General features: G+C 32.9%; 4 protein-coding genes and 2 long non-coding RNA genes across 7 annotated transcripts; 4 read left to right on the forward strand and 2 right to left on the reverse strand.

Moving 5' to 3' along the window:
* The first annotated feature begins 2,663 nt into the window (after positions 1–2,663).
* LOC111995373 (ammonium transporter 1 member 1) lies at positions 2,664–4,523 on the forward strand. The gene has a single exon (XM_024027323.2). It carries the CDS (start codon positions 2,729–2,731, stop codon positions 4,217–4,219), a length of 1,491 nt encoding a protein of 496 aa, XP_023883091.1. The 5' UTR covers positions 2,664–2,728; the 3' UTR covers positions 4,220–4,523.
* Positions 4,524–19,712: 15,189 nt separating this feature from the next.
* LOC111990884 (alcohol dehydrogenase class-3) lies at positions 19,713–25,879 on the reverse strand. The gene is made up of 9 exons (XM_065766017.1): positions 25,733–25,879; positions 25,456–25,592; positions 24,284–24,330; positions 23,870–24,195; positions 22,303–22,385; positions 22,152–22,227; positions 20,426–20,583; positions 20,186–20,347; positions 19,713–19,982 (listed from the first exon to the last, which is right to left on the reverse strand). The coding sequence occupies exons 1-9, from the start codon at positions 25,764–25,766 to the stop codon at positions 19,866–19,868; spliced, it is 1,140 nt and encodes a 379-aa protein (XP_065622089.1). The 5' UTR covers positions 25,767–25,879; the 3' UTR covers positions 19,713–19,865.
* A 3,793-nt stretch (positions 25,880–29,672) lies between these two features.
* LOC136064364 (uncharacterized) lies at positions 29,673–32,912 on the forward strand. Of its 2 annotated transcripts, XR_010625991.1 has the most exons (4): positions 29,673–29,900; positions 31,245–31,305; positions 31,737–31,856; positions 32,602–32,912. It is a non-coding gene; the product is annotated as an uncharacterized LOC136064364 (long non-coding RNA). The 2 variants fall into 2 exon arrangements; XR_010625988.1 differs by lacking the exon at positions 31,737–31,856 and having other exon boundaries at positions 32,602–32,826.
* A 599-nt stretch (positions 32,913–33,511) lies between these two features.
* On the forward strand, positions 33,512–43,163 carry LOC111995014 (WD repeat-containing protein WDS homolog). Its single transcript, XM_065766597.1, has 4 exons — positions 33,512–34,831; positions 36,262–36,363; positions 42,087–42,722; positions 42,811–43,163. The coding sequence occupies exons 1-4, from the start codon at positions 34,436–34,438 to the stop codon at positions 42,994–42,996; spliced, it is 1,320 nt and encodes a 439-aa protein (XP_065622669.1). The 5' UTR covers positions 33,512–34,435; the 3' UTR covers positions 42,997–43,163.
* Positions 43,164–55,105: 11,942 nt separating this feature from the next.
* Positions 55,106–55,790, reverse strand: LOC111988041 (uncharacterized). Its single transcript, XM_065766602.1, has 3 exons — positions 55,576–55,790; positions 55,314–55,430; positions 55,106–55,232 (listed from the first exon to the last, which is right to left on the reverse strand). Exons 1-3 carry the CDS (start codon positions 55,773–55,775, stop codon positions 55,106–55,108), a joined length of 444 nt encoding a protein of 147 aa, XP_065622674.1. The 5' UTR covers positions 55,776–55,790.
* A 14,738-nt stretch (positions 55,791–70,528) lies between these two features.
* Positions 70,529–71,074, forward strand: LOC136061421 (uncharacterized). The gene is made up of 2 exons (XR_010626208.1): positions 70,529–70,650; positions 70,733–71,074. It is a non-coding gene; the product is annotated as an uncharacterized LOC136061421 (long non-coding RNA).
* The last annotated feature ends 1,015 nt before the right edge of the window (positions 71,075–72,089 follow it).

A 72,089-nucleotide genomic window follows, 5' to 3' on the forward strand; every position in this document is an offset into this window, starting at 1 on the left:
AATATTATAGTAGCCTTTCTTAGTTTTAATTTTTTATTCTTTATTTTATTTATTCTTTATCTCTTTTTCTTTTATCCACGCGTTTATTATTATTTTTTCCCTCTTTTTTTCTCCTCCACACATGTATTCTTTACTTCTCCCTATCTTCACTTTTGACTTTTCTTTATACTTTTCTTCTTCACTAGAACACACTAGAAAATCAAGCTTCTAGAATCCGTCCACTCTCATTCTAGAACATATTATTTCTTTTTTCTCTCTCTACTTTCCTCCACACATTCAGCCACACAGTCCACACCCACACACTTCTTCATCTTGATCTTCACAGGTAATTTCTCTTAATTTCACCAAAAATATTCAATACCTCTCTCAGCCCACACCCACGCAAATTGATTTTTGTGAGTCATAGTTTCCTTCTTGTAGTGAGGCTTTGCCTCATGGCTCATCAAGAATCAAGACCCACTTCAGCACCACCATTTGAGGCAGAGAGATGAGATGAAACAAACAGGCAGCAAGGGTAATTTGGCGTGAGAACTGAGGACATCTTCTGATTTATGGAAGGGTAATTTGGTAAATTCCACAGAATCCAACGGATAGTTGATTCAACGTGCACAGACTTTTTCCAAAATGCAACTTAGAGCTCCTTTATGGCATTGCGCATTCTCTTCAGAAACCAAAAACTCAACTTTTTCCAAAGAGTTGCGTTTTATACCTAACCAAATGGGCTTTTTGTATTTGTTTTTTTAAAAACGGGCTTTTTGGGTTGGAAAAGTTGAAACAAATACGCATTATGTTGTTTTGGTGGACAAGATAATGTTGTTTGTTTTGGCAGGAAAAGATAATGTTGTTTAGGCGGAAAGAGATAAAGAAAAAGGAAAATATATTACTGATTTGTTTTATATTTTATCTCAATTGCTTAAATGATAAGGAAAAAGTGTTAAAATTGTCAATTTATAAAAAATACAATTTTCTTTAAACTTGGGAATTTGGATACCCACCTATTTTAAAGGGAATCCACATTCCTACTGAAAGGAGGAATCCAGATTCCTTGACATCTGATTTCCTAGTATGATTTGCAACTAAATATGAGAATTTTTTTTACTCAAAAAAAAAAATAAGAATCTTTAAATATTCCTGAAAATCGTAAAATATTACCCTGTATCAAACGCCTCATAAGATAATTTAGGTAAAATTTTATTATCTAAGTTTCAAGAAAATTAAAATTCTACTACATTCTAAAAAAAAAAAAAAAAAAAAAAATCTACTACAGGCCTTTTGGATAGGTTCTACAATAAAGTCATGAATATCTTTTGAGATAGAGATATTAAGTCATAAATGTCCAATCCCTTCTAAAAAGAGAAGAAAAGAAAAAGTCACGAGTATCCAATCAATAGAATTCTATAGAACATTTTTTTAGTTTTTTTAACCTAGTGTTTCACGAACAATCTCTAGAATATTAATTGGGCCCATTTGAAGGGACCAAGTAACCTCTCTTAATATATAAGAAAATTAAATTTCTATTTCAACTAAAATTCTATTTCAAAAAAGAAAAAGGACTTTAAAATAGATTATAATTTTTTAAAATTATTTTAAATATAATAAAATTTACATATTTACTATCCTTAAGTAGCACAATATATGTTTGCATTTTGATAATTTAATCTAGATGACACTTTATTTTAAAGTTTCAAAATAGCTTACCAAGTTTCAATAATATTTTTAAAATATATATTTCTTTTATGCAGAATTTTGGAATAATTCGTACATCAGTCATCATAAGTGTGTGTGTATATATATAATCTGATCTATAATTTGTGATTCTTTTTCAGAATAATTTGTGAAATTGGTTATGGGGTTTACCAACATTTTAGATTAGATAATTATGATTATAAAAAAAAAATGATGAGGTTGGCTTGGCGCTAGAATTGGATCTTCTTTAATTAGCGATAAAAGTTGTATCTGAAAATAACTTTCCACCAAAAATACCCACTTTTTTTGGGGTTGATTCTTAGCCCCTGGATTATGATTCTAAGGTAGGCTCCAGGTTGTCAAGGAGTATATTCATTCAACAGGAGAAGATTCAGATTCATTTACCTAGACTTAGAAAATATCATTTATAGCGCAAATGGAAAAATTAAACAAGGAAAAAATTGGTAAATCTGAAGTGTACACTACCATATCTATAGATGTATTTTTTCCAAATGACTTTGAATGTTGCACGCTTCTGGAGTATTTGGTAAAAATATACTTGTACAATTATAGTCCAGTTTGATTTCATTTGAGATCCTATTAAGTAGGGGAAATCAGTCATGATTCTACAAAATAATATATTTTGTTACGCATCAAGTGTCCTAGTACAATTAGGAATCTGTTCAAATCAGTTTTTCTTAGACTATAATTTTTGTGTCACGACTTTTGTCACAGCTGTGATATTCTAGATAATAACGTTGGTTCATAGTAACTAACAACTTTTTTTTCCACCACTCACAGACGAGAGTTTACTGATTTTTCTCATTTTGTTAAGCATTAGTGTTCTAGTCCAACTAAGAATTTATTGGAATCTTTTAAAGCCAACCTAGTCCAACTAAGAATCTATTGGAATCTTTTAAAGCCAACCTCACTACGATTCTATATAATACTACTCCATCAAAGCCTGAATTTCCCCTGCAGCCAAAGCCCTTCCTGATTTCTTCTCTTAGATTCTATAGTCTAAACCTCCTTCCATCCCACCATGGCGGCAGCGGCTTTTTCATGTTCTGCTGCTGATCTCAATCCTTTATTGGGTCCTAATTCAACAGCTGCGGCCGAATACATTTGCAGCGGATTTGATGCAGTCTCAAGCAAGTTTGTTGACACAGGATATGCTATTGACAACACATACCTTCTCTTCTCTGCATATCTTGTGTTTACCATGCAGCTTGGTTTTGCTATGCTGTGCGCTGGTTCTGTACGTGCCAAGAACACCATGAACATCATGCTGACTAATGTTCTTGATGCTGCCACTGGTGGCGTTTTCTATTATCTCTTTGGCTTTGCCTTTGCCTTTGGTGCTCCATCAAATGGATTCATAGGCAAACACTTCTTTGCCCTACATGAATACCCTACGGCGTCTTTTGACTACGGGTATTTCCTTTATCAATGGGCTTTTGCCATTGCAGCCGCTGGAATCACTAGTGGTTCAATTGCAGAACGAACCCGGTTCGTTTCTTATTTGATCTATTCATCTTTCTTGACTGGTTTTGTCTATCCAATTGTTTCTCATTGGTTCTGGTCTGCTGATGGTTGGGCAAGCCCTACTGCGTCTGATCTGTTGTTTGGATCTGGGGTTATTGATTTTGCTGGTTCTGGTGTGGTTCACATGGTTGGAGGCATTGCTGGTTTTTGGGGTGCATTCATTGAAGGTCCACGAGTGGGCCGGTTTGATCATGTTGGCCGTGCCGTGTCAATGCGTGGACATAGCGGGACATTGGTTGTGTTAGGCACATTTATGCTATGGTTTGGCTGGTATGGTTTCAATCCTGGTTCATTCCTAAACATCTTGAAGGCCTATGGAGAGAGTGGTTCTTATTACGGACAATGGAGTGCTGTTGGGAGAACCGCAGTCACAACCACACTTGCTGGTTCTACAGCTGCACTGACCACATTGTTTGGGAAACGCTTGCTTTCTGGCCATTGGAATCTAACTGATGTTTGTAATGGTTTGCTTGGTGGGTTTGCAGCAATTACCTCAGGCTGCTCTGTTGTTGAACCTTGGGCTGCAATCATATGTGGGTTCGTAGCCGCTTGGGTTCTCATCGGATTCAACAAGCTTGCTGAGAAACTCAGGTTTGATGATCCATTGGAAGCAGCACAACTTCATGGAGGGTGTGGTGCATGGGGGATAATCTCAACTGGCTTGTTCGCAACGAAAACATATGTCAATGAGGTTTATCCGGGGCAACCGGATAGGCCTTATGGGCTGTTTATGGGAGGTGGTGGAAAGCTCTTGGCAGCACAAATTATCCAGATTTTGGCGATTCTAGGGTGGGTGAGTATTACCATGGGGACCTTGTTTTGGTTGCTGCACAAATTGAAGCTTTTGAGGATTTCACAAGAAGAGGAGATGGCAGGATTGGATTTGACAAGCCACGGTGGAGTGGCTTATGAATACAATAATGGATATGCTGCTGAAGTTGTGGATCAGAAGAACAGGTTCGAGATGAAAAGTCCCGTCGCTTTTTAATCTTAATTTATGGTTTGCATTCTCTTAATCGTTAGAATTGATCTGCAAAGCATGTACAGATTTATTATTATGAGAGCGGACAATGTAATTTTAGTGCTTGGTTTCTTTTAGATTTCAATTAAAATGTTGATGTGTGCTGAACCTGTCAATCTTTCTTTGACAATGCAAAATTTCAAATCAAGATGGTAACAAGTCTTTGCAGCACTATTGCAGTGCAAAAGGAAAAAGCTGCTGCTCTTCAATTTGCATTCAATATTTCCTCCCAAACTTGTCCCACTTATAACTGAGTTTGGCATATTTTTTGCCACTTCATTCTTAGTAAAGCGTGTATTTAAGATTGATATGTGGAATGGAAGACTATTAGTTGTGTTTGAGATCAGACCAATACACCACCATTAAAATTGTGGGATTTATCATATGAGCAGTGCCAGACCCAAGTAAAACTGTGTTCTTCTCAAAAAAGAGAAAAAGATAATTAAAAAAAAAAAAGAAAAGGAGAGAATAATAAACAATAATGCAAGACTAGTTGTAAATTTGTTACATTAGCCGATATATTGTGCGTGGTGCATTTTAAAATATTTTATAAGAATATACTTATGACCCATGTTCAATATTTATGGTTGTGTTATAATAATTTGGGAATCAACGTCAGTAGTATTTTGCAGCATTTGTCAAAATACTTTTTTACTTTTTTGATTGTATGTTTGCTTGTTTGTTTAGATCCGCAGTTTTAGGTGACTTATTTGCATAATATTTATCAAATAAATTATACAAAATTACGAAATACCCAACTAACATTTGACAAAAAGAAAGGAAATGAACATTATTAAAATTAATAAAATTAAGAATATGAACCTAATGCTATATTTGAACAAGAATGTTATATTTCACATCAATTGTTTCTCATATAAATCTTAGAAGCAAAATGTTGAAAACTTGAAATTCATTTTACATAAATAATGGTTTCATATATGTGTGTGTGTGTGTGAAAATGTGACTTTTGGTTGACTTCATAATATTTTTTCACATAAACTTTTAAGGCCTCATAATTTTATATATTATATATTTTATTATTATATATATATTTTTTTAATTCTTTTAAATATCTATTATGTAATTAAAAAAAAAAAAAAAAAAAAAAAAAAAAAAAAAAAAAAAGAAGAAGAAGAAGAAGAAGAAGAGGAAAAGCACATACTCTAAATAAATTATTATAGCACAAAATTTACTTTAAACCTTATAGTTTAAGGCTAGTCCAAATTAAATCCTATAATGTCAAATGCACCAAAATAAATCTAGAATTTTTGAAATGTAACAAATTAAAACCTTAATAGTTTTACCCAATTTTGACTTAAAAGTTTAATTTGTTACATATAAAAATTTCAAGTTTTAATTAGACTACCCTTAATCTATAGGGTTTATAGTAAAATTTGCCCATTATTATTATAATTATTATTTGGATAATAAATATTCTACATAAAATAGTTTTATATAAAATTTATAAAAATAATTATTTAAATTCCTTTTATATAAATAATTAATTCATACATACAGAGAATTAATATATGCATTTATTCTATTGGCTTTTATGTCAATGAATTTATACTTTGACATAAATGCAAATTTTGATGAGATGGAAGCCAAAATGAAGAGAATCTTAAAGAATGAGTCACTTGGTAGAAGTTGGACACAATTTTGCTACAAACTCAGTTTTAGTAAATGGTTATAATGTCACTCAATATCTTTTTATTAGATATGAATATTGACAAATCCACAATTAGATTAAATTTTTTTCTTATATTCTCTATGCTTGCAAAAATTCTAAAAAATCAAAGACCAATAATTATGTTCTATCAAATATTTAAATTTTAAGTTTTTGTATTTTAAAATTATGTATAAAAAATAAGTTTATGGATAGAAAATTTAATAACATCTGATTGACACGAAATTTATCATATATGTTAAGAACATAAAATAAAAAAAAAAATAAAAAAATGTAGTCCAACGATTATATTTTTAAAATATGTCGCCATGTTATATTTTTTTTAGTGGAAGTTTTGTGGCTAAACTTTGTCTATAGAAGTTTAGGTTATTACAATTAAGGATCTGTTTAGGACAATATTTGGCTACAAACTTGATTGTACCATAAGGTTACAACTTCACTTAGTATTTTTTTATTAGATTTGAATTTTGATAAATCTATTATTGGATTACATTTTCTTCTTACATCCTAGGAGTCCCACATCAAAGGAAACCCCCCCCCCCACTTGCTGCCTTATAAGCTGTGAAGTAAAGGGAGTAGTGTACCATTAATTTAGTTATTTGAATAACTTCACAGCTTATAAGGCAGCAAGTGAGGGGGTTTTCCTTCGATGTGGGACTTCTAGGACAGTGTCCTAGGACGTTGAAGGACATGCCTAGGACGTTGCAAAAATCATGCCTAGGACGTTGCCTAGCACGCCTATGGTACCCACAATAAAAGGGCCAAATAACTAAACTAATGGTACACTACTCCCTTTACTTCACAGTTTATAAGGCAGCAAGTGGGGGGGTTTCCTTCGATGTGGGACTCCTAGGACAGCGTCCTAGGACGTTGAAGGACATGCCTAGGACATTGCAAAGCATGCCTAGGATGTTGCCAAGCATGCCCGAGGTCCCGAGGACCCGAGGACGTTGCAAAAAGCATGCCTAGGACGTTGCCTAGCACGCCTATGGTACCCACAACATGTAATCCAATAATTAGATTTTCAAAATATATAGTAATGTTGATTTTTTTTAAAGAAGGTTGTAGCCTATACTACAATCAAGTTTGTAGCCAAACTTTTTCCTTTTATTTATATATAAATTTGCTAAGTTGGTTTTTAAGAGTTGAGTTGTCATTTTAATTAGTGAGTTAGCATTATTTATTTCTTTATTTATTTATTGATGTAGTTTGCTAGTATTGGCCTATTGCAAGACATTGCAAGTTAATCAATAACACTAGTATGTAACCTGTGCTTACGAACGAGAATGATGAATTGTAGTGATGTTATTGATATTAGCTTGTGTTATTAAACATATAGGACATAGTTCAACCAGGATATTTGGAGGTACTAAAATAGTATTTTCTTACGATTTTCATGATATTGGTTACGCTAAGTTTATCATTACATTGTTATTACCTATATAATTTTGAAAATCACTATTATATACTACATAAACAATATCAATTTATTCCTTCGATGTGGGACTTCTAGGACAACGTCCTAGGATGTTGAAGGACATGCCTAGGACGTTGCAAAAATCATGCCTAGGACGTTGCCTAGCACGCCTATGGTACCCACAATAAAAGGGCTGAATAACTAAACTAATGGTACACTACTTCCTTTGCTTCACAGTTTATAAGGCAGCAAGTTATAAGGCAGCAAGTGGGGGGGGGGGGTTTCTTTCGATGTGGGACTCCTAGGACAGCGTCCTAGGACGTTGAAGGACATGCCTAGGACGTTGCAAAACATGCCTAGGACGTTGCCAAGCATGCCCGAGGTCTCGAGGACCTGAGGACGTTGCCAAGCATGCCCGAGGTCCCGAGGACCCGAGGACGTTGCAAAAAGCATGCCTAGGACGTTGCCTAGCACGCCTATGGTACCCACAACATGCAATCCAATAATTAGATTTTCAAAATATATAGTAATGTTGATTTTTTTTAAAGAAGGTTGTAGCCTATACTACAATTAAGTTTGTAGCCAAACTTTTTCCTTTTATTTATATATAAATTTGCTAAGTTGGTTTTTAAGAGTTGAGTTGTCAATTTAATTAGTGAGTTAGCATTATTTATTTATTTATTTATTTATTGATGTAGTTTGCTAGTATTGGCCTATTGCAAGACATTGCAAGTTAATCAATAACACTAGTATGTAACCTGTGCTTACGAACGAGAATGATGAATTGTAGTGATGTTATTGATATTAGCTTGTATTATTAAACATATAGGACATAGTTCGACTAGGATATTTAAAAGTACTAAAATAGTATTTTCTTGCAATTTTCATGATATTGGTTACACTAAGTTTATCATTACATTGTTATTACCTATATAATTTTGAAAATCACTATTATATACTACATAAACAATATCAATTTATAATTATTGTCTGTGAAATTCTACTAAATATAACACAAAATAAAATAATAAATTTATCAAATAGTATCTTCTAAATTGAATGGGGATATGTGTATGGAATCATTCAGCTCAATTACAGTTTGTTACGTTCAATATCTTCATATACAAAATATTTGAATAGAAACTGTATAAAAAATATGCTCATTAGTTCAGAGAAAAAATAACAGCAAAAATATAAACAATTTAATTTATATGGAAAACTAACAAAAGTAAAATCCAATTTGGATTCTAATTGAATTTTCTCTAAACTTTTGTTTATATATATATATATATATAATACCTAGTTAGTAATTGACTGTACATAGTCATGGTATATTATCAGAAAGAGATTAAATTTTGTAAGGATGTAGTGTAAAACCCATGTTTTACTCATCCAATCTCAACATGCCACATTATTTTATCACATATTTAAGAATAAACACAACTACATCTAATTAATTCTAATACCCATATATAAATCCAAACAAATTTGAAATTTATTGAGATGTTATTTGGTATGGTAGGATGTATTGAATTTTAAGTAAAATGTTGATTTGGAAATCTATTATTGGATAGTGTAAAACATGGGTTTTATACCTAATCATTACCAAATTCGGACTCTTATATAAAGAACATATAAATTTGAATAGTTTTTAGTTATACAAAAAAAGCTCATAAATATAAAATCATTCAAACTCTCTACTCCTCTAATTTTGTATATAGAGTTAGATTTTATATATATAGTTAGATATATGATTAGGTTTTTTTATGATTTATTTATATTAGACTTCTCGTTTTCTACACTTGGCACAAAAATTAAAAACTTAGATTAGATAGGATACATGACGCTAAATTAAACTTTAATTGAAATTTAATTTTTACACTGAATTAACTCACTTGGTAGAAAATTTTAAAACTTAGATTAGATGAGACATGTAGCACAAAATTAGACTCTAACTGAATTTCAATTTGAAATCTAGATTTTCTCTTAGCTTTGTCTATATATATATATATATATATAATCGCTTTTAATAAAGAGAGCATCTTAGAGATTCTTGGTCATGGGATTGGTACCAAAGTTCATTTAATAAAAATAAAATTTTTTGAGAAACTAATATAAATAATTAACGCTTGTTTGGTTGGGTGTTTTCCAAAATCTAATCTTAAAAATCATGTCCCAAAAATTCTGTGCAGATTTGTTTTTAGAAAATAGCTTTCAAAACCTACTTTTAGTTGCTAATTTAGGGGTGTGCACAGATTAGATTAGGTAGGTGAAGGAAAGTTTTTTTTTAACTAATTTGTCATTGGTGGGTTGGAAATTTTCAAACCATTGCCAACCCACCAAACTACAAAAATGGTGAGTTGGTTGAAAATTTAGGCATGTTAGTTTTAGTTGTGTTGTATACTAAACTTTAATTTTTATTTATTTTTATCATTTACAAATAATTTTAAAAAATATTTCCTTTAAATCTAATAAACTATTGAAGGACTTGCAACAAAAATATAAATATTATAAAAAAAAATCATAAGAATTGTTGACTATCTATTATATCAAAGTACATGACCTTATGGTGTGAGTATTTTTTTAACTTTTTCTTTAAAAAAAAAAAAAAAATCAAGTGTATCTATGTCACCGTGTATGCTTAAAAATATGTTGGAAAAATATCACATTTTCCAAATTAACATATGAAGATCATGAAGTTAATTAAAAAAAAAAAAAAAAAAAATGAAATCCCCCACTTGCTGCCTTATAAGCTGTGAAGTAAAGGGAGTAGTGTACCATTAATTTAGTTATTTGAATAACTTCACAGCTTATAAGGCAGCAAGTGAGGGGGTTTTCCTTCGATGTGGGACTTCTAGGACAGTGTCCTAGGACGTTGAAGGACATGCCTAGGACGTTGCAAAAATCATGCCTAGGACGTTGCCTAGCACGCCTATGGTACCCACAATAAAAGGGCCAAATAACTAAACTAATGGTACACTACTCCCTTTACTTCACAGTTTATAAGGCAGCAAGTGGGGGGGTTTCCTTCGATGTGGGACTCCTAGGACAGCGTCCTAGGACGTTGAAGGACATGCCTAGGACATTGCAAAGCATGCCTAGGATGTTGCCAAGCATGCCCGAGGTCCCGAGGACCCGAGGACGTTGCAAAAAGCATGCCTAGGACGTTGCCTAGCACGCCTATGGTACCCACAACATGTAATCCAATAATTAGATTTTCAAAATATATAGTAATGTTGATTTTTTTTAAAGAAGGTTGTAGCCTATACTACAATCAAGTTTGTAGCCAAACTTTTTCCTTTTATTTATATATAAATTTGCTAAGTTGGTTTTTAAGAGTTGAGTTGTCATTTTAATTAGTGAGTTAGCATTATTTATTTCTTTATTTATTTATTGATGTAGTTTGCTAGTATTGGCCTATTGCAAGACATTGCAAGTTAATCAATAACACTAGTATGTAACCTGTGCTTACGAACGAGAATGATGAATTGTAGTGATGTTATTGATATTAGCTTGTGTTATTAAACATATAGGACATAGTTCAACCAGGATATTTGGAGGTACTAAAATAGTATTTTCTTACGATTTTCATGATATTGGTTACGCTAAGTTTATCATTACATTGTTATTACCTATATAATTTTGAAAATCACTATTATATACTACATAAACAATATCAATTTATTATTATTTTCTGTGAAATTCTACTAAATATAACACAAAATAAAATAATAAATTTATCAAACAGTATCTTCTAAATTGAATGGGGATATGTGCGTGGAATCATTCAGCTCAATTACAGTTTGTTACGTTTAATATCTTCACATACAAAATATTTGAATAGAAACTATATAAAAAATATGCTCATTAGTTTAGAGAAAAAATAACAGCAAAAATATAAACAATTTAATTTGTATGGAAAACTAACAAAAGTAAAATCCAATTTGGATTCTAATTGAATTTTCTCTAAACTTTGGTTTATATATATATATATATATAATACCTAGTTAGTAATTGACCTTACATAGTCATGGTATATTATCAGAAAGAGATTAAATTTTATAAGGATGTGGTGTAAAACTCATGTTTTACTCATCTAATCTCAACATGCCACATTATTTTATCACATATTTAAGAATAAACACAACCACACCTAATTAATTCTAATACCCATATATAAATCCAAACAAATTTGAAATTTATTGAGATGTTATTTAGTGTGGTAGGATGTATTGAATTTTAAGTAAAATGTTGATTTGGAAATCTATTATTGGATGGTGTAAAATATAGGTTTTATACCTAATCATTACCAAATTCGGACTCTTATATAAAGAACATATAAATTTGAATAGTTTTTAGTTATACAAAAAAAGCTCATAAATATAAAATCATTCAAACTCTCTACTCCTCTAATTTTGTATATAGAGTTAGATTTTATATATATAGTTAGATATATGATTAGGTTTTTTATGATTTATTTATATTAGACTTCTCGTTTTCTACACTAAATTAACTCATGTGGCACAAAAATTAAAAACTTAGATTAGATAGGATACATGACGCTAAATTAAACTTTAATTGAAATTTAATTTTTACACTGAATTAACTCACTTGGTAGAAAATTTTAAAATTTAGATTAGATGAGACATGTAGCACAAAATTAGACTCTAACTGAATTTCAATTTGAAATCTAGATTTTCTCTTAGCTTTGTCTATATATATATATATATATACTCGCTTTTAATAAAGAGAGCATCTTAGAGATTCTTTGTCATGGGATTGGTACCAAAGTTCATTTAATAAAAATAAAATTTTTTGAGAAACTAATATAAATAATTAACGCTTGTTTGGTTGGGTGTTTTCCAAAATCTAATCTTAAAAATCATGTCCCAAAAATTCTGTGCAGATTTGTTTTTAGAAAATAGCTTTCAAAACCTACTTTTAGTTGCTAATTGAGGGGTGTGCACAGATTAGATTAGGTCGGTGAAGGAAATTTTTTTTTTTTAACTAATTTGCCAACCCATTGCCAACCCACCAAACTACAAAAATGGTGAGTTGGTTGAAAATTTAGGCATGTTAGTTTTAGTTGTGTTGTATACTAAACTTTAATTTTTATTTATTTTTATCATTTACAAATAATTTTAAAAAATATTTCCTTTAAATCTAATAAACTATTGAAGGACTTGCAACAAAAATATAAATATTATAAAAAAAAAATCATAAGAATTGTTGACTATCTATTATATCAAAGTACATGACCTTATGGTGTGAGTATTTTTTTAACTTTTTCTTAAAAAAAAAAAAATCAAGTGTATCTATGTCACCGTGTATGCTTAAAAATATGTTGGAAAAATATCACATTTTCCAAATTAACATATGAAGATCATGAAGTTAATTAAAAAAAAAAAAAACTGAAATTTGATATGAGATCGACTAACAAGAGATAACTATATATATATATATATGGGGAGAGAGAGAGAGAGAGAGAGAGAGATTGCGTCGGGTCTTGGCAGTTTTTAAAAACTAAACTTGCCATCTAACCCGACCCACCACTATAATAGTTGAACTTGCCCAACCTGCTTGAAAATAAATATTATATCCATAAATGGAGCCATTGCACATGCCTCATTGCTATTTCTACGCAATGACATTTTTGTTAATTTTGGATTTGGTTTTAATTTGCATTTTCTTTTTCCTATCTCCTATTTTATTTTTTACATTCTCTTTCTTTTGTCTCTCAATCACTAGTTATCTCTCTCAAACAATACTTATTAATGTTGTTGAATGTTCTCCTGAGTCCAAAATGGCGATGATTTTTTGTCCCTGATTACAAGGATTGAGAAATAGATTGGTTAATAATGGGTGCATCAAGGGACGGAGCTATTCCTGGGATTTGGGGGGCAATGGCCCTTGCCATCTTAAAAAAAAAAAAAATAATAATAATAATAATAAAATCTAGTACATATAGGTACTAATTTTCGCAATTTCGTCAATAAAATTACATTTGACCCCTTTGACAGTATCATTGACCCTTATAACAAAATTCTAGGACCACAAATTTTGCCATAATTGTCCACATGGCAAATTGAGAGTGGTAGAGAAAAAATGATGGGTCCATGTAAAAGTGACAAGTAGCCAGTCACAATATGTTATGTAAGATAGTTAGAGACTTGTGGTAAATGTTGTGGCTTTTTATATAGTACTAGAATTACTCTCATTTTCTAAAGGCCATTACAAATTTTATAGATCTAAAAACTAGAACAAAATTAACAAGTCCAAAAAATTTAGTTCAATAACAAAAATGACCAATAGCAAAACTAAAAACAACTAAGCCCAATCAACTAATTTTACCAAAAATAAACAACATGGCCCTTCAAAGAATTTTAAACAAAATAATTTTGCTCTTACATAGCAGTAGATGCACTCATCAAATACAAAATAAAAAAAATATAGCGACATGTCAAGTTCTATTTTCATAAATGATAACATTATAATGCATTAAGATACAAAATATCTTTGCTTTCATTGATGATTTGTTAATATTAAACTAGCACATACTAAACCCAGCAGTTTACTTCATTTCAAATCCTAAATTTTAGTTTCTTAAAAATTGTTTCTTGTGTAACCTCACTAACAATATATAAATTCAAATTGAAAAATTACAATATATATATATTCTCTATATAGTAAGAGGATTCAGAAAGTTAGTTGTGGTTTCAAAAAATGTCAAAATTACCTTTAATCTAATTAGATAATTCTTATTCTTAAAAAAAAAATGAGGTTAAAATTGTAATTCAAAAAAATTAAAAACTATCAGGAAAACTTTTTTTCCTAAAAGTTAGCACACTCTTTATTTAAATATATCTCTTGCACATTTGATTCAATAGATAAATTCAATTTGAAAAATTACATTAAACTCAAAGTAAAAAAAAAAAAAAAAAAAAAAAAAAACTGCTTTTCTATTTTTTTTTTTTTTGGAAAAAAGTTAATAATTTGCATTCATTATAATTTGGGATTACTACATTTTTCAATCATCAAAAAAAAAAAAAAAACCTAAGAGTATGATAAGTATTATGCGTTTGCAGGTGAAATAATTTTTCATCACACCCCTAGATTTTTCTTGTGATTGAAAATGTAGTAATCTCAAATTATAATGGATGGAAATTATTAACTTTTTTTCCAAAAAATAGAAGAACCTCTAAGCATGCACGTGAGTGCGTGCTCAGAAGCTAATTATTAAATTATTATTTTAGGTAGAAGTTTTGAGAATATATTTAAATTTAGGTTATGAATTGTTAGATCAATGTGACCAAAATATAATTTTGAAAATCTCTAAATTTTATTTCCCAAACTCATTTCTACTTAAAATTAGACTAAATTTGTTGGACTCATTTGACACACTTTAAAACAAAATCATGCCTTTTTGTTAGGCCAAGTTCAAGTTCTAGTTAGCCAGTGAAATTTGATTATCCACTGGAGTTAATACTAATATATTATATTGCTTTTTTCAAGTTTTTTTTTTTTTTTTAAATGTAGAAATTTGTAGTTGCAATCAAATTTAAGCTTAGGTTAGTCCAGTACATTTTACAATCCCAAATAATATGCGTGGTAGAGTGCAAGGCCAATTGAAATGTGTCTAGTTACTCTTTATTAGAAGCCGTTTATGTTTTCCAACACCCAATTTCTACCATCTAAAATATAAAATATGCTTAAATAATAGTATTACTAAGTTAAAATTGTTAGTCCATATCTATTTCTTTTTATTATTAGTACTTATCTTTAAATGTGTCTAGTTAATCTTTAATAGTTTTTATTTATTTTTGTTATGGTAAAAGACTACCATTTTTTTGTGTTAGTATTTTTTTGTCCATACCTATTCCTTTTTATTATTAGTACTTATCTTTAATCCTAACATTTATACGCTTACTACACATCCATAAAAAAAAAGGTACAAAATTTGAAGAGTTTTTATTTATTTTTGTTATAGTAAAATTTGTAGTTTCTGTTACAAAAGAAATTTTTTTACAACAATTTCTTAGATAACAACCACTATATGTGAGGTTTGAATCATATAATAATTCTTGTAAAGTCTCTCACCCGAACTTATCTGATATTCCATTCCAATGACTCCTCAATACAATCCAAAAAATTTGTGTATACGTGAACTTTGAGAGAGATAAAAGAATTAGGGTTAAACCAAGTATTTTTTTTAAAAAAAAAAAACTTTAATCAACAAACCAAAGCTAGCATGCGTGTTATTAAAGATAATGGTATAGGTTTGTTAGAGTTTGTGTTTGATTTAAATTTTGATAAGATACTAAAAAAAAAAAAACTTTCTGATGAGATCTACAGTAAATGTGGAAGTTTGGAAATAAATAATATTTTTTCCTGAAAATCCTGATAAAATTGTTTAGAATAAAGATAAAGATTTTGTAGAGTTTAACTCTATCAGGGAGTCTTTAAAATCTTATCACCACATCATCAACTATTTAAATAAATAACTAATTTTTAAATTTTTTTATTTGAATTTATTTTAAAACATTCCTCACATGACAAAAATTAATCTACTGATTGAATGGATAGGATTAGCAACTGTGATAAAAATAAAATTGTTTATCTCATTGTTCACTTAATTAAATTTTTAACTAAAATTAATATAATTCTAAAAAAAAACTAAAATTAATAATTTTGTTCAAAAAAATGTAGCATATACAAAAAAAAAATAATAATAATAATAAAAAAGAAAAAACCCATATACAATTTCAATAAGAGAACTCATCTAGATCGAAAGCCCACAACAAATTTAGAAAAGTTAAGGTGGAGGGCAAGGCTGTGGGGTTAACATCCACCAAGTTCTTGTGTAATTAAAAAAAAAAAAATCAAAATTTAAAAATTTGATATGAAAGTAGAGCCAATACCTGAAAATATGCTAAAAATCAATAAGTCAATCATAGAGATAGAAAGGGGTTACGATAGTCTAGAGTAGACACAGAGAATTAAAGAGTAACATAAGGACAGTTCAAGAACAAACATTCCTTGTTGAAATTTCAAAGTCAACTACAGGTAATTAGCAACCCTCAAACACCCTTGAATCCTGAATTACATTCACCCAAAAGTAAGTACTTCTCAAACTATGAATACTTGGCAGTTATGGTAGGTATGAACTCAAAGAAAGCCAATGATAAACAAAAGAAAAGAAAAGAAAGAGGAAGTTGCAAAAGACAAAATCTGAAAAGCCATTGGAGCCTCTGACATTGTTTTTAAACCAAATTTGAAAGTAGAAGAAGAAAGAAAGAGGATGTGGAATGTCTTCAATTTGAAGAAGAAAGAGAGAAACTGACAAAGTGTACGTGAGTTTGTGGGTCTTAAAGTTAAGAATTTTAATTTACATATTTATCCCCGTTAGTTGAAAACTTGTAAGTGAGTATGATGAGGGTATTTTAGGCATCAAAATTGAGGAATCCAGACAGGGGAATTCTCTTAAATAACAGTATAGACTACCTCATCAGATGCATGAGTGCGATGAAGCTTTTTTTTTAGCAAAAACAAAAAACTTTATGTTTTTATTTTATATATATAATTTTTATTTTAAGATCTAATTTATAAGTGGATAAAGCAATTTGAAAATTAACAGATGAGTAGTCTTATTTTTTAGACAATGTTTTAGTAGGAGTTAGAGTTACATTTTTATTAGATTGTCCTTTAGTTTTGTCTCTACTAAAACATAGGAGTGTAAAGGCATTTTTGAACTAAAAAATAAGAAATCCAAATAGAGAAAGCCCCTTAAATAGTAGTATAGATAGAAGAGAATTCCGAAAATTAGTTATAGCTTAAAAAAAGTCGAAAACATACTCAATCTAATTAGATAATCCTTATTCTTAAAAAATAAAAAATACGGTTAAAATTGTAATTCAACAAAAAAAAAAAAAAAAAAACTACCAGAAAAACTTTTTTTTTCTAAAAGCTTATTTTCTAAAAGTGGCTTGAGTTATACCATTCCAAACACATTTTTTATTTTGGGAAAAAAAAAGTTTTTATTAACAATCTTAAAAACTTTTATCAAGCTTTTTAGAGCATTTTTTAGAAATTGCTACCAAACAACACTACAATTCATGCTTTAATAAATCCAGAGTGTTAAAAAGTATCACTGTAATTTTTCAAACACTAAACATACAAAGTTTTTCAATTAAAACTCTAGGGTAAATTTCGTTAACATACCCTGAATTCAACCTAATGCCAACCAGATCCAAAACATTTCAAAATTGACTAGTTTGGTCCCAAAACCCAACTTGGTCCCTAAGAGTCTAAAACAATTGAAAAAAAATGACTAATTGGCTAACAATATTTAGGGCCTAAGTTGGCGTGGGGACTAAATTGGTCAGTTTCTAAATCTTTTGGACCAAATTGACATTAGCCTATACCTGTTATTGGAATTTATCAAAACTCTATTACTACCTCTACCTTAAACACTAAACTTAATTTTTTAACTTTATCCATGGACCTTTGTTTCCAAGAATATTAGATCATTAAAGATTTTTTTTGGGGGGGGGGGGGCGTTTAAACTTACCTTTTTACATTTCGCTTCTGTTGTTGTTTTTTTTTTTAACAACGTAAGTAAGTGTAAAGAAGTCATATATATCTCATCTATGCTTAAGGGGCTTACTTATAGAAACTGTAGTTTAGAAACTAAAGAGTGGAACAAAATGAAATAACGTAAAAGATTATTGATCGNCCAGAAAAACTTTTTTTTTCTAAAAATTAGCACACTCTCTATATAAATATATCTCAAGCACATTTAATACATTTTTTCCCTTAAAAACTAGCATATACTAAACCCAACAGTTTATTCATTTTCAAATCCTAAATTTTAGTTTTTTAAAATTCCCTTCCTTTATAATCTCACTTCAAATTGAAAAATTACACACACACATATATACACATATATACACACATATACACTCACTAACAATATATACACACATATATACACACACACACTTCCATCTCCTAACTCCCAGTCCTAGCTCCGACGTTAGGTGCATGTTTGGGTTTTCCTACATGAATTATGTGGGTCTTATGGCATGGGAGAGGCGACAGAGATTGTAGAGGGTTTATCTAGGTGGTCTTTCGTCTTTGGTGTTGTTGACGACTGGATTTTTGTTTTTCATGTTTTAGTTGTGGATGGGTTTGCGTGGGCTTTGTTGTGGGTGGATCATTGTTGCTATGGGTTTTGCAGTCAATGGATGAGTAGGGTTTGTTATGGTTGCTTTTCTTGCCTGGGCTTATTTTCTAAAAGTGGCTTGAGTTATACCATTCCAAACACATTTTTTATTTTGGAAAAAAAAAGTTTTTATTAACAATCTTAAAAACATTTTATCAATGCTTTTTAGAGCATTTTTTAGAAATTGCTACCAAACAACACTACAATTCATGCTTTAATAAATCCAGAGTGTTAAAATAGTATTCACTGTAATTTGTCAAACACTCAAAACATTACAAAGTTTTTCAATTAAAACTCTAGGGTAAATTTCGTTAACATACCCTGAGATTCAACCTAATGCCAACCAGATCCCAAAACATTTCAAAATTGACTAGTTTGGTCCCCAAAACCGATTCATAATCCAAATTGCAATTCGGTATAGATAGAGTAAAAGAATTATTGATCGGATCCTCCCCCTCCTCTTTCTTTAGTCTCTGATTAGTTGGAGGTCAGGCATATGAGCTACACAATGGATGATAAGCATCTCCCTTCAACTCTTCTTCCCCTGGTTCAAAGAGGATTTAATCCCAAGTTTCTTGTATGAAGACAAGAAATTATACTGATTGAGTTGACCGACACTTAAGACAACTTCAAGACTCGTTAATACAATAATTGAATTAATAATTGGAAAGTGTCAAGACTTTTACGATGACATTGGAATGTGTCATTTGAAATCCACATTGTAAAAGGTTCTGTTCAGCAATACCCTCTCTTTCTATCTCTGCGAATTACAACATTATCCGGTTTGCCAAATTTCAAGTTTTACACTAATGACCTCTATCAAGATGCATGAAAGTGATTTGAGATTCATGCCAATTAGATGAAAACCGGAGTGCACAAGAATTCATAGGGAAGAAAACCCAAATATAACCGTCAATATTATCATATTCTTAAACTGTATATAGAATTTCAAATTTAATTATTTATTTTTAAAATCCTGCTGGATGATTTTGCTCTGTTGTCACTCGTCATTAGAAGATGACATTTTGGCGTGTCATGGTGTCACATATCTCATGCATGCTCGGTACCAGTACCAGATTGAAAGATCCGGACTTCCATTCATATAACCATAAATATAGTTTATAGACAAAGGCAGTAATAGAGAAATGGACTTGCACTTGGAATTCTTCACATTACCCATTTATACTAGTTAATAGCATCCACACTCAGTTTATTTTTACTTCCATTAAAGCAAGGCAAAACAGGAAATCCACTTCACAAGTAACTCACGATGAACACTTGGATCACCTTATTCATGCACTTTAAGCACACAGCGGAGACATCCCCCTTCATGCATCAAATGAAATGCCTCATTAATCTCTCCAAGAGTCAGATTGTGAGTTATGTACTCATCAACCTTTATTTCCTGCAATATGAACAAGAAGGTTGGATAAGTTCATGGCATTCGTTATAGTGTTTTTATAAGTTATTTTGGCACAAGTGGAGGGGGAAAGGAAGATTCATATTAACACCTCTGCTTCATGAGGGGTGATCCTTAATTGATTGTGCTACCCTTGAGGTTCAAATAATTTACTATAGTGTTAAAGAAATACGTGTAAAATGTGTTACCTTCTTCAAGTACTTTTCCACAAGCCAAGGAACTTGTGAACGGCTCTTAAAACCACCAAAAGCTGTTCCTTTCCAGACACGCCCGGTCACCAACTGAAAAGGACGGGTGGATATTTCCTGTCCCGATGCTGCAACACCCACAATAACCGATGTTCCCCAGCCCTAAAAGATTTTGGAAAATCAGTAGTCTTCTATAAATATACATACCATTTGAGCCAGAAATTCACACAGAATACTTGCCTTATGGCAGCACTCCAAAGCTGCCCTCATCACTGAGACATTTCCAATGCACTCAAAACTGTAGTCAACACCACCATCAGTGAGATCAACAATAACCTGCTGAATTGGTTTCTCATGGTCCTTTGGATTCACAAATTCAGTAACTCCAAAATTCTTTGCTGCATGTCACAAAGCAATATAAGCAAATAATCAAGAACTCATAAAAACATAAATTCCTCTTTGAGGTTGGTAGACCCATCTATTCTTATTTGGGCTCATTTCTAGATCAAAAACTATTTGTTCCACAAGTGATAAGCCTTTTCACAATGAATCAGTAAAATGATCCACTGTCTACCCATTATACCAACAGATACAACACCGATATACAATAGGAAAAACCCTCTTCTCCTCAAATTATCACCAGTGAGTATCTTTCCCCATACTGCAGTCCAAACAAAGAAGGAAACCCACTTAGGTGCCTTAAACCCCAAATACCTTTTCAAGGAAAGATGACAGAATAGGAACCTCTTAGCATATTATAATAAGAGCGGATATCGCAGTCCCTAGATGCACTTTGTGATTTATGAATGAACAAACACAAAATTTCTCAGTAAAAAGTCTTTATATCCTTTTCTTTTCTTTAGCTTCTCTAAATATCAGAATTCTCCTACAAAGTTTTAGCCAAATTCCCTTTTTTATCCAACAATGATGAACAAACACCATACATTGGGATCGCCAACTTCGGGGACTTGCAACATGGAATTACAACTTATCAGGATGCATGACTGGGTTTGCAGTCNAGCTGCCCTCATCACTGAGACATTTCCAATGCACTCAAAACTGTAGTCAACACCACCATCAGTGAGATCAACAATAACCTGCTGAATTGGTTTCTCATGGTCCTTTGGATTCACAAATTCAGTAACTCCAAAATTCTTTGCTGCATGTCACAAAGCAATATAAGCAAATAATCAAGAACTCATAAAAACATAAATTCCTCTTTGAGGTTGGTAGACCCATCTACCTTAAAATTACAAGAACAACTCTATTAGTTTATCTAGGAGTTCACAACCTTTGCAATTAAGAACAACTTGAAAGCTGCATGTTTAATAATCAAATAATCCTTCCCTTTGCATATTACTCCTTCTGGAGAAGGGCTTGAGAGTTGCCCATGGGCCTCTTTCTCTTCTACTTCTCTCAGGTTAGATGGTTTTAATTTCGTGGGAATAAATTAATTAAGAAATACACTTATACAAAAGACAAATCACAACTAAAAAACTCATTCACTCATTGACTGACATGCAGACAAAAAAGAAAGAAAAAAGAAAACAATTCAGCAGAAAAGAAGTGGCTGACAAGTGATGAAACTAGAAAAGGACGTTTAGCTAAAAAAATAATAAAGTGTAGGATGTGTAGTCTAGTAACTCTATTTTGTTGTTTGAGGGTAGAGCGTGGGGACCCACAAATATTCTTAGGAAAGAATTTCTCCTCAGGGGCATGACAATTTTTTCTTTCCCTATATTAAAATAGATAGAATGGCAACATTCAAATGATAACTTGTAACCAAACTTTTTTTTTTGATAATTAACTTGTAACCAACTATGTACTTCAATACCAGGTTGGATAATACCAATAAAGAAGTTAGGATTAGGAAACTTTATACTGAATCAGCTCAGAATATCACCCAGTACACACCAAAAAAAAAAAGAAAAAAAAAGAAAAGAAAAAGGGAGAACTTAAGATGTACCTGTATCATACTTTTTGCTGTCTATATCTATGCCAATGATTCGTGAAGCACCAGCTGTCTTTGCACCCTCTGCAACCTGTCCGGTAATTACTTTAATAGATAATTTATTAAATACATCAGCTGTACAAGAAAATGACTACTCGAGACTTACCGCAAGACCAACAGTCCCAAGCCCAAAAATAGCAACTATTGACCCTGATTCTACTTTTGCTGTGTTCCAAACAGCTCCAAGACCTAAAAGACAACACATAATAAGTGGCTTATATAATTTAATTTATTTAGGAAAAAAAAAAGGATAAAGAGAACTACTTTATGGCATTATAATTCATACCATACCACATTCCAACATACAAATATATCTTAAGAATAGCAAAACAAAGTTGATAAATATAAGCCTTTTACCAAAGGAGTGATTACATAAGCCCAAAAAAAATTCCAGCCAATAGCCCCAAACTTTGTCTATAATTAATAACTCCACAGTTTCTTTTGTTGTTGGGGGGGTCCACCACTGATGTATTTCACAACAGATTTCAAAACCAAGTCATGACTAGAGTCTTCAACTTATTCATCTACATTTTAATGTCTATAAGTCTTTTATAACTATTTTGCAACCAAGAAAAGGGATGGTGAACACTATTAACATATCAGAAAGCAAGGCATGAATCAAACAAGTTTCATGCGTGTGAAATGTGAATGTATACTGAATAGGCAAGATCTCAACAAAACATTTGTCAATGCCAGCTTCAAAGAAAACAGAATATGTGCAGGTTTCCATTTACCAATGAAACTATAATGAATGCTTAACGTAAGTTGATAACAAATTCAAAAGTATGTTACTGCGTGCTTAAAATATTCACAGATAATTGTGTAAAATCCATTCTTATCCACTAATACACATTCATGTGGGAGGTACTTTAATTAAAACTCTTCCAAAACAAAAGTACAGAATGTTTCAAAACTCTTACTAAATCAATAGTACAAATTTCACGGAATAATTAATGAGTTGGCTTTCATGCAATTAAATATGAATAAAGAAAGACATGGCATTTTATAGATTTAAAAAAAAAAAAAAAAAAAAAAGACTGGTTTTTGGCCTTTTAGCCAGTTAAAGGAGTTGAATGTGACCTGAGAGACAAGTATCCACAGTAAGGAAAGCATAGCAATACCTTTCCAATATTTTAGATACTAGCTATCATCCTTTATATCTGTAGTAAAGCTTTTACATTTTTTAATTATTTTTATTTTGATAGAAAAGATAGAATATCGGCCAAAACACCTATCAATCTCAGCCAAACCCAAATCTCTTATTCAACAACAAGAGACTTTACCAACTGAGCTAATTGAAACCCACTACATTGTTTATTTTATTGATTTGTTAACACAAACTCACTAATGCTGAAATATAAAAAGGAGAAAGGGGAGTTGACATAACAAGCTCCACAGACATGATGTTATATTGTGCTGAGTAAAATGATGAACATTCCTCTGCATGAAGTTTGACAATCTATCTAAAGGGCAGGAAGGAAAATACTTTTATAGCACAGGAGGATAGGCTTCAAAAGCCCAATGTAAATCACCCTAAGCAATTGTAATATCAAAAGAGAACATGAAGGATTTATGGGCTGATCAAACAGGACTATCATAATAAACCAAAAGATTAACCGCTTTAAAGTAAATTAAGATATTCCAAAGAGGGTATAAATGTAGTAAATTCTTACCAGTAGGAACACCACATCCCAGAAGGCATACTTTCTCCAAAGGAGCTTTAGGATCAATCTTTGCAACACTGACATCATGAACAACAGTATACTGGCTAAATGTTGAGGTTCCCATAAAATGATAGATAGGCTTTCCGTTTATGGAGAAACGGCTCCTGCGATCACTCAACATGACTCCAACTCCGGTTGCAGAACGAACTTTGCCACAGAGGTTTGTCTTCCCAGATTTGCAAAACTTGCATTCTCGACATTCTGCCTGGTAACAGGGAATAACATGGTCCCCGGGCTGAACTTCAGTTACACCTTCCCCAACACTCTCCACAATCCTGTGTCAAAATAAAGTAATGCCTTTTTCAGCACATAACATAATATAACAAGTTAATATCTGACATGATACATGTTCACTTAACATACCCAGCAGCCTCATGGCCAAGAATGCATGGGAAGAGACCTTCAGGGTCCTACAAGACAAATACATGAATCCATATCAGAACAAATGATAATAAGAAACTAACTACTTTTCTTTTACTGAGTTGAAGGAGGGACAAAAAGAAGAAGCAGAAGAAGAAAGAAACTAAAGACATCATCCAAAAACAATGACATTAATAATCTCAATGCTAGAAGAACAGAAAACGCACACAAAAGTTTGGTAACATACCTATATAGCATTTAGTTTACGCTACACAACTCCCTCTCCTCCTCAACCACCCCCCCCCCCGACAACACCTAAAAAAACCCAAACTCCCACCTCTCTGTCTCTCTCTCTTGTCTGCGTACATCTGAATCTATGTGGGAGATACACAGATAGAAATTGATAATGCATACAAGTAACTTTCAATCAAAGCCATAAGGAATAGGCAGTATTTTATTATCCTCCCTCCACAATGTGCTCTAAATTTCCATATGCTGTAAACCCTTCATTTTCACAATGGAATTGATTGGCTTATCATATATCAATGAAGGAACAAAACCATCATGTGAAATTTTGCCATTTAAAAAATAAAAAAAATCAGGGTTATCACCTTTCACTACAACCACTAGCATGAGTTCAGTTCCATTATACAATGCACCCTAAGAGTTCTTACAATCGTTTACATCAATACCTGCCATTTTTTCCAACCTCCCAATGCCCAATTATAATGAAATACAAATGGGTTATTTGAATTTCCATGCAATTTCCACAATTTTATTAAAAAAAAGCAAGCCCATGATCTGTTTGTTTTTAGGGGGGAAAAAAAGTCTAACTTTACAAGTTAGCTTCTTCAGATAAGGTGCCTAATATCAATCCCGCCTACCAAAGAAACCAATTGGTGTCTAGGCATGATGGTAAAAGGCATTCATCGTTGAGTGGACACCATAGGTTTCAAATCCTATCGAATTTATATTAAAATAAAACAAAACGAAAAAAACAAAACAATGCAAAACAGTCAAACAAAAGCATCTCCACAGTACGCCCAAATCTTACATTAAAGTATCAAAATTTAACACGAGGTTCATGAACATAGTAATTTCCACTTAGTATATTTTTGAATCTGAACAAAAACGATAATATTTGGGAAAAAAAAAAACGGTGGGTATTACTATACCTTGCCACTCCAAGTGTAGGCATCAGTGTGACAGAGAGCAGTGAAGAGGATCTTGATTCGGACCTCACCGGACTGCGGCGGAGCCACTTGCACGTCCTCTATCACCAGTGGCTTATTGGGTTCCCAGGCCACCGCAGCTTTTTATTTTATTTTATTATTGTTTATGCAAACAGATCAACAAATCAGAATCACACACACCCATTTCTGGGTTTTCTCATATATATGTAAATGAATAGAAAAAAAGAGTGTGAGTGTGAGTGTGAGAGTGAGAGAGTACCTTTGCAGGTGATGACTTGACCTTGAGTAGCCATGGAAGGAAACTGTGAGAGCACACAAAATGAAGAGAGAAAAAGAGAGAATGGATTTAGAGGTTAGAAATGAGAGCGAGTGGACCACACACACATCAAATGCATTATTGATTATACAGCCATATATATAGCCACCTCTCTGATCTTACTTCTTACCAACTGGCTTTGGCCCTTGTAGAAAAGTCGGGTCATTTTTTTTTCCTTTCAATTATTTAATTTATGGTCTGTTTGACACGAGTTTATTTGGTTGTAATCGAAATTTTTTTGTAAAAAATACTAAAATATTATAAGTAATTAGCTGAAATAATTACGTAAAATTCATAAATAGTATTAAGAAGTGTAATAAGACAGATAAATAATAACAAAAATAAACTAAATAATAAAATAAATTAGTAAAAATAATTTTTAGCAGACCGACTCTTGGGATAAGGTTCATGAAAATAAATTAATTAAAAAAAAGATAATGAAATCTGAGTGTGCAGCTGGACTTGTCTGGGTAGGCGAAGTGTTATTTTCAATGAGTTAACAAAAAGGCTAACAGTATATGACAAGTTCGGAATCACTAAAGTTTTTTATTAAAAAATAAAAAACTGATATAAGTGATCATCCCAAATAAGAACAAATGATAATTTGCCAAAATGAAAATCTTTTTTTTTTTTGTGTGTTATTATCTATCTGTTATGTATTATTTCAGTGCAAAAAAAAAAAAAAAAAATTGTGTTTGCATTGTGTGCATTACCAAGATGAGAGAGGATTTACTAAAACTTTGTATGTGGCGATTGTTGCATACAGGATAAGGTGGCAACCAAAGAGAAGTAATAAGTATTCAATGGTCATGAGCGATACACATGACTAACTTAACCTATAATTTGCTGCTACTTTTCTTTAATTGCCACCTTATCCTGTATGCAGCAATCGGTGCATATAAGGTTACTGCAATCCTATACTGATTAACACCATTCCCACACAATTTTGTTGTAACTTTTGCCTCGATGAAGTGGCACACACAAGTGGTCAACTGAATCAAATTTTACATGACCCATTACTATTTTTAAAACAAATAGTAACAAGAATTGTTTGTCTTTCAAAAACTCTCTTATAATATGTATATATGAATATTATATGAATGGATTGATCCACATAGATTGAAACATCAAAATAACATATTGGATGTGTTTAGAGTATTTTATTGCATTGGTCTTCCTCATGTCACTGTCATCCCAGCCTCCCAGCTAAACGTGACGCCCCGTTTCCACATGTTGCTGAGACTACCGGTCCAAACACATCAGTTAGAAGACATATTATAGGATTTAAGTGAGACTCTACAATCTCAAAGGCTCCGAGTTTAATCTACCACTTTTGGTCCATGGGTTCCAACCTTTCAGGCTGTCTTATGAATAAGGAGATTATTACTGACAATATGGACCAATGACTTGTTACAAGTCTTTGAATATCCATAACAATATCCCCTAGTTGAGAGAAGTTGGGACCAGACGGCCAATTCAAAGCTTTTATAACAGTGACACTTTTCTCCTTCAATGATGATGTCCTTGTATCCCATTTCAATGGCAAAAGCGACCACCCTTTGACAAGCTAAGAGCTCAGTTTCTTCACCATCCACTACCTGTGGTCTTTTGGAGCTAATGGCATGTTTGGATGTTTAAAAAAGGAGGGGGAGTAGAGTAGAGGGAGGGAGAGTAATGCAATTATCTTGTTTGGAAGTTTTTTAAAGAATGAGGGAGAGGAGTTTGGAGGAGTTTGGAGGGGTTTGGACTCCCTCTAGCCCCCCAATTTTAATTCCCCCAAATTGAAGAGATTTGGTGGGGGAATAGAGTACATAAACTATTGACCAAGTAAATTACCTAATTTACCCTTATTATATTAACAAAATTACACAAGGGGAAGGGCTAATTACTCCCTTCCCCCTTACTAATTTTAAAAACATCCAAATAAGGTAGAGGTGAATCATTCTCCTCTACTCTCCTCCCCACTACTCCCCTTCCCTCTACTCCCCTCTACTCTCCTCCCTCTCTAAACTTCCAAACAAGGGCTAAGTGCTACCATAACCCCTTTTGTTCCCTTGCATTAATTAGCACCAACCTGGAGCTTGTAAAGTCACTGAAGATCGCATCGTCAAAATTAAGTTCGTAGGAATTATAAGGAGGTGGAGACCAGTGTGTAATAGATTGCATTCAGTGTAGACACACAAAAAGTTCTATACTCATCAAACAAATCACTAGCTCATGTATTCAAAAGATGTGGAACTTTTAACTTTGTTGGTTCCATAAATATAAACCAAGTTTGTACCATAAATAGTATCAGAGGGGTCTCCAAGTGCACTATAAGTACATCCAACAATTGGATCATATCAACTTGCCCCTCTGAGCACTTTTGTATACGTATTGAACTAGTTGACCAAACGTCTTGAACTGCTCCACATTTCTGTAAGGCATGCACTACTGTCTTTGGATGAGCTTACGCATTTTGTGCCGGCCCGTGTTCTCTGTAACACAACTTACCAAATTCGCCATTGTGGGAAGAATATTTTTGCAAGCCTACCACCCAAAGACTTTTTATCTTGTTAGGAATGTGCATCTTCCAAATACTAGTCCATATTTTCCTACCATATCTCCATTAGAACACTCAATCCCATGTCTCCTGCATGGCCATTTGTCGAACAACATGATACCTCGTCTTAGCTATGCCCATTCTCCACATCCCAACAAGTGTCTCTCTTTAATGAGTTATTATCGAGTACTCCGAGAGTATACTTTCTCTCTTTCACAAAAGGGTGGATTTCACCCGCCATAGGATTCACCCTATGTGAGAGGGAGAGAATATACTCCTGGAGTATCTAATAAATTTCTCTCTTTAACAAGGATTTGGCTGCTATGATGCTTTTTCATATAAAGAACTACAATTTTTTTTTTTTTTTTCGCTTTTGAGAATCTTAAAAAAAAAAAAAAAAAAAAAACATATTTAGATAGTGATTGAGATTATGTACAATACATTATGATTATATGTGATAGTTTTTAATAGCTGAGATTATGTATAAAAAAAAATAGTTGAGATTAAGAGTTTAAAAAAGTAATAAAAAAAAAGTAAAAAAGTAAAAGGTGAAAAGGTTATGAAGTAAAAATTGTTGTTAGAATTTTTTTTTTTTTTTTAAATGGAGTAATTGCATGCGGTGCAATACCGGTGTCAATCTTGGTCTATCCATGGCATGTGGCTTCCAAGAAATGGGTTTGTGCAAAATATTTAACTTTGAAGCATTTATAAAATAGAGAGTCATGTTTATGTAAGAGTTGCCATAAAAATGTAGAATCGCACTGTAACATAATTCCAAATATTTTTACAATTCTAGCTTTTTAGAAGTCCGGATGCAGAGGCTTTTTGGGGCTTTTATTGTAACACTCTGACTCAACTTTATAGTTAAACAATGTGTTTGACTGGCTAATTATTATTTTAAGCCACTTCCTTTTTATAATTAATAGCAGAGTATTTAATAACCATACTATTTTATAATGCCTTTGAATAAGAATTGTAAAGATTATAAAAAAATTGAAGGGTTAATTATATTATGAATATATACTAAGTATATACAAAATTATATTAAGTGGTTGAGTTATTAGATACATAGTTATTGGTGTTTAATTAAGTGTTTATGGTAAGGGTTTATATGATTGTTATTATCTTAATTACTTTAAGTGCATAAAGCTTTGATTTTTGTGATATTATAAAAGATATATGCTCTTTCAATGATAGAAAGAAGTTTATAAAGGTAAGGGTTTATATGTAAAGTTATATTGGTGTTTAGGCTTTTCTAGAATATAAGCTTATAAAGGAGGGGAAAAGTAAATTTCAAAAAAGTCTAAAAGGTGACCAATCAACCCTCTTTCTCTTGGCCAACACGTGCCCCATCCAAGATGTTTCCCTTATTTTTTCTTGGCTATACTAGAAGACACTTTGTTCTTCTTTCTTTGCTCTTTTCTATTCATCTTCTTTCTTTGTTCTATTCGGCAGCACCTCTCTCTCACTCTCTCACCAACAGCCCTCCCTCTCTCACCGAAACCATATATCTCACTCTAAGAAAGAAATTAAAGATTAGCCCTAAGATTTCAGCTTCAAAATTTGTGGGTAAGTAAATAAAAACCTCATCTTATTATGCGTATTTTAATGGTGGAATGGTTTGCTTTAGTTTCACTTCTATGTTCTCTAATCTGATTGTTAAAAGTTGAAATTTATGGTTTGTGAAATTAGGAAATCATGAACTTGTAAGTTTATATATATATATATATATATATATGCTATTTTAAGAAGCTTTGAAACTGTGTTGGTGATTTTTTGAAGGTAAATTAGGGTATTTATTAATTAATGATTGTATATGATTAAGGAAGTAAGAAAAAGTTAGGATGAGTACTTTTGATGTTACTGCTGGGATTTTTGTTATATTTAATTTTGCTCTAAATGGTTAAATGACTGTATATAAGTGTTTTCTAACATGTCTAATGAATGTATAAAAATCCCCATATGATAATAAAGCTATTTGCAATTATTTTATAATTTTACAAGAAAATGTTTCAAAATTGCCACTATGACAGATTATGTGTTTATGCATGATAAATTATGTATTAAATTGTATACAATAAATTAAGATGCTAAGAGTAGTTTTTACGAATGCTAAGACATGTATGGTTGTATTGGAAGTGGTCTCATAACATTTGAATCAATTTAAAAATAATGGTTTAATTTCTAAATTGCATGAAATTTTGTTATGACAGATTTGAGTATGTTGTCTTGTATGATTTTTAATAAATCATGATTTTATGATTTGACTCTGAAAATAATATGGAATGTACTAGACATCCATAGGAGTGGCTCTGTAAATTGGCATGAAAGTTGGATGTGAATTGATAGCCCATTTGTATTTTATAAGTGAAGTTTATACTACTAAAATGAGCATTAAACAATAAATGATAACTTTGACTTTGAGGATTTAATTCTAAAGTTACTGTAAATGTTTTGAGCTATAATTTAATATGCTTATCTTTTAGTATGTCTAGATCATAGATTAATTTTGTATAACTTGGTTCAAGGTTTAGTGCTCAAAGGAGGGGTTCTAAACCATTCTACTGTTTTTTCATGTTGCTGTCTTGTTCAACGTGTTGTATGTTGCCATGCGAGTGTATATGGTTACATGACCATGCTTAAAGGTTTTTATGTTTATGCATGCATTATTACCCTAATTTCAAGCACATCTTGAAATGAAGTTGACTCCTCTGGAGATATGATATAAATATGAGAATGATGGCTTTTCTTTAATTTGGTACATCATTTGTTGACGTGTGCTTAAAATGTTTGTGGGAACCTCGTTGAGGTGGGATTAGGATTTCCTTGATTTTAAGATATAGGTTTTGAGATAAATGTGTAAGTTTATGATAAGAAATAATTGATAGTAATAAGTTTTGATATTTGGTTTAGGTGTTACTAGCCCTAGGTCTGAACTCCCTTGACTTTAAGTTCTCGGTTCCTCTGCTTTTAGGTAAGGGATAAGTTATACGAGCATTTGGTAAGTTATGAGGTTATTTTAAAGTATATTATGCATTAAAAGGTTTTTGATTAGAGATATGACATATAATCATGTTTCAGACAATGATATGTTCATGAGCTTTTGAAACCCTATGTATATGATTTAAGTATATTGATGCCATTACTAATTTCCACGAACATGATGTTTAAAGAAAAGAATGAAAATGTTATTATTATGAAATGTTATGCAAAATAAGAAATTTCAGTATGATATATAAGTATGAAATGTTTTTGGGTTATGTCATCTAGTGATTTGAACTCGGTCAGTAGGGGTTAATTACTGGCTTTCCATGGAAAATGTTATCTGTTTGGCTATTTAAAGTGGAGGAAATGGGGTTGCCCATAATTCTAATTTGAACAAGGCCTTCTCCCCAATGTGTACAGATGGCAGGGAGGAACAAAACCTTGAGGGGATGTGCCATCAGGCCCCCCAAAGAGGACAATATCATACACACGAGGGCATCCAAATGTGATGAGGCCTTCTCTGTTGTACACATGCACCAAGTATAGACTTACCAGATATGGACTAACCAATATGTTATGAACATCTATATTATATTATTGATTATGATAGAATGATTTTGTTTAAATGCATTATGAAAAGTTAAAAGCTCTCATGAAAGAAGTTTTTGAGGAAAAGAAAAGCTATTCTTTAAAGATAAAAGTTTATGAAGTTCTATTATGCTTTAAAGATAAAAAATCTGATAAAAATGTTTTAGTGTCCTCTAAAGATAAAGTTTTTGATGAAAGTACAAGTTTATGTTAAAAAGTTATCAGATATCTATTCTTTACGAAACGTAAAGTACTATGAAAGTTATAATATTTTACGATAAGAAATTTATGAAGAAAAGTTTCTTATTCGTCAAGATGTTTATAGTTTAAGACAAAGTTACCAATTATCTGATTTTATGATTATTTTGTAATGAGAATATATATATATATATATATGTATGTATGTATGTATGTATGTATGTATGTGATGTTAAACATTCAATATCATGTTTGGTGACTTTGTCAATCCGAAAGGTTTTTGGTAATATTATTTTTTTAAGAAAATGGAGAACAATTATTTTCCTACGAAGAGCGTATAAGTTATTATTATAAATAGTATAAAATGCTATGTATGAAAAGATGTTCTCATATTTGAACATTTATAAAATGAAATGATTTGATTTACATGCATTCTTATTAAATTCTTATGTATCTTACCCTTACTGAGCTGTGTAGCTCACCTCTTCCACTTTTTTAGTCAACAGGTTTTATTTTGGAGCAGAGGGAGCCTTAGTCGAGTTTTGGAAGGAGCTGTTTTTTAGTTTTAAAAGTATAGATCCTAAATTAGCAATTTGATGTTTAGATTTGTAGTATGATGTATTTTAGGATCTAATGAAAGTTGTATAATTTAAAATAGTAAGAGATGTATTATGTGAAATTTAGAATTTGAGTAACTGGTAGATTATCTTATTCTTTGAGTACAGTGTAGATGTTTTGAATGTCAAGTAAAACGTTATATCAAAAAGTAAAGAAACAAGAACGAAAAGAAAGAGGGAAGCCTTTGTAAAAGTTAAGTTGGTTTTTGTTAATATCAGGTTTAAGCTTTATATTAGCATGCAAGTCATGGTCACAAATTCGGGTATCGGGTTTGGGACATGAGATTTATGCTAAATTGAACTAACATATGACATATAACATTCCTAATGTGAATGCTTTTAATAATGCCAAATTGAAAGCTTTGACATCACTGAAAGCTTATATCTCCTTTTGCTTTAGGAAAATATAGAATAAAATTCACCTTTACTTAATAATGGAGTGTAAATTTGTAAAAATTCAAAAGCTTATATCTACTTTTGCTTTAGGAAAATATAGAATAAAATTCACCTTTACTTAATAATGGTGTGTAAATTTGTAAAAATTCGAAAGTTTACATGGCACAATATAGATTGAGATCGTATATAATATCTAGAGTATTGCATCACATGCAATTACACCCATTCTTCTCACAAAAATTTTTACTCCTTAACTTTTTAACTTCTAACTTTTTAAAATTTTTATATTTAAGAATTGAAATTAAAAGCTGATTTTCTTAACTCTCAAGTTCTCAACCTTAGCTATTAAAAGCTTTTATAGGTTGAGAGAGAAACCAAAAAAAGGAAAATGCTTAATTTGAGACAGAATTTCACTGAAAAATGGTTATTTTGCAAAAATGGAAAACGACAGCGTGTTGAAGGATTTGCTTGCCTCGCAGTTTCTCCTCATCTAGATTTCGAATCTATCACAATTTGCTAGTTTCCATCCCAAACCGTCACTCACACAAACCACCATTTTCTTCTCTTCCCCAACGACCACATTTTTGACACTGCAAATCCCATTAAAGCCTCTGTGTTGCTCACTCTCCACCATTTCTACTAACTCATGCCTCTCTCTCCTCATCAGTAGAACTTATTTTCTCCATTTCTACCCACAAAGCTCTTCTGGGTCATAAACACTTTTTGCTCTTATCAGCTTTTACGTACATGGGTCAGTGCACTATATTTTCTGTTATTTACTAGCGGTTTTTGTATATTAACCGTTTTGGGATTCTGGGTTTTTGTTCCTTAGTTTTTCCAATAGTTTTTAGGTATATGGGGGTCGTTCTGTTATAGGTTTATTCGGTGCTTTTGAGGTTTAACGAACTTTTGGGTTTTTTTTGAGTTTAGAGCTTGTGTATTGTCAATATGAAAAATTGGGTTATTTTTGTTTAGGGTTTCTCAGGCTTTACAAGTTCGTTGATTTGTTGTTTCATAATTTCGAGGTTTTGGGTTGTACCTAATGTTGCATATAAACTCAATACTAAGCTTTTGATTCAAATTTTTATTCTTTTGGTTTTTGGTATTTGGCTTCTTATTCGTTCTACCTCATTTGGTATCTATTTTGAGCTCTTGGGAAATTGGTTTCCTGGAAAATTAGTTCTCAGACTTGAGTGGAAAATTTACTTCTTTTTGCTTTGGGGTCAGTTTCAATTCAACAAATTCATGGCTGGTGGAGGAAGTGGGAGTTTTTGAGTATGAAAAGCAAGGAAGTTCTCCTAATAAACCTGCAGCAACCCCATGTTAATGGAGAATTCGTCGATGGTGCTTGGCTCGAAAGGCCTGATAAGGAAGCATGAGTTTGTAAGAATCATAATTCAGTGCTTATATTCATTAGGATACAGAAATTCTGCGTCGTGTTTGGAATCAGAATCTGGTATTTCATACAAATCCATGGATTTTGAATTGCTTGAATCACAGTTGCTTAGCGGGAACTGGAATGGTTGCATTGATACCCTTAATGCAATCAAGGATTTGATGGATGAGACAAGAGCCTCGGCTTTATTTCTTGTATTCAAACAGTGTTTATTGGAGTGTTTGAATCGAGGGGATGATGCTATGGCTTTAGCTGTTTTACGAAAAGCGGTTTCTGCATCAAGGTTGGGCAAAGATAAGGCTCAAAACCTTGCGGGGGGGGTTGGTGGAGGGTGGGGTTGGATGGAGGCATATATTATCAAAACAACTAAGCTTAGAAGAAAACAATGCCAACTTCTTAATATAGTTTTATACCAAAGTTTGACTTTTGCTTGACCTAATACTATGCCACATAAGCTTTTGTGGCCTCACAATTTTACACGTCATTATTAATATATATATATATATATATTAATTGAGTCATTATTTAATTAGCCCCATTATCACACCACATCAAAGATTGAATAAATAGTTCCATATGCAAAAAAATTATAATAAATGCCCATTCATAACTACCATAATTATCAATTTTCAAATTTATATAAAAAAATATAAATAGAAAAAAAAATCCTATTTGTTAAATTTGGTGTATATTATGGGTTACTGACTAGTGCTTATAAAATACAGCATACCAAAGATGAATCAAGGTCAAGAGAGTGCTATGGTTTGAATTTTTATCTTGCACAGGGATCCTTTTGATTTCATTGTTTGTTTGAAAACTGGTTATAGTGAGTTAATCTGTTGTCCACTTTTGGGTTGCATCCTCACTCAAGATCCAAAGATTAACTACATATCTTTGAGTTCAGAAACTGCATGCTATTATCTATACTGCTGGTATTATTTGCATTTGCTAACCACAATAAACTGAAATCAAATACATTTTAGGTTTTCATCACATTGAAGGCCAAGCCCTCTCTTCCTAAAAAGGATTTTTTTATAAACCAAAAATAATATCTAAAAGGAAATATATCATTTTAAATATTCTGCTGGCATCATATGCATTTAAGATTCATGTCAAATGCAATCTGCCATCTCACAGGTCTCAAAACATTTTCTATTATAACAAAATCATTGCATACTCAGATAGGTTTAAAATATGCAAANTGCAATATAAGGATGAGACAAGGTAATGAAATGGAAATACTTAGTGAACCTGTCTATTACCACCAAGATTACATTCTTCAATTGAGAGCTAGGCAGTCGCTCAATAAATCCATGCTCACAGCAAGCTAAAGTTTAGAAAGGATGGGTAAAGGCTGATGTAGTCTAGTTGGTTTATAGTTTTCATACTTGACCTGTTGATAGATATCAAATTCTTTGATGTACTGTCTCAAATCTCTCTTCAAGCCATACCAATAAAAATCTTGTTGGACCCTATGTAAGATTTTCAAACAATCTAAGTGCACCCCCCCCCCCCCCCCCCCCCCCCCCCCCCCAACAAAAAAAGGGCAATACCCTGTCAATGCATTTCTCATACTCTTCAATTAGTCAGGCTATTTACCTAGGTAATGATTATGAGAACTGCTTTCATTTATATTAAATATGAATTCTATTCAATTGTAAATCCATGAAGAATAAACATGACATCTTCTTTTAATTGCTCATATATTTTGCTAGCCTGTACATGTGACATTTGTTTGCTACTGATGCAGATTTTGAAGGGGCATAAGAATGAAGTTTGGTTTGTTCAATTTTCTAATAATGGGGACTACTTAGCCTCTTCGTCAAGTGATTGCACAGCCATCATATGGCAGGTACTGTTCAAATTATGTATCATAGCATTATGTATTAGCAGTACTAATTTAAGTCTGAAATTGCATTCTTATTCTTCTCAGAAGTTATCTTGTCAATTATGACATTTTATTGTGATTAATTATTCTAGAGGGCATTTAATGCTTTTTGCATTTTGGGATCCTAATTTTTTTCTTCTTAAATTTTTAAAATTTAAAATGGCAGGAAACAAATACGTAATCTCTAGTTAATAGTACTAACTCGTTGATACAGTCAACATTAAAGGCTTGCCATAAAAATAAAAAACTCTATAAAGAGATATTTTTTAGAGAACATAGAAATTAAAATATAGAAAGAAAAAATGTTTTTCCTTTCTCCATGAGTATGTCTTGGAGAACTCATGGTTGTGGTTTGTGGCGGAGTATTAATGAAGGGTGGGAAAGCTTCTCTAAGCATTTTTCCTTTTGTTGTGGGTGATGGTACCCAGATTCGTTTCTGGCATGATAGATGGGTTGGGGTTGATCCCCATAAAATCCTCTACCCTCAGTTATATGTGATTTCAGCGGATAAGGAAGCTTGTATTTCTGATGTTGTGATTCATCAAGAGGGGGATGATGTTAGATTTTGGAACCTAAGATTTTATAGGGATTTCGAAGACTGGGAGCTTGTTGCTTCTTTTTCTCTTCTTGATTTTATTCAAGCTCATCTTCCACGTGGAGGAGGCAATAATTCTTTTTGTTGGGGTCTTAATGGAAATGGTAGGTTTGATACCCGTTCCTTTTACAATGAGTTAAGGATGACTCCCAACTCTATCTTCCCTTGGAAGGGCATTTGGAAAGAAAAGGTTCCCAAAAGGCTGGTTTTTTTTTTTTTTTTCTATGGATGGCAACTCATGATCACATTTTTACATTGGATAATCTCATGCTTAGAGTTCGTCCTCTAGCAAATCGGTGTTGTATGTGCCGGTGTAGTGGGGAATTTGTGGATCATCTCTTTATCATGTGGTGAATTCTTTATGGGTTTTTATGCTTCAGGCTTTTGGTATTCAGTGGGTCTTGCCTAGCTCTGTGGCGGAATTATTATTTTGTTGGAATCATTGGCTTGGGAAACATGATTCAGATATTTGGAATTTAATTCCAAGATGTTTGATGTGGACTGTATGGATGGAGCATAATCGTCGGTGAAGATTCTGAGAAGTATTTGGTTGAGTTAATAGGCCTGTGCCAAAGAAGTCTTTTTGATTGGTCTCAGTGTTGGGTTTTTACAGAATGTTCTTCTATTGTTCAGTTTTTTTCTTCTCTTAGTTTAGCCTCTTGATTGTTTTCTGTGGTGTTCTGTTTTGTGCTTTGCTGTGTTCATTCTCATGAACACATTGTATGTTTCTTTCCTTTTTCATCAATAATAATTCTTGTATTACCTATAAAAAAAAACAAAAAAATGAGTATGTCTAGGTAGCATAATTAAGGGTTGCCATCTGGGAGTGATTTGCAAACTAGATATTGAAAATGTGCTATATTTATTAGGGAGAATGACTTTTTGGTGAAAAGTGAAGTTTTTTTTTTTTACCATTGTTCGTGTTTCTAATTTGATCAATGGAAGTCCTTTATCATGTGTTTAGTGCATCATTTATGGCCAGGATTTTAAATTTACTATTTACAAATCCCAAGTTTGGCCAAGCCTGATGTGGAATTTTCAAAGGGATTTAAAGGCGGGATTTGGGGATCACAAATCCTGCCTCTAAATCCTGTCAAAACAAATGTTATTTTATAATTCCATATTAACTACCATTGAATGGTTTCCTCTCTTCTCGTGCTAATGGCAGACTGCTTGTGAAGTCAAAATTGGTCTTCTCACACCTTCCCTGCTCTGAAAATTGAAGAGAACAAGAGAAAAAGGGCCCGTTTGGTAATGTTGTTCTAGTAACGTTGTTTAAGTGTTATGGAAATATGTGTGGGTGAAAAAGTATTGTAGAAATACGTGTTGCGTTGTTTAAATAACGAAGATTGTTGTTTAAACAACACAACCAAACAGGCCCAAAGTCTCTCTCTCTCTCTCTCTCTCTCTCTCTCTCTGTGTAGAAACAAAAAGGTAAGCATAGTTTTGCCACATGGGATATGGTAGTGAATTAGTGCACAGTGCACATACTGCGATGCTGCTGCAAGCAGAGTTTTAGTATTAACAGCAAAGTGTTATAAGATAAGTGCTGTGAAATTATTGGCGTTAGCAACAAATTCAAAGGCCATAAATGTGACAGTGTATGGTATTGAAATAGTGCTCTGAGATTTTCTAGAAACAATACATTCAAACTATCATTACCCAAACAATGAATTTTGTAAATACTGGGATTTTAAATCATGGGAGTTTAAATACTTTCATTTATCAAATTTTGAGTAAATATTAAATTCTTCACTCAAACACAGGCTTAGGTTTCTTCAAAAGCTCTACTTATATTAAAAAAAAAGGTTTCTTAAAAAGCCCCAGGGATTGAGGGTGATCCTTTATTGCATTACCCTTTATTTTGCTCATGGGGATTTTAAGCAGAAATGTTGTCAAAATTGTGGAGGGTCATTGCATTTTAGGCTTTCAAGTGGGAGATGCTGCTTGGGGTACTATTCAAGATTCTCATTTGTTATTTGCTGGTGATACAATTTTATTTTAGTACATCTCACAGTGGTGAGTTGCATCTAGTTATTGATCTTAGTGTGCCAATCAATAATCTAGAATAATTTATTAGCCAGTTAGAATGCCTAGGTGGTATTTGTTCCTAAGTTCATCATGTTCGTAATTCTCTCACTGGTGAGTTGCATCCACTTATTGATCTTAGTTTGCATATCAATAATCCAGAACAATTTATCAACCTGTTAGGAATATATATATATATATATATATTTGTTTTTTGATGACATAAGAAAACTTCACTTAGATTAGTTGCATATTGCAGAGCATATTGTACAATAATCCTCACTGTTAATCAAACTCCTACGGGCAAATGACCCCACCCGTCAGAACTAGTTACCGGGTAATTCAGGGGCTTTTCACCCTTGACGGGCTAAGCAGTTTATCCTCATGCCCAGAAGGCAACCTGTTAGAAATATATGTAGGTATTATAGCCATGCATTTTCGAGAATATAAACAACAATGCATGAAATCAAAAGATTTTATGCAGTTTGATTCTACTGTTAAGGGAGGTGGGTTTCTCTTGTTTTCATTGTCTCTGTATTTAGTAATAAACCTGTCAAACTAAAGCTGTCTTGTTCGTGGAAAATAAACTGTAGCAAAGCATGTTTCTGATTTTTCCTCTGTTTGGTACAACATCAAATTTTGGAAAATGTTTCTTGATGAAGAGAAAAACTTAGCATAAAATCTGAAAAAGAACTTATACCTTTCAAATTTGTTTTTCCTGAATGAGATTCCACCTGCACCAGCCATCTCTTTGCTGATCTGTGATCAAACCTCCATTGCCACTCATCAGCCATCAACATGGGTTGGATTCCATAACTATAAGTTGCATTGACAAACTACCATTGCAACCTTTTTTTTTTTGGTGGTGGTTGTTTTCTCCGGAACAGATATAGTGTAAGTCAAACCTTTTTTTCTTCCTCAACCCCACCCCCCCCAAGGCACCTATGTTGAACTGAAATTCTGCCATACTAAAGACAATCCTCTGGGAATAATTTTTTTTCTTATTATTTTTAATTTTGAGAACACAAACAAGCAGATTAAAAAATGTTATAAAAAAAAACCTAACATGGTAGAAACATAGATCAATGAAGCCTGCGGTTTATTTTGATCACAACAATTTTTTCTCTCTCTCTCTCTCTCTCTCTCTCTCTCTCTGTGTAGTAACAAAAAGGTAAGCATAGTTTTGCCACATGGGGTATGGCAGTGAATTAGTGCACAGTGCACATACTGCGATGCTGCTGCAAGCAGAGTTTTAGTATTAACAGCAAAGTGTTATAAGATAAGTGCTGTGAAATTATTGGCGTTAGCAACAAATTCAAAGGCCATAAATGTGACACGTGTATGGTATTGAAATAGTGCTCTGAGATTTTCTAGAAACAATACATTCAATCTATCATTACCCAAACAATGAATTTTGTAAATACTGGGATTTTAAATCATGTGAGTTTAAATACTTTCATTTATCAAATTTTGAGGAAATATTAAATTCTTCACTCAAACACAGGCTTAGGTTTCTTCAAAAGCTCTACTTATATTAAATTTCTTGAAAATCCCCAGGGATTGAGGGTGATCCTTTATTGCATTACCCTTTATTTTGCTCATGGAGATTTAAGCAGAAATGTTGTCAAAATTGTGGAGGGTCATTGCATTTTAGGCTTTCAAGTGGGAGATGCTGCTTGGGGTACTATTCAAGATTCTCATTTGTTATTTGCTAGTGATACAATTTTATTTTAGTACATCTCACAGTGGTGAGTTGCATCTAGTTATTGATCTTAGTGTGCCAATCAATAATCTAGAATAATTTATTAGCCAGTTAGAATGCCCAGGTGGTATTTGTTCCTAAGTTCATCATGTTCGTAATTCTCTCACTAGTGAGTTGCATCCACTTATTGATCTTAGTTTGCATATCAGTAATCCAGAACAATTTATCAACCTGTTAGGAATATATATATATATATATTTTTTTGATGACATAAGAGAACTTCACTTAGATTAGTTGCACATCGCAGAGCATATTGTACAATAATCCTTACTGTTAATCAAACTCCTACAGGCAAATGACCTCACCCGTCAGAACTAGTTACCGGGTAATTCAGGAGCTTTTCACCCCTGACGGGCTAAGTAGTTTATCCTCATGCCCAGAAGGCAACCTGTTAGAAATATATGTAGGTATTATAGCCATGCATTTTCGAGAATATAAACAACAATGCATGAAATCAAAAGATTTTATGCAGTTTGATTCTACTGTTAAGCGAGGTGGGTTTCTCTTGTTTTCATTGCCTCTGTATTTAGTAATAAACCTGTCAAACTAAAGCTGTCTTGTTTGTGGAAAATAAACTGTAGCAAAACATGTTTCTGATTTTTCCTCTGTTTGGTACAACATCAAATTTTGGAAAATGTTTCTTGATGAAGAGAAAAACTTAGCATAAAATCTGAAAAAGAACTTATACCTTTCAAATTTGTTTTTCCTGAATGAGATTCCACCTGCACCAGCCATCTCTTTGCTGATCTGTGATCAAACCTCCATTGCCACTCATCAGCCATACTCAAATCACTACAGGTTCATCAACATGGGTTGGATTCCATAACTATAAGTTGCATTGACAAACTACCATTGCAACTTTTTTTTGGTGGTGGTTGTTTTCTCCGGAACAGATATAGTGTACGTCAAACCTTTTTTTCTTCTCCCCCCTCCCCCCCCCCCCCAAGGCACCTATGTTGAACTGAAATTCTGCCATACTAAAGACAATCCTCTAGGAATAATTTTTTTTCTTATTATTTTTAATTTTGAGAACACAAACAAGCAGATTAAAAAATGTTATAAAAAAAAACCTAACATGGTAGAAACATAGATCAATGAAGCCTGCGGTTTATTTTGATCACAACAATTTTATCAGTTTGCTTGAGCTTCTTGATGTGTTTTTCTTAAGCACTCATTTGCCAAAAAAAAAAAAAAAGGAAAAAAAAAACTGTCATATAGAAGCTCTAACTGTCATGCAGGTTCCTATTCTTTAATTTTAAGGCACATGAAGCTCTAACTGTACCACCAAAATTCTTGTACTAGGTGCTGCAAGATGGTAAATTAATGTTGCTGCATACTCTACGAAGCCATCAAAATCCTGTATCCTTTGTAGCATGGAGCCCTGATGACACAAAGCTGCTAACATGTGGAAATGGGGAAGTCCTTAAGCTATGGGATGTAGAAACAGGTACATGCAAGCATACTTTTGGAGATGATGGCTTCATTGTCAGCTCATGCGCTTGGTTTCCAGACTCAAAAAGACTTGTTTGTGGCAGTTCTGACCCTGAAAAAGGCATCTATATGTGGGATTGTGATGGCAATGAGATAAAAGCATGGAAGGGGATGAGAATGCCCAAGATTTTAGATTTGGCAGTGACACCAGATGGGGAAAATCTGATCAGCATATTCTCAGATAAAGAAATCCGGATATTAAATTTAGGAACAAGTACTGAGCGGGTTATATCAGAGGAGCACCCAATCACGTCACTTTCAGTTTCTGGAGATAGTAAGTTCTTTATGGTGAACCTTAATAGCCAAGAGATTCATATGTGGGACGTTGCTGGGAAATGGGATTCACCATTGAAATACATGGGCCACAAGCAACACAAGTACGTGATACGGTCTTGCTTTGGTGGCTTGAATAGCTCATTTATTGCCAGTGGTAGTGAGAATTCACAGGTATGCTTGTAAAATAACTAAATGTGCAAGCTTAGAAATCACAGTTTTCCTTTGATCTGGAATCTAAAGTTTGTTTTCCAAATAGCAGGTCTACATCTGGAATCGGCGAGACACTAGACCAATTGAGGTTTTGTCTGGGCATGATAAGACTGTGAACAGTGTCAGCTGGAATCCTAGGAGACCTCAAATGTTGGCATCTGCAAGTGATGACCAAACTATCCGTATATGGGGACCTAGCCTATCCAAGAAGATTCAGGCTAATAAACTCAATTGAACAGACCAGATTGTTCAATTTTAAGCCAGTGTATATAGTTTATATATTCTTTTCTATAGCTTATTCGTTCATGGGTTTGTAATAAATTTTGGTGCACGTCTACATTTGTAGATTCCATTTCTTGTGCTTGTCCTTTTCTATTGCATTTGTTAAGACGTTAGACTCGAGTTCCCCAGCTTGTGCTCATGTTTTAACAATCCACACCATAGGCCTTGTCCACCAACTCTGAATTTTGGTCCAAGCACCATCCTGTGGAGGGCTAGACCATTGCCAAACCTAGCCATGCAGCCCACAACATGATCACTACCTATATGCATTTGGCCCCATGCTTTGTCAAGCATTCCACAACCAAATTACATTATTTCCTCATCGATCTAATGTCTTACACTCGAGTGGTCTACTGCAGCCTAGCCTTGCACACAAGTGGCACACCCATTGCACCACAACTTGCCCCTGGCCAAACCACAACTTGCCCATGGCCAAGCCTATGCAAGGATAGCAGGACAATCCAACACATGCTACACTTATGACTTAACATATACACCCGCATGTAATTACTAATAATATAAATACATTTAATATTTATATTAATTACTTTAAGTGGTTCATAAATTATTTAAGTATAATGAGATTACAATATTATTTTATTAAGATTTATATGAGAAACAATTAATTTATAATAATAATAATAATATAAAAAAATTATTAAAAAATCTTTGCATTTTTATTTTATGAAAACAATATATGCATTCTTGAGTTGGCGTGAAACATGTCTATATATCAATCATTATATCATGCAATTTTTAAATTTTAAAACACACATCGTATGATCAAATCAGACTCTTATTATCTTTCAATTTTGTCTATATAATAAAACACTAAAGTTTACAAATTTTTATCAGAAAAATTATTGAAATATTAGAGAAAACTAATAACAACCGCATGTCATTTATGATGAAGAGGATGAGCTTCAAGAGAATGATTCGAAGTTCTTGCAGAGTGGTACTAGATAAGAGATAGATCTTCCAAAAAACGAGGTTTTTTCTAATAAGCCCATTCATTTGGGACCCGGCAGATCCACTTTTTTTCCTATTCAAAGATCCACCCTTTGTCTCTGTGTTTTCACATTGAGAATTCTTTGCAGATGAAGAGATGCCAAAAGGGCTTCTTATTTACTAAACAGACCTTCCTACATCTATATAAACGCTGGTTTATCAAGAATATACAAGAAAAGCACCTCGAATTGTTAATCAAGCTTTCATGGAGTGTTGATTAAAATCATAAAAAGTAGATCTCAATCCTCCTTTATTCAATCCTAAATGTGAATTTTTTATTACAAATTATTCTAACATAGAAATTATGAATATAGACCACTTCACTACTAACCTTAATTTTATTACATGGACATTTTCATAAGAAACAACTATTGTGAAAAAAATAATTTTAAAATTAAAATTCATTTTAATCATGTAATTTATGAATATAGAATACTTTACTAGCAATCTTAATTTTAGTACATGGACATTTTGGCAAGAATAGAACAAGTTCGAGCTCAAGCGCATTTTGGTAAGAATAGAACAAGTTAGAGCTCCTTGCCTAAAAGCAACAATCCCTAGATGGGCAAGCTTGGCTTCTATAATACTAAATTGTCCCATTTGATAACTTCATGTATGTTATGGGTTTAATAAGAAATTATATGTCCTTTAATATTGGTTAATGGAAAAGAGGCTTTACAAATACCATGATGGTTTCATCATTGGATCCTCGTGGCGATGGATAGGGTTTAGTAGGGCTTGCTCCCTAAGCCATTTGGACATCCTGGGATGAAATGACAAATGTTTTTAGGAGCTTGTCATCATTGATTAGCATGTCAAAGAGTTTCTCTCTGTGGGTAAATTCTATATAAACTCTATGCTAACTTGCCCTTGCCTTGATTAACACATTAACCTTCCTTCTACTTCCTCTTTTTATCTCTTTTGTCATTTGGTTGCTAGGTATTGAGGATTAAGGCTACTATTTTTGAGTTAATGAATACATGCTTAGGGGTGGCACCAAATGCTGTTCAGGGTGGTCACATGACCACCATGACTTATTTTTTTTTTTAATATGCCTTTAAAAAATTTAATTTTAAATTAATATGGGTCTTTAATGAGTTTAATTACCCTAGGGGAAAAAAAAAATAAATTGAACATCTTAAATAACAATTTGTGCCCATTAAAAATTAAATTCAACCTCTTCAAAATTTTGGTCTGTTGAATGTTGAACCAAAAAATAGTGAGAAATGTTATGTTCACAACATTTTTCCAACACTTTTGTAATAAATCTTAAGTAGCAGATTGTTACCGGCGGACAAAAAATATATTTAAGTGGTATGTTCAAATTAGAAGTAGAACTAGTAAAAACTTGTCACATAGGCTTTGTTGTGTAAGTATTGTAAAAATGTTGTGGACGTAACACTTTTCAAAAATTGTCCAAATAAACAAATTAACCTAAAAGCCCAAATCAAAGTTTAATTGTAATTTTTTAAATTGTGTTTTCAAATGACATATTTTAAAATTGCTTTTTTTTTATTTTTTTAAATGCACACTTTTCAAATAGTTTAATGATTGCTTAATGTTATACATTGAAAAAGATGTAGCTAATAACATTGATAGTGAAGTCATCATATAATACAACGATTTTAAAATATGAAAACTTGTGAAGGAAATTTTAAAATTTTATGTATTTATGCTTTTTTTTTTTTGATGTTAATATATTCAGGAAGTATATGCTAAAAAGTAGAGGACAATCCTCCTTTATTCAAATCTAAAAATTTCTTTTATTGTGAAAAAGAAAAAAAAATTAATAAAAACTCAATTTAACTAGTTAATTAAATTAACCTTAAAAAAAATCTAACCCCATAATTTATGAATATAGTCCCCTTTACTACCAACTTTAATCTTACTATATTGGCATTTACAGCATTCTCTTTGATACACATATAATACCACGGGCCCATCTCAAAACCACAGGCCCATCTCATCTGACTTTCTTTGGGCCTCAACCACGGGAGTCCTCTTTTGTTCCAACTGAATTGTGTGCGCTGAGCAGCATTCACATCCGGTATTTTCAAACTATTCTATTTTACTATCCTAAAAAATTACTTTATCAATTATCCCATACCATTTTACAATATACCAAACATCTCAATTTTTTATTTTTCTATTCTACTCATTAAAATAATATATTTACACATTAAAATAATATAATGGTGCTACAGTACAATCGTATATTTAAAAAAAAGTAGCTACAGTACCATTAAAATAATAATTTGTGATATAGAAAGTTGTTACAGTGCCATCCTATATTTGCGATGACACTGTAGCACTATGCCAAAAAAATTTGGCATATCCCATGTTTACCAGTCCGGCTGTGGGCTACTTTTGGGCTGAATTGTAAATTAGAGCTTACATTTGGCATATTCAAGTGCTAGTGTGAATGCTCTAAGTGAATCACGTTCTGCTCAAAACTCCTCACAAGGATCTGTCTTTAATGTAGAAGAAACACGTGTTACCCATGATTCCATTAGGGTTCCTCATCCTTTAAACCTGCGTATCCTTCCAACATGGACTCGAAAACTCAAACCTATAATATCCAGTAATAGTACATGGGTGGAGCAAATTTTAGAAATAAAACGTGATTCATCGTCCATTGTTGACTAGCCAGATTTGTCTTCTAAATGTTATCAAGTTCTTTAAGGTGATGGAGGTGCATCATATGTATTGGTGGAGGCTGATAATTAGCCCTGCTAACAACAATGAGTTGCATAGCATGGAACTCTTGTTTGTGGGCTTGAGAATCCACATATAGGTAGAGAGGTTGTAGAGATAACACGGGTAAAAGATCCCTCTGTAGTGTTTTTAGCCGAGACACTGACAGATGAAGCAAGGCTAGAGATTGTTCAACGAAACATAGACTTTAAGCGCCAGTGGGTGGTTCCTAGGGAAGGCAAAGGAGGTGGTTTAGTCCTTTACTGGAAATCGTTGATTAATTTGATAGTTGAAGCTTCAGGGAAGTATTATATTGATGTGATCATTGACAAGAACACAGAGAATGCATGGCGATTGACAGGTTTTTATGGGGAATCCGAGATAGCAAGAAGAATTGAAGCATGGAATAAACTCAGGTCTCTTAACTCTCAACTTGATATTCTATGGTTGTGTGTAGGCAACTTCAATGAAATCACTAGACAAGATGAAAAGGTCGGTGGTGCAATCTGGCCTCACAACCAAATGTAGCTATTTCGAGATGAAATCAATGAATGCAAATTTATGGATTTGGGCTATGTGGGCCCGAAATTTACATGGAGTAGGCACTTTGAAAATGGCAAATCAATTTGGGAAAGATTGGATAGAGGTTTGGTGACAAACAATTGGTTTTTGAAATTTCCTGGCTCTTGGGTATATCACTTATGGTGTGGTTCATTTGACCATTGTCCCCTCCATGTTACCTTTGTAGATTTAATTCCTCCATCAAATAAGAAGCTTTTTAGATTTGAGGAGATGTGGCTTTCAAATTCTAGATGTGAGGAAATAGTTTGATCGGCAAGGAATAGTACAAGTGGAGCAAGTATTGAGGTAGCCTTAGTAGCAAAGGTGGACAAATGTGGTAGGGATTTGGCATGGTGAAACCAAAATGTTTTTGGGAATGTAAGAAAAGAGCTAGACCGTTTGAAGAAGTTGCTGGTCTTGGTCGAATCGGTAGTAGTACTTAGTGGCAATAATCATCAAGTTCGACAATTGAAGGCAGACATTAATGTGCTTTTGGACAAAGAAGCTATGATGTGGGCACAATGATCACACTTTTTGTGGGTGAGAAATGGAGATAGGAATACAAACTAATTCCATAGTTGGGTGACTAAGAGATATGGAAGGAATCTAATTGTGGGTATCAGAGATGAGTAGGATGCACGGTGAGAACAACCGGAAGAAATTGCCATTGTAATAATAAATTATTATAAGGATCTCTTTTCCTCATCTAGGCGGGCTGATTCCACAAATGTGTTGGCATGTGTACCAAGTGCCATTACTAATGAGATAAATGCTTCACTTTGTTGTGACTTTGTTGAAAGTGAAGTATATGCTGCACTAAATCAGATGGCACCTCTCAAAGCACCTAGTCCGGACGGGATGCCACAACTTTTTTACCAACATTTTTGGGGTACAGTTGACCATGATGTGACATCTTCCATTTTGTCTCGGCTGAATTCAGGTAACCTACTGTTAGATCTAAATCATACATTTATTACTCTTATCCCTAAGACAAATTCTCCAAAGTATGTACACTAGTTTCGCCCTATTAGCCTATGTAATGTGTGTAGGGGCCTTTTTTGTATTGTGCGTTGGACTGGGCTACCTCATGCGGTAATGAGCCCGAATGTTTCTGAGTAAGGGAGTTAAGATCGGTCCAACTGTAACTTAACTTGGGCCGACTTATGCATAAACTATATCTCGCTTGCCAGAAGTGTGCTTACGGCAGACAGAGCTATTTCAGATGAGTTACATCAGAAAGATATAATAATAGCAACAAAATAAAGTGCTCTGACTATTTAAAGGAAAATGACCAAGTAATCCCTACTTATGAAACATAATTACAATCATAACAATGTCTTTTATGAAGAAAGTAAAGGAGAAAGAAGATAATATGAATTAATCAAGAATGAGTATAAAAATCAAGCTTAAGTTCGGTCCGCAGAAGCAAAACCAAAAAGGGGAGAACGTCTCCTCTCAATGCAAATAATCTCTCAGGAAAGATCCTGTCGTGGGGATTAATGACTTTGAGGGAACCGGACCTAAATGCTTAATGCCTAAAAAAAAAGAATCCTCCTTATGTTGTGGAAGAGAGCAGGATTTAAAGGGGGAGAGAGGGAAATCGACTTACTGGTGCATGCCTATTATATTATCTTTCTTTTGTTTTCTGTTTTCTCTCTTATCTTTTTTTCTTTCCTTGTTTTTCTTTTGTTTTCTTTTTACTTCGTAATACCTCTGTTTTTCGATCCCCTCTACAAGGCACGACAAGGGTCTTCTTATAGGGCTTGCCATGACAGGATTTTACCACTTTACCCCTTAATCGCCTTTGTCTAGTCTGGGCGTACTTGTCGACCACCAAAGAGTTCGTCTATGTACCACTTACCCTCGCCAGACAAAGGCAGGTTTGTGTCGTTTGTTAATCAGCTGTGGCACCCTTTCCTGCCACAGTGTAAATGTTTTCTCTCTCTTTCCCTCATGGCATGCACCCAACGGTTCCCCCCTCAACCTTCCCTCTTTTGGGTGGTCTGTCATCCCAGCAGAACGTACCTCCCAAAAGGGTTTGGATAGGAGCCACAGAATAGGTCTTTTCCCCTCTCCCCACCATTAAACCATACCCCCCTTACCTCTTACCTTTGACCTATGATCCCACCATGTCCCATCTTGGCTGGGTACAGGTTGGTGGTGCCTGGGCCTTGCGCGTGCTTCCCTTTCATGTATGTCCAAAATCTGCCCGCTGCTTATGCATTTGTCGCGGTTTGGAGCTTTGTTTAAACAATCTGCCGCACTTCTTTGTTCTTTTATGTGGGCCGTTTCATAATTCACTGTTTCTTTTAGGGGCTGGGCTTCATTTGATATTGGGTTTTACATTTCTCTTAGCCCATTTCTTGATTGCCATCATGTCCTGCTATACTATTCTGTCATTCCTACATTAATGACTTGGTCCTGCTAGTCCTCTTTTAGACTTGCTGTTTACCCTCTTCCCCAAAGGGCTTTGCATGACCATGGGTTTTCTTACTTAGGGGCTCCAGTGTCCCTTTGGACATCCTCGGCTCATTTACTTGTTTTGGGCATCCTCGGCCTTTTTCTTGACTTTGTGTTCACATGGGCTTTTACTTACTTTATTGGGCTTCCCTAGCCTAATTACTTCGTACTCATCCTTGGGGTTTGTGGTCCTGCCAACAATCCCCTACTCTCTTTGCTTACATTATTTTGAGCCTGTCGCAGCCCATTCTTATTTTTTCACATCATACACTGCCCATGGGTTTGTTATTCTCTCTTTTCGGGACTTTCGAGCCCACTTGCTTCCTCAAGACCCATTTATTTATCTTATGGACCTTTGACCCATTATTCCTGCCGCTTGGATTTAATGGTTTTATTCTATGTTTGCCACTTCTATTTGCTGCATGTGTTGCTGAGTTGGGCCTCTTTCCTTCTATTTGTGTTTTACAAAAATGATCCTCAACAATGTGTTTTACAAAATTTTTTCCAAAGTGCTTGCCAATAGATTGAAAAAATTACTTCCCACTATTATTACAGAGCACCAATTTGCTTTTGCGAATGATAGATTGGTCTTTGATAATATTCTTGTGGCTTTCGAGACCTTACATTGTATGAAAAAACAAAGTTCTGGGTCACATGCTTTTATGGCACTTAAATTCGATATGAGCAAAGCATATGGCCGTATTGAATGGTTTTTTCTTAAGAAGCTTATGAGGAAGATGGACTTTAATGAAAGGTGGATCAACTTTATTATGCTGTGTGAAGTCCGTCACTTACTTGGTTTTAGTGAATGGTGAACCTTGTGGCATGATCCACCCCATCAGAGGAATAAGACGGTGACCCTTTATCCCCCTTTCTTTTCCTGCTATGCACTGAAGGGTTGAATAGGCTAATCAAACAGGCTGATTTGAATGGGGATATTCGTGGATTCTCCTTTTGTAGGAGGAGTCCAAAGCTAACACATCTATTTTTTTGTAGACGATAGTCTTCTTTTTTGCAGGGCAACTTTGGAGGAGTGTGGCAAAGTCTTGGAGATTTTGGATATGTATGAGGAGCTTTAGGCCAAAAATTGAATAGGATTGAGACAACTCTATTTCTTAGTAAATCCATTGCTGTTGATGTTAAATCACAAATTAAAGAAGCATTGGGTGTATCAGAGATAATGCATTATGAAAGATATTTGGGACTTCCATTGCTTGTTGGTAAGGGTAGGAAAGCAAGTTTCAATTATATAAAGGATATGGTGTGACGAAAACTTCAAGGATGGGAGGAGAAGCTACTCTCTCAAGCAAATAGAGAAATTTTGATTAAATCTGTTATTTAGGCTATTCCTACCTATACTATGGGTTGTTTTAAAATCTCTCTAGGATTATGCCATGAGATTGAGGCGTTAATCAAGAAATTTTGGTGGGGTCAAAAGGGTGACTGTAGGAAATTTATTGGCTAAAGTGGGGATGAGATGACCAAGTTTAAAATGGTTGGTGGGATGGGCTTTAGAGACCTTGCCCTTTTCAATAATTCACTCCTAGCAAAGCAAGTTTGGCGACTATTGCACAATACAACTTCCCTTTTCTACGAAGTTTTTAAAGCCAGATTTTCCCCTAATACCTCTATTATGGAAGCAGCTATTTCTAGGATGGGTTCATGTGCATGGAAAAGCATCTTTAAAGGTAGAGATGTCCTACAACGTGGTGCTCATTAGTGGGTAAGCAATGGTGAAAAAATAAAAATTTGGCAACATCATTGGCTGCCAAGGAAGCATCCTCTACACCCATGGAACCCTTTGAAAATTCAACTTTGGATTTACTTATTGACCCAACTACAAGACAATGGTTTGATGAATTGGTTGATATATTATTTGCACTTGATGAAGCTAAAATCATCAAGAAAATCCCACTAGCACGAGTTGCTGCTGAGGTTAGTGATTTGGCCCTACTCACATGGTGGAAAGTACAATTGTAAGTCTGGTTACAAGTTTCTAAAGGAGGAATCAGATTTGCTCTCTTCACAGCAACCTTTATGCCATGATAAGCATCTTTGGAGAGGGATATGGTCCCTGCATGTGCTACAAAAAATGAAGAACTTACTATGGTGAGCTTGCCAAAATGCCATGCTAACAAAGGAGAACTTTGTGCGACGTACCATCATTGAAGACCCACGGTGTGACCGTTGCCTTGGTACCTCAGAAAATCCACACCATGCGTTATGGTCATGTAAGGGACTTGATATCACTTGGGCTGACTCGGAGCTATGGGTTTTCGAAGCTCAATCCAATTTCAAAATTTCAAGGAAGCTCTCTCATGGATTATGGACAATATCCTAACCTGTTTGCTGCCACGGTGTGGGTTATTTGGTCTCAACGGAACAATGTCCGACTCCATAAACCAGAATGCCCACTCCATCAGATTACCCCAATAGCTCAGTTCCGTTCATCAGTTCGCCACAACTGTCGATGGAAAGCATCACTGCCGGAGCTTGTGAAGATAAACTACGACAGAGTAATTTTTCCTAACTTCAACAAGGCTAGGATAGTTGTGGTTATTAAAGACAACTAAGGATCGATTTTAGCTTCCTGTTCAAAAAAACTACCAAGGGCCTACAGTGGAGAGGAGATCGAAGCATTGTTAGGGGCTTTTGCTCTTTCTTTTGCTTCGGACATTGGCTTCTCAAGAGCTGTGCTTGAAGGAGATTCACGGACAGTGTATAGAGCTTTGATGGGTGATGATTTCTCATTGGCTTCGTTTGGTTTATTGATTGAAGATGCGAAGTTTGAGGCACAAAAAATTTGAACAATTACTCTACTCTTGTATTTTTTTTTTTTTAGGGTAACTTTGTTAAGAGAGATGGTAACTTTGTTAGTCATGGTCTAACTAGATATGCGAATTTCAAATTTTTTGATGTAGATAGAGGATGTTCTACCACAATTTCATGATATTTTTCAAGCCGATTTAGAAGGCTTATGTTCATAAAAGTTTAAACTTTTCCTTCTAAAAAAAAAATTCAATACACATAAATAGAAAAAGGGTATAAAATTTACATATTTTTACTTACAAATTGTTGACTTACTTCCATACCAAGGAATAGTCTTTTCTTCTATAACAAGGAAACCCAAATTAATTTTTCATTTTTCAACTAGGAAATCTAATTGACTTTCCAAGTTAGAATTGGAATTTGAGACAATTTCCCAACAAAAATGACCCATATTAATCTGCGTATAATTGTGTAAATTTACAAGATTTTATATTAATATTCAACAAATTAAAATAATATAAATAACATAATAAAATAATATATTTAACACAACAACCAACAACCACAACCATTAATACTTTAAAATACCTTTTTTATAACACTCTACATTAAAATATTATTTTTTGTGTTGAGTTTTGAGTTACAATAGGATGCTATAGATAGCAGCACACTGTAGCCGAAACTCAAATACTTTTATCTTTAATTTCTTTATTGTAGAAGTTGTTTTAAGGAAATTGGTTGCTAAATTGGCTTTTCCTACTACTAATGCTCTAATCATGTAAATTTACATTGATATTGTTTATTTTGTATTTAGTTTTTTTAATTTTTTTTACGTATTTTGAAAATAAAGAAAAAGAGTGAATGCCAGTTATTATTCGTAAAGAAAGAGAAATAATTAAAAAAATTAATATTTTAATGAAATATATAGTCTAAAATAGATAATTTAATGTGTGTTGTTTTGAAAATTGATTAGGTCAAATAGAAAAAGAAAAAGAAAAAGAAAAGATTTTTAGGCTAAAATAGACAAAAAAAAAAAAAAAAAAAAAAATATGTATTTCGAAAATAAAGAAAAAGAGTGACAGTTATTATCTGTAAAGAAAAAGAAATAATTAAAAAAAATTAATATTTTAATGAAATATATAACCTAAAATAGATAATTTAATGTGTGTTGTTTTGAAAATTGATTAGGTCAAATAGAAAAAAAGAAAAAGAAAAGATTTTTAGGCTTATAGACAAAAAAAAGAAAAAAAGAAAAAAGAAAAAAAAGGACGAAATGCTATTATTATTATGAAAAATAAAAAATACAAAATCAAAATTGATTTTAAGCAAGCAATTTATGAATGTAGACGACTTTGCTTGTAAGTGGTAACCATAATTTTACTACATAGATTAGTAAGAACTGAAACGAGTTGGAGCTAGACTCATGTGTTAATGTCCGTCGACTCTCAAATTTTGTCTCAGCCACCCTTTTCTCCTCTTTAGAGGTTTTGTCGCCCCCATTTTCAAATCAAATCTACAGCTACAACCAATTCTTCATCTACTTTGCTTTCTTCAAATATACCCAATTCTGCTCTGCTCTGCTCCACAGAAAAAATGTTTAATCTCTCAAAACAAAAGTCGTCTCTAGCATAACAGAAGAAATGATGGGTCTATCTGGGCCGCACGATCAGACCCATCTCTCATCCTCGCCTTCCAATCATTTCCTCCACCACCACCACCACAGGTCACAACTTTTCCTTATTTGAATTTATATTCCTTTTGTGTTTACTATGTTAGTTGGAACTTGGAACTTAGAATTTTCAATGAAAATTGTTCTGATTGTTTATAGATTTAAGAAAACTCGGCCCCAGGTGCTGAAATCTCTGGCTCATGTAGGTGCACTCGAGAGTGTTGGATTTGCATTTATGTGATGCTTGTAAATTGTAGCAATACCCAATTATGGTGCTCTTAACTTAAACCCAAAGAGTATTACAATATATTGTTTGGTTATTATTCCATTTTGGGGTTTCCTAAATGAATTGTTAACATTAGACATTATTTTAGTAACTTTCCTAACTTACCATTTTCTTTATTTGAGTTCAAATTATGGAGTTTAATGTTGTCATCTGGTGACTTTCTATTGCAAGTCACCTTTAAAAAGTTGAGATTCTTAAGGTGGACAAAAAAAAATTTGAGATGGAGGGAGTGTATGATTTTTTTTTTTTTGGTTGATAATTCAATAGTTGGGGAGAGGGATTTGAACCTGTTATGTTGGAAACACCAGGAGGTGCTAGTTGAGCTAGAAGGTTTTCGGCAGGAGTGTGTGAATTTTGAGTATCGATTATTGCTGAAGTTTTTGGTTATATGTTGCTCTTGCTGATTGTGAGACCACGCTAAATATTGACATGCTTGTTAAGATTTGAAGTGGTTTTACTTTGTGGCTAGTGTGGAAGGAACCTCTTGCACCTTTATGGACATTGAAAGGCTTGGATAAATTGAAATCATTAATGCTTTATGAAGTTTTTTTTTTTCAAACATAAAGCATGTCAACATTCTTTGCATGTGGAAGGCAAACATTGCGCATTATTAAATTAAGCATAGCGATTTTGTATGAAGCAAGTTGATTGCCTTACCACCCAAGGAGTCCTCCTATGACCACTTAAGACCTTTAAGCAACGTCCAGTTTGACAATCAATTATCTTTACAGTATGGTCACCACTGCAAGAATCGAAACAGAGGGAAGTTCAATAACAAAGGGAGGCCTGAAATGGAATCAGGAAACAACTAGTGACAACTTACTGTGTAGAAGCAAGTGTTCTTCCATCAGGACTGAATGCTGCTGCAATAGTTGACCTTGGAGGAGGCACCAATGGGCAGTACTTAGCGGATAAATGGCGCAATGTCTCTGCCTCAACCCTTAAAAATAACAAAAAAGAGCTTCAGAAACAAAGATGGCTCCTCTGGATAGGATAAATGAAGTAATGCTCATTCACAAATTGTGTGCTTCCATTTCACAAAATTACTTAGAATAGAGAGATAAAGAGTGAAATTGGTTGTGTACCATGAAAGAAGACCACGTCTTGCATCTCTGGTTGCTTCAGTTTTGGGCCCAGGTTTAGAAGCTTCTCTCCACCGCCTTTTTGGCACATGCTTTGTTCTAGGAGAGATCTCCCTCAGCGCTATCAAATGGAAAACATTTCTACCACTGAAAATATGGAAATGCCACTGTATCAGAGATGCATCGTATGAACATAAAGTCATGAAACTTCAACAAAGCTAGTCTGCTAAAGCTTATTATCTGTCGAATCAAGCCTTCCAAAAGCACTGCCATATGTCATTGAGATATTGCATTATTTATACAAAATAAAATCACTCATGCACTGTAATCCAACACACCCACCCCTCCAAACCACATCCACCACCAAGACCAAACATAGAACATAAAAACCTATACAAGCAAAATAATTAAAAATTCTAAACTACAGGAGAATTGGTTGAAATTTCCTTCTTCCACTTCTTTTTTGATTATTTTAAATTCTATCTTCTGTAAACATTAGCCCTTGTTAGCTCTTTACATCTTTACAGGTTCAAGCCTTGTGTATACTTTCCTTGTACTTGGGTTGTACCCATTTGTTTTTCTTAATAAATTATTACCTTATGAAGAAGAAAATCAATTAAATATTTGGGTATTCCAAGAAAAAAAAAATTAAAAAGTTTGGTTACAAATTTGGTTATAGTCAATGGTTACAACTCTTAAAACATTAACATGCTACATATTTTGAAAATCTAACATTTGGATTGTATGTTATTTATGTTCTTATCAATCATGTCAAATTTTATGTCAATTAGATATTATTTACATACGATCTATAAACTTATTTGTTATGCATACTTTTAGACTACAAGAGCTTAAAATTTAAACATTTGGTTGATAATATAGCTATTGATCTTTGATTTTTTGAAAATTTTGCAATCATAGAGAATGTAAGAAAAAAAAAATGTAATCTAATGTGGATTTGTCAAAATTCACATTTAATAAAAAGATATTAAGTGGAGTTGTAGTCATTGGCTACAACCAAGTTTGTAGCCAAACTCTGTCCCAAAAAATAAATACTCTATGAGTTAGATTAGTTTACAAAAAATCTAGCCAAAGTGAAAGTTCCCAAAGTTTTTTTTTATAAGTAATGAATCTTTATTAAAACAAAGAAATACTTCACGTTCACGATGATGAGCACAAAGGCTCTCAAGCATTACAAATTTCAACCATCAAATCTAAGAGAAGAATGAAACTCAAATATGGTTGCTCAATGAGTAAAACCCCAAACCCAAGACCACTCAAACAAGGTGAAANAATAAAAATTCCCCCCCCCCCCCCCAAAAGAAGCTGATGATCAATGTATAATTTTTTAACACAACTAAGTTACTAACAACTTTTACTTCATACTTCGTAAACATTCAATTGGGTGTGTAGTAAGAGGTTGGGTCACCATAACTTAACTTGGATATAGTTACAGAGTACCACAGCACATTAATGGTCTGAATTTATGTGTTTCAACTACAAATTGTTTACATAAAAGTGTAAAAGATAAAATAAATAAAAATCCCTTTCAAAAAAAAAAAAAAAAATCCCCCAAGGGAGAAGATGATTGATATATAAGTATAATCCATTATTTACCTTCATCATTCAATTGGGTCTGGTTAGGCCACCATAACTTAGTTGAATTGTTGAAAGGCATTCAATTGGGTCTCTCTGAGGTTGGGTCACCATAACTTAGTTAAAATTTAGCCAATTATTTTTATACATCTGTAATAAGTATAAATTATTGAGGAGTGAGTTTTTCAACAAGATCCTTCAATAATTATACCTAATTGAAAAAAAAAATAAAATTTGTGTTTATATTTTGAATTGTTCTATTTTTTTGGGAGCAATATTTAATGAAAATTTTAATGAGCAGGTCCCACATATATATATACATGATTCAATGATTCAAATTCATGTCCAAGTGCAACTTTAATAAACGTGAGCTCCTTCCTTTGGAGTAAGAAATTTGGATTTCTTACCAAAGCAAACAAGGCATTAATGGCTTGGGGATGTCCTTTTGGCTGTAGTGAAAGGCATTGATGCGTACACGCCTAGATGAAAAAAATGAGAAAGAAATTTTTATTATTATTTTAAAAACAGAATTAATTTTGTGACTGTAAAAGCTTTTATCATGACCATCTTGAAAATGTGAAAGTAATGCCAAAAATGGAATATTGATAGAGATTGTGAAATGACATTGCGTGACTTAAAGTTGTGCAAAATTTACTCATACTTACTGCTTTCTGTGCCTATCTCTTTCTGTAAAAAATGGTATCTTTTAAAGTAAAACCAGAAAGTGGCAGTGGTAGTGACGACTGAGCAGTGAGCGGTATGGGAGAGAGTAAGAGTCGGAACATATTCCTCTATTATCTGTTTGGTTATAGATTGATTGAACCAGATAAAAGGGTTTCTTGGTTAAAGCCTGCTTCTTTTTAATTACTTCTTTTCTTCTGTATTGTTGTATGGAATTACTTCTTTTCTTTTCTTCATTTTAATTACTCAAATTTCAAACTTTAAGAGTATTGCATCCGTTAAAAATTTATGTCTATTTTAGTATAATAATTTTTTTTTTATATACTAGTTTTTTAAAATATTCTACATTAGATTATCTATTTAATGTTATGTTTTATTAAATTATTTATCTTTCTTCACACATAACAACCACTGTTCATTATCTTCTTATTTTCAAAATACATAAAAAAAATAAAAACTAAATACAAAATAAATATATTATGTAAATTCATGCAGTTATACATAGATTAATATAAATCTTTTTTGTTTTTTTGTTGAAAAGAATATGAGTTATTTTTCGGCTAAATTGTGTAAATTCTACTGTATTTTTATATTATATCAATGCATGTGTAAGACTATATAGACAAATTATTGTTTTTGGAGTCAATATCTGGATTCTAATTTTAAAAACCAAATCCAAACACTGACCATCTAGAAATTTCATTTGTCCTAAAGCCATCCATATTTCACTTTTATTTTTTCTATTCAAATGTCGAACATCTAGATTCCACACACACAATCTCTCTCTCTCTCTCTCTCCGTCCTCCCAACCATCTCCCTCTCTCATTTTTTTCCCCCTCTATGAATTTTCTTGATATGACAAAATTAAAAAAATTGGAGATTCTTTTAGAGGGAAAAAAGAAGAAGAAAAGGAGTAGAATACGAATGTTCAACGCATCTGGATTCTTTCCTTCTTCTTTTTTATAGTTTTAATTGTACGATCTGGATTCTCCTAATGTATAATTTGTTCCATTCAAACTCCAAAGATTCAATTAATTTATCATTCTTAATAATTTGCAAATTGCTCAAAGTAAGGCCAATGGGCAAGTAGGCGGGCAACTACCATTTGATGGTAAATATTCTTCTAATATATAACGTTGTTGTCAAGTATATATAAAAGAAGGATGTTGATAAATAAAAAATAAAAAGTATAAAGTATAAAAGAAGGATGAGACAACAGCCATGACATCAACTTTTGATGGTAAATAAAACTTAATCAATAGGTTCATTTAGGTTTTAATTTTTAGTTTTTTTTTTAAGTGGTTCCAAATTCGAAAAACTTGTCATTTTCATAACCGTTTGGTTTGGTTTTTTTCAACAACAAAAAAAAATTAAATGTACAAATTCGAGGGATTACAAAATAATAAGTGATTATTGATGTAGAAAATTTGATTATTGTTGTTGTCATTGTAGGATATGGGATATAAAATTATGTTACATTTTGATTTTTTTTTTACAAGAATTTAAAATGTATTTATTATTTATATACTACTAATCCCGCTGCTCAAACTCATTCCTTCTAAGAGCATTAATATTTTTTTTTAATAATTGATAGTTACAATGGGAGATAAATATTTGCTAAACTACTAATTAATTGAACAATGGAACTTTTGGCGAAAGCACTAGAATGTCTCAATTGAGACATTTTCTTGTGACATCCAGTGGCTGTCCATGACCCAAGGCTTGGAAGTTGGAAGATCCTAACAAGAAAGGTTCGTGGTATTTGGTGGGCCGAAGCATCCACGTAATAGATCCGAAATCTCTCACTAATGGAGTTAGCTAGGATTTCATCTTCAATAAATTAAAATATAAACAAAAAAGAAATAGTATCGCTGAATAATGATAAATATATTAACATTCATTACTAAATTAAAAAAAAAAACATATATTTAGTGTTAATAAAATAAAAAATATAAAAAATAATTAGATCATAATAGATTTCAATATCATATTTATTATTTCATTGTGTTGTATGTTCAATAATCATGAAACTAAATAAGGGTCAATTTAGTTAGGTATTTTGCGGATTTGGAATCTTAATTCTGTTTTACAATAATAACTCTTTTTAATTTTTTTTTTTTTTTTACAAATTTTTATTTGAGCAAGACTTAGGTACAGTATTTAGATATTGTTCTTTAAGTTCCCATTTTTAAAATTCTACAATGTGATTTTTTTCTCATAGAAAGAAAGTGTATTTTTTAGTTATGTAGTCACATGACTGAATCTTAAGAGAAGAACCTAAAAAACAGCATTTAAGGTACTGTACCTAAGTTTTTTTCAGCTCATTTACCAAACACACCATAAGCAATTAGTGTTATGCCAAGTAAAAAGGGGGAAAAAAAAATCATAGCTCATAGCCTCATACACAATTAAACAAAAAAAAAAAAAAAAAAAAAAAAAACCAAACACATACATAACAACATACATAATTATATCAACACTTTATTGAAATTACTCAGAGTTATTACTTATCAAAACAATACAAAAACAAAACAAAAAAAAAAAAAAAAATCTTGATTTCCAAAACATAATTTGTTCTCCTCTTCAATCCTTCTCTTCGTTCTATAAGCACCCAAAAAAAAAAAAAAAAATCCAAAAACAGACATATAGGAGCACGTAGTTGTTGCCAATTAAGGTTCTTTATTCTTTAACCCTAATTGAAAGATTAATAATGCCTTTCCTTACACCATAACGATCCCTTAGTACGTAACTCAAGAAGTGTATGTGATTTGCGGCAGCATAGCTCTTCGTAAAATCTGTAACTGGGAGATTCACCATACCTTATCATGGGGGGGGGGGGGGGGGGGGAATTTTTATTTTCATTTTTAGGTGGAAGACATAAATTACATTCGGATCATTATTGGGTGTGTAACTGTGACATTGTGTAATTACTGTCCATGGTACGATGGCAACAAAACTGGTACCAATACTGTCATTATTTCGTGGCTATAACTTGAAATTTTCCATTTGGAAAAAAAAAAAAAAATAGATGTATACATTAAGGTAGTAGTGTAACTAAAACTATATATATAATAAATAGATGTAAATGTTAAACAATTTTTTTTGGTAATGTATGTTAAACAATTCATACCTTGCAACTCACTCATTTATCAAACTCACTGCTTATCATTCTTGCTCATAACATCAAGTTCCTTTTGAATTTGAAAATCGAGAAGATTTTTTTTTTTTTTTTTTTAACTTTTTGTTCTATTTGACAAGTTAAAACATTCCCTTAATTTTAAAATTTCACAAAAATTTGATCTACCATTCAATTTTCCAGGACAAAGTACAAACTAGCGGCAGATAAAATACAGGTCACTACTCACTAGTCACTACCCATAGGAGCTTTCTTTAAATAAAAACACAAACAAGTTTTTTTTTTTTTCATCAGCTTCTGAATTAGAAGCAGTGCATTATTTGGCCGTTTGCATTGATAGCCTTGGATCCAGTCTTTGTTTCTGGTCAGAGATTCAATATTACAGGGTTGTGCTAGGTCATGTGGAAATACATAGACTTTATTGTGATATGCATAGATAGCTTCACCTGTAACGCAATTGTAGGTGCATGGAAAGCTCGTGGAAACTGTTGGTAAGAACCTGTATTTCCAAGTTCTTTTTTTATGAGATATTGACCAAATTCTTGACCTACACATTTGTTAGTTGTATCTTCTGAGCAATAAACTAGTAAATGAGGAGAGTTAATTATGAAAGTACCTAGCAAATTTAAATAAATAAATAAATAAAATAAAATAAAAAAAAAAGAAGAAGAGAGAGAGTAAATGAAAAGAAGAAAAGAGTGACACGAGGAATGACCCATGCTCATGATTATTATTACTATTTTTTGTTCTTAACAACACGATCTTGATGTACGAAAGAGATTATATGGGATGAAACTTATTTATAGTTTTTTAAACACTGTACTTTGGTATCTAATAAAAATCAACCATATAATGCAAAAATATTATCTTTAAAATGACAATTAAATTCAATAATGTATTACTTATTAGTGCCTATTTAACATTTCTGTAAAAAAAATAGAACTTCATCTATCAAAGTTTTAGTATTATAATATTTTTGTTTCTTAAAAAAAAAAAGTTTTAGTATTAGTTTCCGTTTGGATATTCTGTAATTTTTTATACTTATTTGTTTAGAGTTTATTAAAATATATAGTTTTTGATGGTCTTTATGCTAAACCTACATGTGTGATAAATTAAAAAAAAAACTAAAAATTAGTTTATTTTAAAAAAGAAGTGAAACAAAAAGAAAAAAATTAAAGGTTTTGCACCAAATTAGAAATACTTAGAACTTTTACAATATATAAATTTTAGTTCAGCAGTTTATTTATTTATTTTACAAATATGATTATACTTTATTTATTATCAAATTAAAAAATCAATTAATTTATAATATATGCAAAAATTGAATCTCAAAAACTCTTATTTAATAACAAAAATAAATAAATAAAATGGCCTTTGTGGGAATGAATGAAAATTGAAGTAGTAGTAGGAAAAATGTACAAAAGAAAAAGTAGGAGAAATGTAGAAACAAAAAAACAAATGCATGCATTTGCAGCACAGCCAAGTACTGGTAGTAGGTATTCTGTGCTTCCTCTGACGAGACAGCTCACACAGGCCAACGTCTCACATCAAATCTCTTTCCCTCCCTCCGATTGAATAAAAATTGAAGTCAAAACCTTTCATAATTACAAGCTTAAAACCTTTCATAATTACAAAAACAACCCTGCACCAGTCTCTTGTTTTCTTCTTCTTCTTCTGCATGAGATTATGATTGAGATTGAGAGGGATACATCCATGTCCATCATGTGACATCATCCATATTCTATGAACCAAGAACTGTTGAGTCTGAGGCAACTAGGGTCTAAGTAAAGGTTGCTGATAGAGTGATAGTGATTGCCTTCCAGTACTCACATTAATTTTTTTTTTTAAGTGGTAAATTTGCACATTTTTATTTATAAAATCACTCGTATTATACTAATCAGTTTTTAGTATAAATAAAAATTGAATCATAAGTTTTTTATTTATTTATAAAAAAATTTATCAATTAAATTAATTGAAATCCAAATAATAATTCTTGTGTATAAAGAAAGATAAATAATTAAATAAAACTTATATTTTAATGAAATATAATGTCTATTAAATAATTTGACAATAAATATTTTGAAAATTGAATATGTAAAATAAGAAAGTAAATTCTTATATTAAAATAATTTTTTATTTATTTACAGTCTATCACATTCACGTAAGACATCTGCAACTCTATCATTCAAGATAATCGTGGCAAAATACTTGTAAAAGCAATATTATTGCCTTAAAGTTGAATGCCAAAAAAACTACTATTAAATTCCATTAGAGCATCTGCATCCGGATTCTAAATCCTATCTTATTTTACCACCTCAAAAAATCACTTCATCAATTATACAATACAATTTTACAATTCTCCAACATCCTAACTTTTATATCTCAATCCTACTTATTAAAATAATATTTTTACATAATAAAATAATATATCTCACCATTACCATTATCCAATTCAACACATTATTTATTCTTTCTCTCTCTTTCCTTCTGGGCAGAACCACAATCACCACCACCGCTGCACACCATCACCGCTGCCACCCCCACCGCCGGCAACCTAGAAACTACCGTCAACACCTTTTTTTTTTTTTTTTTTTTTAAAAAAAAAAAAAAAACCAGAGAAGCTCCGAGCTTGACGTCCAGCCACCGCGCCGATCGCAGCTGATCTCCAAGCCACATCGGTCTCCAAGCCGATCTCCACCGCGCTTGACGTCCAGCCACATCGCCGATCGCAGCCACGCCACATCGCCGAGCTTGACGTCCAGCCACATTGGTCTCCAAGCCGATCTCCACCACGCGTTAACGTCCAGCCACCGCACCGATCGCAGCCACGCCACCGCGCCGATCCGAGCTGGCTTGGTGATTCGGCGTGAGCTCTGAGAGAGAAGCTTGAGAGCTGAGAGAGAAAAGAAAGAGAGAGACGATGAGAAACAGAGAGAGGCAGAGAGAGAAAAGAAAGAGGAAAAATAGGAGGTGAGAGAAAATTTCGGGTATAAAAAAGTATTAAAAATTTTTTTTTTTTAGCATTTGAGATATGACCTTCCCATTGCTGATGGATTTTGGGGCTTAAATGCCAAATGTTCTTAACATTTGGCATTTAGAAACCCAAATGCGGATGCTCAATAGTAGACTTCCAACAAATGCGCTAACCCGTTAGCCCGAAAAGGCCCCCTCATCCATCAAGACTCTGTGATATTTGTTAATCCTCTTGTAGACATTTCTATACTTTTGTTTTATGATATTATTGGACCATTGGTATGTATTATGAGAGGATTCTTTCTCAAACTTTTGTTCTTGGTTAAGGGTTTTTATTTATGGGTCTATTTAGATACTGCTTATTCTTAAAAACTGAAAATATAATAACAAAATTATTTTTAAATGTATAAATAATATTGTGAAACACAATTTTATAATTAATTTTACCAAATTTCATACTTATAAATCTCGTAAATAATATATAGGACCCATAAATTATTTCAGCAACATCCAAACTCTATATATCTTTTTTTTTTACCCAAAAAATAAAATCCCAAGCTGTCTCTACTAAGGGATTTTTTCGTCATTTCATGAGCTCCCGGGCTCAAAAATCTGGATTTTGAACTCTCTCTGACTGACCCATTTGTACCCTTTTTTCTTTTTTTTTTCTTTTTTTTTTTGCTGAATGACCCATTTGTACCTTTTGGATACTCTAGAGGGGTCCAAGAATATTTTTGGAATCTTGGATGATCGAAGCATTGTAGGGTCCCAAATTCCCAATCCCATGGTACCAGAATGGATGAAACTTTTGGATTTTGTATGAAAATAATATGGTTCCTCGTTTTCAAGCGCCACTCTCAACTCCCCCACGTTATTTTAAAAGCGAGTGGCAAAAAATCATAAAAGGTTTGGATTATGTACAATCCTATCCAAACTTTTCAAAAATACTCAATTTGTTTGTTTGTTAAGTACAACAGTACAAATATCACTAAGCATTGTTTGAAAATCTCTTTATTCTTCTTTTTTTTTTTTTTTTCTTTTTTTTTTAAGAAGTAACCCTTCTATTCTTCTAAGTCCTCTACTTCTCAATTTCTAGTTGAAATTTTACCTTAATAACATTTAAGGTTTATACAAGTGACACTCCCTAAATGTATGTATAAATAATCACTGCACACCTTTGTGTGGCGTTTGGTACAAGGTAATGTTTTAGGATTTCTATGAATGTTTAAAGATTCCCATGTTTTGTTGCAAATCATGTTAGGGAATCAGATGCTAGGAGAATCTGGATTCCTCGCTTAAACCCCTCTCAGTAGAAATGTGGATTCCCTTTAAAACAGATGGGAATTCAGATTCCTAAGCTTAAAGGAAATTGTATTTTTTATAAATTGACAATTTTAACAATTTTTTTTAAATGACTTGGTAGTTTACATTCAAATCTAAGGATAGAATGAGAAAAATAAATAATTCATTTAAGATTTTTGGGAATAAACCAAACATAGGAATAGCTACATTATTAGGAATGTGATTCCTAGACATCACATTCTTAGGAATCTGGATGCCAGGAGTAACGTGAATTCCCCGTACCAAACGCCACATTGGTGTGATGATCACTTCATAAGTATAAATGCTTGTGGAGTATAGGGGGCAAGAGCCGGGATTCAAGTCTCCAGGAAGGAGTTTCACACACGTATACACTTAAATTAGGTTATAGTAGAATTCTATCTTGTATAAAAAAATTAATTAAATAAATAAATAACCATTCTTTTGAGATTTTTTTTTTAAATTTTTATAAATGCAACAAGTAAGATTACTTCCATTAGGTTTTAGATTGACAAATTCTATGACAATGTAATAATTTTTAAGTTTGTAATGTCTTATACAATGTCCAATATCAAAGTTTGAAAATGGAGCTTAAAGAAGACAATCTATTAGGATTAGGATTTGACTGTCGGTCGATCGACGCTCCAATGATTGAAATCCATGTTTCGACAGACATTCGTCCACTCCTCAATAGACAGAAAGAAGATTTTCAACAACTTTTAATTGCCACTCAATTAATAAAAAATACACATACTATGACATGTTTTAATTTTTGAAGTATGTTGCTTTCGTTTTCGTATCCTAGTTGCATAACATATAAAAAGGCTTGTTATAAACGCGATTTCATAAGACTTCAAAGGCTGTAACTGTTCACCTTATAGAAAGATAATCTAAGCCTCAAGTTTTGCAATGGACCTGTTATAAAACAGGATGGTGAATAAAAGTTTACAAGCTTTTCAAGCTTGCCAATTTCTCTAGGCAATTGACCAGTAAACTTGTTAATGCCAATGTAAAGGTCTGTGAGGTTCTTCAAGTTAGCAATTTCAGGTGGGATTGTACCAGAAAATGAATTATTTGATACGTCAAAGGATGTCAAAGATTGAAGCTTTGTGAAAAGTGTGAGTGGAAGAGAACCTGAGAGAAAGTTGTTTCCAAGGCCCAAGTACTCGAGCCGGCTCAAGTTTCCGATCTGGGTCGGGATGCCTCCGGTCAGAGCGTTGCCGGAGAGGTCAAGGGTTCGGAGCTGAGTGAGTTCTCCAAGCTGTTCTGGGATTTTACCGGTGAGCGAGTTGAGGCCGAGTTTGAGGGTTTGCAACTGAGTTAACTCAGTGAGTTGAACCGGTAACTTCCCGGACAACTCGTTTTGGCTCAGGTGGAGGTCTTTGAGTCCTTGGAGATTAGATATTTGACGTGGGATTTCGCCGTAGAGCGAATTGGAGGAGAGGTCAAGGGAAATGAGGCTGGAGAGAGAGGCAAGAGAGGGACTGAGTGGGCCTTTGAGGGACCGAGTTGGGAGTGCGAGTTGGGTAACTCGGCCGACTTCGCAAGTGACACCAACCCAGTTGCAGTGTGGGGTTGATAGGTTCCATTGAGAAAGAATTTGTGGGTTTTTAAGTGAGGTTTTGAATGAAAGAAGAGATTTTGTTTCTGAGTTTTGCTCATTTTGGCTTGTAATGGTTACAAGGAATAGGTTGAGCACAAAGAGAGTGAAAATTTGAAGCTTGAGCGCCATAACTGTTAAGAGTAAGAAACAAAGGATTCTAAAGTAGAAATTTACACTTGGGAGAGAAAAAGAGAGAGATATAGATGGAGAAGCTAATGAAATAGTCCAAGAGAATGGGATATGTTGAGGTTAAGAAGCTTGAAAGCCATAGCGAAAACAGAGAGCGTGTGTGAGAGAGAGAGAGAGAGAGATAGAGAGAGTGATGAATTGCGCTAAAAGAAGTCATATTTGTCAGAGAAGGGCACGTATTTCACGTGAATTTGAGACATTGTAAGCAACGGCAAATCCGATTTGGTTTGCAAGGAAGCCCCCCAAAAGCTTTGATATTTCCTTTTGTTATTTGAGAAGTTAGAGCGATGTAAATTTTGTGATACAACTTTTTTTTTTCATAATTATGATGTGATTAGTGTAGTTGGTGGAGAAAAAGTGGTATAACAATACTAGGAAAATAACAATTCCCACTTTTACGACTTGCTAATTTATGTGATCGTGAATGATCGAAGAAAAGCAAAGAGTTTAAATGATCCAAAAGAATTCACTACTCATTATTGCATAAATTTACAAATTATAAAATTGGGTGTGCAATTTAACTATTATTATTGTATGAAAGTAATGTTTTATCAAAAGTTGGGGTGGCAAAAGAAGTTTGTTATTTATGTAATTAAATGTTATGTGTATGTATTCATTACATCTATGAAGAACAAATAATCCTCCTACACCCTTGGCTACTTCAGAAAACATGGCTTTTTTGTTTTCTCTTTGTCTTTTTATTTGTTATCTTTTTGTTGTTTGGGTTGGCGAATTGGGGTTTTTTTTTTTTTTTTTTTTTTTTTTGTTGTTGTTGTCGTCTCTTTCACTTTCTTCTTTTGCTTTTTGTTCGTGTATTCGTAATCATGGATTACTTTGTCTTGGTGCTTTTTGCACTTTGCATGGTTGGAGTTGCATGGTTGATTAGGGTCTAACAATTCTAGCGTTGCAATAAGCTCGCTATACTTTTCATTATTTTAATCTAATACTTTTGCATAATTTAATTTGTTAAAGAAGATTCTTTTGGCAATAAAGAATGAATATTCTTACAAATGGAGAATTCACTACATTCTCTCTCTGTCTCTAGTGCTAATCTTGAGTCCTTGACCATTGTATTGTGCGTGTCAAAAGCCATCGCATAATTTGGATTGTCGACTTGTGGTCCTCCGTTCGGTTACTTTTTTTTATATGTTTTAGGTTATTTTTAAAAATATTTCTCTTTTTCAGTGATCAATTTGCTATTGCTTTGTAAAATCCCTATATCTTATCTTATTTCTCTTTATTCTCAATCTATGTATCATTTTTTTTTGAATAAAAAAATGGATCTTTTATTTTTTTTGTGTAAATTCATCAGCCTTATATTATGTGACGATAGTACTAGTATCTTTGAAATCTTGACAAGTCTATTATCATTAACATACACAAAAGTTTAAAAATGGCACATGCTTTTAAAAAGCAAAATAAATAGAATAGCTTTATAGATCTGTTTTTTATTTATTTATTTAATCATTCTGAATTTGTCTCTATTATCATAAATTGAAGAGGCTATGGGGGCCAAGGGGTGTTATATATATGATATACTGTATTTGTTTTATAACTTTTATAAGTTTAGAAATGATTTGGGTCAAAAATAAAATTAAGATGGATAAAAGGGACGAGGGTGGAAAAGTAAAACTAAACTTCAATGTTTCTGTTGTAAAATTTCAGCGTGAGTTGTGTGAATGTCAAAATGGGTAAAAAAACAAAAAGATAAAAAAAGGAAACGCTTTATTGATGCTGAGCATCTACTTCACAGAAGTGGAGTGGAGTCAGAGTCTCCGAGAGTAGAGTACGACACTGTTCTGTGATTTGTAAGCATTCACATAAATTTCTTTGTTTTTCTTTTTTCGTGGAAGTGTGACTTCTTTAATTGCCTATGCCTATAGGAATACTGTTTTTTTCCCCCCTCAAATGACTAAAGAATAAAGAATCACCCTAGAATTTAATATATATATTTTTCATAATCATTCACCCTAGAATTTAATTGACTTATTGATTGGTTACAATTTAATTGCACTTCCAAGGATCACCCTAGAATCACTCCTGGGTAAAGTCCTTTTCCCTTGAAATCTGGGTTCTTTGGCTCGTTACAGATAGTCTCATCTTCAATCTGACCAATTCATTAAGGACTTTGAATCCGTTCCAAAACAACTTATTTAGTTAAGATTAAAAATTTTTAGTTTAAAATATAGAAAATAAAGTTAAAAATTAATTAAATAGTACAATAAAATTTATAAATAATATAAAAAAGTGCTAATATAATCTATGAATAATATTAAAAATAAAAATAAAAACTCAAATAAATTGAAACTTGTAGCTCCTCTTAGTTACCGCTGGTTTCTAAACCAAAAAGCTTTATAATTTTAGACTAAATTATACATTTGACTCTTGTAATCTAGAATTATTTTTATTTTGACATTTTGTATTTGATTCGTTATAATACTTGCCCTTTATATTTCAAAATTTTTATTTTAACCCTTTTATGTTTGATTTAATATTTTGTTTGGCCCTTTACATTTTAAAATTTTCAATTTCATGAAAAGTCAAATGAAACATAAAAGGCCAAACAAACAACAAAACCTAATATGAATGGCAGAAATGAAATTTTAAAGTGTAAATGGCCTGTATGAAAATAACCTCAAACTTTAAGAGCTAAAAGTGTCCTCTAGTGAGAAACTGAGAATTTTACAACCCAGCTTTCTCCACCATACTCCTAGTAAAACTCCCTACCCTTATAAAATGGTTAAAGCTTTCTCCTATCATGTTGGTTATTGATAGCAGAGTTTTGGACCATTAGAGACGGTCTTATACTAGTTAAACACTTGGACTCACTCACTTGGTTGTGGAACTTTATACTAAACTTGTTTTAAATTTGTTAACCAATTATTATTATTAACGACTAGCCCACGTTCACGAAAATAAATGATCTACTTCAAGGATCATTCTTGAAGGTTTAATGCCTAAATGATGCATTGGGTTGATTGGTTATGTGGCTTCAGTCTTGATCACCGATATGGCAACAATATTATTGTAAAAATCAATTATCTGAACTCACAGGTTAAANACTCTGTAAACCTGAATGACAAAAACAAAATGTAGAGAACCTGAATCTAACAGAGAAATTTCCAGCATAGTAAAGAAGCAATTGAAAAGAAAATTCATGATAGGAAACTATTTTAAGTTTTTAACAAAAACCATGAAAAGAAAATGCTGTTACCTCCAGAATAGTGTAAATAGGTAATGTTGTTTCCCCATCAATGACAATGCTTTTAAGAAGAGAACCATGACGTCGACCGTAGGCAAGTAATATGTGCTCAGATGTGGGTGAGAACTGCAAATACAACAAATGCAAATGTTCAGCTCATAATAATATGAAGTCTTTGGTTGCACCAAACAAATTTACCTCTGGGATTTTAGCAACAATGCAACAGAACACTGAAGTATCAACACTTCAATTTTTGTCATTCAGGTTTACAGAGTTTCAGATATGGAACTTGTGGGAGTGCTTCCAAGTGCAGAGGATGAGGTCAATGTTGCTTGCTTTCATCCATTTGCTGGAGGAGGTCTTGTTTATGGAACAAAGGTGCACTTGTGTACTTTCAGAGAAATCTTGGTTATTATGAGTGTATATATTATTTAAATTGCAATTTTACTTTTGAATACAGGAAGGGAAGCTTAGGGTTTTACAGTGTGATGGTGCTCGTGGTGTGAATTGCACTGGATCAAATTACATTCCTGAGGAAAACTTGACTCTTGTAGGATAGTGAACCAGGTTGTGGCCTATTCTTCATTTTTTGTTGTTTTATGATTTTTAATTTGAATTTGAAAAGCTTTGTTCTTTTTACATTTTTATGCATATTCCCCCCTCCCTTCCCTTTTTTTTTTGTTCTTATTTCTCTTTTGTTCCTCCTTTCATTTGGTCACAAAACTGTTTCTAACTTTAATTGTAAATACGATTGTAGCTTAAAGAATTTTAACATGCTAAGAAAGCGGTGGGTTATCTTCTACTTGTCATGTGGCTGGAATCGGTGATGTTACTAGTGTGTGCGTCTATATATATATATATATATATTATTTGATATTTACAATAATAGGGAGGGGGATTTGAACCCCAGTTCTCCTCATAAAGGAGAGCAGGAATGCCACTAAACTGGGATCTTGGCCGGTGATCTTACTAATATGTAATGGAGTTGATTCAATCAACATACATTTAAAAATCATAGACCAGAAAGTATGAGAAATATAAATTAAACTTATTTGTATCTTTTGACATATAACTAAAAAAAAATTGTTTGTGTAATACAACACCTTAAGAATAGTGGTTATATGGTAAATCATTGGCTCATGTCAACTTTTTTTCAAGATGAAGCAATTAATTTTGATGATTATATCTTTTTTAGCAATAAGATTAAAAACATGCGTAGATGGGCTTTGTGCTTCTTCAAAAAGGGCCAAAAAAGAGAGCCTAAAGAGCGCTTCATGAATTGAGTTTTATTTTTTTGGCCAAGCAAAGTGCTCAGACTTTGGGGTCTTGAACTTTGTGCTTTAAGCCTACCTAATTTGGGCTGTCCACGGGTTGGGTTTGTGCCTAACTTGGAACTGACTCAACCACTTCGGGTCTCCAAAATCTAGATCTGCCCTCGACCAGTAAGATGAGCTAGTTCGGGCAAGTCGGACCTCAGTTGATGTCGGCTGGTAGTCTGTTGGACTTGGGGAAGAAGGATATGGTTGAAATGTGGCGAAAATGGTTGAAATTTGCCAAAATCCTCCAGATTCGGCCAACATATGATTGGATTTAGCGAGATCTCAAAGAGAACTAGCCGGATCTCGAAGGATGTTGACGAGATCTTGTTGGATCTCGACATATCTGGCAACAAATGATTGGAAACACCTCTTACTTGCAAAAATTAGCTTGGTTTCGATGTATTGGCTGGTTGGGTTGGTTGGAATTAGATTTTGAAGAGAAGACTTGTCCACCAATCCGCTAGTCTTGATTGCTAGAGGTTGAGATTTGCCGTTGAT

The sequence above is a fragment of the Quercus suber genome, unplaced genomic scaffold (genome assembly GCF_002906115.3).
Source record: "Quercus suber isolate HL8 unplaced genomic scaffold, Cork oak 2.0 scaffold_24, whole genome shotgun sequence".
Classification (NCBI taxonomy): domain Eukaryota; kingdom Viridiplantae; phylum Streptophyta; class Magnoliopsida; order Fagales; family Fagaceae; genus Quercus; species Quercus suber.

Coding starts and splice junctions, on each gene's coding strand:
- LOC111995373 (XM_024027323.2), top strand. CDS start 2,729: ATGGCGGCAGCGGCTTTTTCATGTTCTGCTGCTGATCTCAATCCTTTA.
- LOC111990884 (XM_065766017.1), bottom strand. CDS start 25,766: ATGGCTACTCAAGGTCAAGTCATCACCTGCAAAG. Junction 25,593..25,732: donor TCAAGTCATCACCTGCAAAG/GTACTCTCTCAC, acceptor TAAAATAAAAAG/CTGCGGTGGCCTGGGAACCC. Junction 24,331..25,455: donor CCTACACTTGGAGTGGCAAG/GTATAGTAATAC, acceptor TTTGTCTTGTAG/GACCCTGAAGGTCTCTTCCC.
- LOC111995014 (XM_065766597.1), top strand. CDS start 34,436: ATGTTAATGGAGAATTCGTCGATGGTGCTTGGCTCGAAAGGCCTGATA. Junction 34,832..36,261: donor CTCAAAACCTTGCGGGGGGG/GTTGGTGGAGGG, acceptor CTACTGATGCAG/ATTTTGAAGGGGCATAAGAA. Junction 42,723..42,810: donor GTGGTAGTGAGAATTCACAG/GTATGCTTGTAA, acceptor TCCAAATAGCAG/GTCTACATCTGGAATCGGCG.
- LOC111988041 (XM_065766602.1), bottom strand. CDS start 55,775: ATGACTTTATGTTCATACGATGCATCTCTGATACAGTGGCATTTCCAT. Junction 55,431..55,575: donor AGACGTGGTCTTCTTTCATG/GTACACAACCAA, acceptor GTTATTTTTAAG/GGTTGAGGCAGAGACATTGC. Junction 55,233..55,313: donor AGAACACTTGCTTCTACACA/GTAAGTTGTCAC, acceptor CGATTCTTGCAG/TGGTGACCATACTGTAAAGA.